Genomic DNA, 72089 nt, shown 5'->3' with positions numbered 1-72089 from the left:
ATTATTTAACTCAATCGCCCCGTCCTACTTCCTTCCTGCAACCACCCCCTGCGCCACAACCACCCTACCCTCACACAGCGATTGTGGTTCGCAACAACCTTAAACTGGACTCCCTGCCCAGTCCTTTTCTTCACCATACAGAATGGATCCACCAATGTGCCTCACCGCCCACACCTTGGATCCCATGTCCACTGAAGGACAGAAACCTGAGACTCTGTTCCTGGCTCCCTCTCTGTAGACCCTCAACTCTTGTATCCAAACCTCTACCAGCCAGCCCAATCCATGACACAGCTAAGACCTCAAAAGCATCTCTCAGCATAGCTAAATGCCCTACCATTAGAGGCGCTCTCATTAATGTTCGGTCTTTGGTCGCCCATGCGCTTGACATTGCAGGCCTTATCTCATCCAACGACTTACACTCCCTGGCCATTACTGAAACCTGGCTACATCAGGCAGCATGCCCGGGACTATCTCTAGCCATCTCAGATGGCTACTCAATAACAAGGAAAGACAGAGACTTAGGCAAAGGAGGCGGAGTAGCATTCATTGCTAAAACATACTTAGGCCGTAGAGCCATCTTGTCCGCCAGCCTCCCATCTACAGAACTACTGACAGTCAAGATTCCACTTTCAGGATCCCAAACTATTCTCATGCACCTTATCTACAGGCCCCCAGGGCACATTTCATCCTTCAAGGAAGAAATTACTGACCTCCTAACCAACAACACCAAACCAGGATCTCAAATCATCCTGCTTGGTGACTTTAATTTAGGTCTCCGGGATCTGAATGACCCAAATGCCTTATCTCTGGAAAACTCAATCTCCCATCTTGGCTTCAACCACCGCGTCACAGCACCGACGCATAACACAGGCAGCACATTGGATTGGCTGGTAGACTACAATTGCTCTACCACCATCCTCCAAAATGAGCCCACTGCCTGGTCCGACCACCACGCCATCTCCTCTCCATCCAGGGGAATGCACCTATCAGCCCCAATCCTGCTATAGCTCTGCAAACCCCTGCCAGAAAGAACCGTAACATTATTCTGCAAAGCTTACACCCACTAATCCATAATATCTTAGACCCGGCCAACTAAACATACTTGGATGCAAATAAGCTAGTCGACCTCTACAACACTTGAGGCAGCAGTAGACAGCATTGCTCCCATTAAACTAACTAAATCTAAACCAATAGCCCATCTTAACAAGTGGTTTACCCTGAACTGAAAATCCTCTGGAACACCAAAAGAGCAGCAGAAGCCACTTGGAGAAAAACACCCAACTCCACCAACAAGCGTCCTTCACTTCAGCCGCTTCTGCCTACAAATCAACTATCCTCATCGCTAAGAAAGAGACCTATGACAACAGAATTTTTAATGCCAAATCTTGGACTAAGGAGCTCTTCAATATCCTTAAGGAACTTGAGTCACCATCCCCTCCCTCGGAAGCTTGTGTGAAAGACGCACACTGGTGCGCAAAAATACAAAAAGCCCTTGCAGACAAAATTGCCTTGCTCCAATCCAAAATTGAGCAAAAAAAGAACAGCTTTACCAAGAATGCCAATACCTCCCCATCTCCTAACCATAGGACCGCCCATCTCCTTCTCTCCGGTCTCACACAAAGAAGTAGAAAATATCACCAAAGGCCTCAAACCTTCCAGATGTCAAGGGGATCTAAGCCCAGCCACAATCATTCAGGAAGGCGCCAAGGACCAGGCCCCATTCATAACTGCCATAATCAATTCCTTATTTGAAACCAGCTCAGTTCCCAACAGCCTTAAGGAGGCTTGGGTCATGCCCATCTTAACAAAAAAAACAATCTAGACCCTAACAATCCCACTAACTACAGGCCCATCACTACCGTTCCTTACATCCTAAAGATTTTAGATACAGTGGCCTATCTACAAATCCAGAAACACCTGGAGGACAAGAACCTTCTGGGCCTCAGACAATCGGGCTTTAGGCCAAAGCATGGAACGGAAACAACCCTCTTAGACCTTAAAATCCAAATGTTTGAGGTGAAAGACAATGGTAAGATGGCCATGCTCCTGCTGCTAGACCAATTGGCCACGTTTGATCTTGTTGACCACAGGATTCTCACTGAGCAAATGGTGACAGCAGCTGCCTTCTCTAGCGATGCATCCACCTGGATACAATCATTCCTATCCAATCGCACCACTAGGTTCTTCGCAACCTCGGCATCAGCTGACCCTATTCCCATCTATTGCGATGTCCCTCAAGGATCTTGTGTATCACCAACACTATACAATATATTCACAAAGCTCCTATTTGACCGTCTTGACAACCTGGGTGTCACATACACAAATTATGCTGATGACACCCAGGTTCTCATTACGCTGTTAGGGTGCTACGAAGAGGACTCAAAACTAATTAATGATTTATACTTGGAGATCCAGGTGTGGATGGCAGACCACAGCTTATGTCTCAACGACAAGAAAACTCAGCTCCTGCTTGTCGGTTCCCAAATATGACTAAACAAATTAGACCCTCGATATGCATCCATCAGCATTGATGGAAACCTGATCAAAGTGGACAAAGAAATTAAAACCTTGGGGGTCTACTTAGATTCCACACTCTCACTCAAATGCCACTGCATCCTCAACTGCCTACACCAATAAGTTGATCAATGCTTGCAAGTCATTCCTCTCGCCCATAGTTGAATTACACTAGCCAGGGCAATAGTGCTATCCAAAATCAACTACTGTAACAACCTCTTCCTAGTCTCCTCTGAACGAAACCTTAACAAGCTCCAGGTTCTCCAAAATAATGCCTTAAGATCGGCATTGAGCATCCAAAGATCCACTCACATCACTAGCTTCAGACAGGATGCCCACTGTCTCCCAGTACGAGACAGAATTTCCCTTTGGTCACTTGTCATCACCCATAAGTGCCTGATGAACTCTGCACCCAAGGACTTGGCAGTTCAATTCAACAAACACCTGTCAGCTAAACCAACCAGAACCATGTACTCGCACTGCCTCACCATTCCTAAATTAAACGTAAATAAAGCGGGTGGAACAAGCTTCCCTGTCTTAGCCGCCAAACAGTGGAATGCCCTTCCTCTCAACCTCAGAATGGAACCCTCGTTCTGGACCTTCAGAGCCAAAGTTAAGACTTGGCTCGCCGATAAGAGTTGCTAATGTCAGACTAATTTGCACCAAACCACTCTGCCTGCTTATTTTCACTGTAGTTCACTCTGTAACACTTAGCAACTCTGTGTTGCAACACATTTTCTCTAACCAGTGACCATCAAGTAACTCTGGTCACTCGCACTTACCATTGTTGTTATTGCTATCGTATACTCTGATATTTGCATGTAACATGTAACATCCACTAAGTCTCTGGTGCCCAGTTATCTCAGGGTTCGGCGCGTGGTATAAATAACACCTACTCTACGCTGATGACCTAATGATTTTTGACCAAACCCAAATTGGCCTGCAGCGTAAACTTGATGCCCTTCTAATCTACGCCAATAGCAATCACCTGGAAATCAATATTAATAAAACAAAAATCATGATTTTCCAATCCCATCCAAGAATGGAAAACTTTCAATGGCATTTGGGCAAAACCAAAATCGAAGTGGTCACAAACTATAAATACCTAGGAGTCCACATGGACAGCTCTCACCATGAGACCACAATGCAGCAGGAATTACACACAAAAATGAACAAACTAACAGCGCAAGCAAAAAAAATCAACAGCAAATTTGGAAAATTCTCCCTGAAACCAATAATAAACTTTTACAAGATGAAAGTCGTACCAACCATCATATACGGCAGTGAAGCCATGCCAATGATTCCACAGAAAGTCTGGTGTAAACTAGAAGCTCATTTTTGGCGCAAAGTTCTCAATTTACCAAACTCGACTCCAGGAACAGCAATACGACGCGAACTTAGTTTACAATCCCTAGAATGCGCCGCAACCTGCAATGGAGTCATGCTATACCGCAAATGCAGAATGGACGGCAAAAACAAAATCTTCAGCATCATTAAACAAGAAATGAATGACAACACGTGCAACATGATAACCAACTGGCAAAGGCAAAATCAAAAAGTATTAGAGACAATCAACTCAGATGAAGATGAACTTATCACAAATCCATGCAAAGTGCTGAAGAAGATAAAAGACTTGGACTGGGCCAAAACGATCGATGACACCTCGATGTTAAAATTCATCGCTCACCTACCAAGTTTCACTGCAAAAAGAAATGAACTACAAAACTATATAAAGCAATTTCCAAACAGGCAAGCACAGATTTTAATCCTACGCGCTAGGCTTAACCTATTCAAAACAAACGAAATAAGACACATACGAGGACAATCACAGTCAAACATCTGCAGATTCTGCTCCAACGACACACAACCCCCAACGGAGAAAATAAGACACTTACTCATGACATGCACAGCGACCGCAGCACTCAGACAGTGCTATCTGCCAATGATATCAGGTTTCAGTGCACTGCCAGAAGAGCAACTGTGGTGGTGCAGACTCATTGGGGGAGACAAAACAACGTGGCAAATAGCAACTGCAAAAATGCTAGAACATATCGATGAAAAGTTACTAAATGCGAACAATGAATAACAAAACAGAAGTCTGCAAAACAGAAAACAAAGACATGTCTCTCTCTGATCATCCTTTGTAGTTAACTACAAAAAGTGCAAAATTGTAAAATCATATTTTGATAAAACAATAAAAAAAAAAATAAAGAAACTAAACTAAACTAAACTAAACTAAAGAACCAGCATTTTTGCCAATCCCAGACTCCTGTTTCTACTATGACATCAGTTCTAGTAAGCAATTGTGCTAGCAGGGACTCCAACACCCCAAAACATGGAGGCTGAGTCAAAGCTTGCAACTCTATCGTTTTGTAAATTTAATGAATTTGGTGAGTTAAGGCATGGGTCCCCTTATAATGTGCTTAAATTGTCTGCTCCCTCGAGATCTCTAATACCGGTCTAAACATTGAACTTAAAGGAGAGTTCCGGGACTTCTTTTTTATTGTCCCTATGTTCGGCCATGTGTTTTTAAGCATAACTCGGTCGATCGTAGAAAACTTTCCTATGGACCTTACCCGACTTTTCGTCCATTAACGCACTCGAAATCAGCCGCCATTTTCTGATAATCCTATCATTTCCCCCCATCGCCCTGGCTCACCTGCTTTTGCGGCACTAAATCAAATCCCCCGCCCCTGAGCCTGACATCAGCAGACGCGTACCGCCCATTTCCCAACGCCAAAGCACGTTTCGTGTCAACAATCGCTGCGCCTCAGCTAATGAACTGTCGCCATGGAAATGGCAGGACGCCTCTTTCCTCAATAAGTATAAACACACCGTTTCACAACACACAGCAGCAGATTTTCGATTCCATTACTCTCTGTGTGTTACTTTGAGTATTCTGTGACTCGTTTCTGTGCTCTGGTCAGCTACCTTCGTTGATTGTAGCCCGTGTGAACAGATACCAGTACCACTGCTATAAATTATTTTACTTTCTTTACCACACAATGGCTACAATGATGCCGTATATGTACGAGCCCGAGTACACCGAGGAAGAACTACTGGAAAGGCAAGCACGCGAAAACGATGGGGATTCGGACGGCAGTTGGGAGGACCAGTCAACGGATGAAGAGCCTGGACCATGTCGCATGGACGGCGTCTCCACCTGGTGCACATGCAATCGGTGCGAGCTAATGCCAACTGAGGAGGAGAACTGCTGCTGCCGTGAAAATTCCGGGTGCTTGGCCTACATTTCGGAAGGCGAGCCAAGTCCGCAATGCATCACCGAGCTGCCAGAGTTCAGGGAAGCCTGCCTCTCACGGACAGTGTTGAGGATGATGATGGTGCTTATGCACGAACTTTGCGGCACTGTTCGTCCGCGTAATCCGAGTAACGAGTAAGTATACTCTGGTTGTGATGTCAGTGATGCCACTACTATTTCATGGTCGTCTCATCATTCGAATGCATGTAAATTGGTTCCATGTTGTGCATTTTCTAGATAGAATTTTTTTCAAAGCAGAATGACATTTTTTACCTGAATCGACAGTGATAAGAAAGTTTTGTCATTTTAATACAGTTTGCATCTTTCATTTTCACAGGTGGTACAGGCTGGTGGCCTATCGTTGCTTCACTTGGTGGCTTCACGGGAGGCTCGGACACCGCGTTCGGAGAGTAATACCTGCCTGTGCGGTACTTGCCATTAGACAACATTTCCCCAGCGACAGTGGACAATACCGCGGATTTTCCATGGATGTGCTGCAACCGCAACTTTACAATGTGTAATGTTTATTATTTATGTTCAATTGAAATTAAGATCTAAAATAAAACCCAACATATATTTTAACAATGGTTGTTTTGATTTTTTAAATGAATCTAGTGTGTCTCCATTGAATAGTCTTCCTGTGCCTTGTCTTGTCACACCACATGTCTCCGGCCAGCATCCTCCCTCACGCAGGCCGCCCACCTTCAATCCACATAACCGTTGAACCCATATGCAGCAGACATACATATGTTATTTTGCGGGTTGGCATCAAGCCTCCCGGCCTTGCCTCCTCCCCCAAAAATACTTACCACACCACTTTGTTCAAGCGTGAAAGACCATGTACACTTCAAAGTGGTCTATAGAGCATGGGTTGTTGTTCCCATGTCTACCTCCAGACCCCGTGTCTCCTGCCAAGCATCCCCCCTCACGCTGGACGGCCCCCTGCAATCCACATAAGTGTGTCTCCATTCACGAGTCTTCCTGTGTCTTGTCTGCACGACCACCGCCCCAATCCACCCCCCGCCCTATCAAAGGCAGTTCGCACCGGGGTACTTGTGCTGGCAAGTGGAGCTGTCAGGGAGCGATAAAGGCCAAGAGGTGCCAAAGACCATGTACACTTCAAAGTGGTCTATAGAGCATGGGTTGTTGTTCCCATGTCTACCTCCAGACCCCGTGTCTCCTGCCAAGCATCCCCCCTCACGCTGGACGGCCCCCTGCAAACCGCATAATGCCACGACATATACACGTCATTCATTCACAAACACACCCCTGTTTCGAATTCTTTATAACCCACTTCATATTTCGAATGAGAACTTCTTTGCGCTTTGCTAGTCAACCCGTGAAGGTGCTGGTTATCTGCTCTTCGTCTCTGTGAACTTCCTTGACCACTTCGAGCAAACTCGTCAGTTTGCAACCTGTGAACTGCTCCCTATTCTACGACAAGAAACTACTCTGATCCCTGCATCTAACGGTTTGTTCGTCCAGGTAAGGCCATGTACCATAATCATTTTGCGTCCAATTTTTTAATTTATATCTATTTGCTAGTAGTCATCAAATTGCATCCATGTTTTCTTTTCGTTCAAGACAGTACATGCAAGGAACTAGTCACATGTTCTGAGTTTAGTCAAATTATTTTTCTATTTTTTTAAAGTTATTCAAATACTTATCCGCATGTGAATAACGTGTATAGTTACAAGAACCAAAACGAACCTTGCATTGGACCTTTTATGTGTCATTTAATTTTTTAACACAAATTGTATTCATTGAGAATTGTTGATCTTTACTTTTCAGAACTTTCCACAATGCCTGCCTGTTCCATTGGCGGTTGCCCTTCGAAGACCCATAATAAATCTGAAGGTACTATAATGCATGTTTTCCCTAAGACAATAGATCAGATAAGAGAATGGGTCCGATATTGCGGATATCCACCGTCTGAGCTTGAAAGTAGAGTCCTAGAAGTCTTTGCGGACAAGAGGGGTGATCGATACCGCATCTGCAGCAGGCACTTTAGCTCAGACATGTACTCCACATTATTGCTAATAAAGAAGAACACACCGCGAGCGAGGCGAAAATTGCTCTCAACCGCTATTCCCACTCTATTCGTCCACATCCCTCCACTGGTGAGTCAAGTTTACGTATTTATCTCTCGGCCTTGCGGTAGTGTGTAGCATTAGCTAACAATAATTTCCCCATTTATGTATCCACTCAATATGAAGGCGGAAGATTCTCCATCCGTGTCGTTATTGCAGTCATCAGCCACTTCAAGCGCCTATCGGGTAATCTTACTTGGCTATTCTGCCACTGACTTGTTTTAGGCATGTAAATCAATAGTTTTAATTTATCGTGTAATTATTTTACCTAATGGTACACCCTTGTACTCGTCCTCTAGTCTTTGTTTTCAGTTATAATTATTGTTATCCAAAATAATTCAAGTACTGTCTTTCAGGGAGATGCTGAGGAGTCCAACGTATTGACGACTACCGTTGATGTCACTCAGATGCTCGAGGTACGTTTCAGGACAGTTCCATCGATGGAGATCATCAGATCTTGCATTCTTGTAGCGTGATTGTTACACACAATGTTTCTTTCGTTTTTAGCCATTGATATGTCCTTCTGTCGTCGCCCTCCTATGTGTCTTCTTTTTTCAATATTGTGTTCATTACTAATGAAAGTCCTATGTTTCAGGGAGTCGATGGAGCATTAGTCCAAGAAGAAGGGGGAGCATGCAGTTACGGGTCGGCGCAACAGCTTGCAGAAGTGTGCACCGCAGTTACATCGTCCCTTGATGTTCTTATGCATTTCGAGGTATGGATACTGACAGTTCGATCAAGCGAAATCATATGACGTGATTACATCCGCTATACTTCCTTCTTTATTAACGCAAGTACTATGTTTCAGGGAGATGACGGAGCTTCTTCTACAAGAACATCACCCCTAGTAGTTGATGCAGATTTCTGGGTGGTGACACTTCCAACGATCGAGCAAATCGAATCATATTTAGATATCCATTATTTATTTTAGACAACTGATCATTTGTGCAGGTCTATTTAGATGAGCCGTTCACGCCTGCACAAACTTTCTGTTCTTTTTATCAAAATAGAAAACCATACTAATGCAATTACTGTGTTTCAGGGAGTCACTGAAGCATCATCTTCAATAATATCATCAATGGAAGTCTATGAGGAGCCCGAGGTATGGATCTTGACAGTTCCATCTAACTAGATCAACAATGCGTGAATAATTGTCGTTCTACACAAAGCGCTCATTCGTGTTTTGCTATTGAGATGTACGTGGGTATTGGTCCCCAAGTACATTTTGTGTTTTCGATATTATTATACATACTAATGAAAGTTCTATGTTTCAGGGAGTCCATGGAGCGTCAGTGCGTGATAGATGTGCTTATCAGGAAAACATAGTCGTTGCAGCGCAAGAGGAAGTGGAGACATGCACACACGAGTCGGAGCAACAGCGTCCTGATGTTGAAGTTCGAGGCAAGAAAGTTTCAAAGAAAAGAAAGCAAAAGAAGGTTAGTGTCCTGGTCACTATATTATGTTGTTTTTCACTGTTAATAGTTCAATACTGTAACGTGTGTTTAAACTGAACATCCCTTTTCCAATCTGTCCTCTAGTTGCGAGTGGGTGTACGAACTAGATCTACACAGACAGTGAAGCGAACGAGAGATGTTGCTTGTCAAACCTTTTGGCAGGGATTTGAGACTGGAGATGCATCGTGCCAATGGGAAGAATATGAAGTGATTGACAACGGAGCTATACCACCACCAGCCATTGATAGTGAATGTCCTCCTGGTAGTTCGGATGCAGTCGGAGATCAATTCACAGAATCCACACCCGCAAAAACTAAGACCGCGAGAAAGTTGAAGAAATTGTTTTATTCACCCATCGCCGGAGAAGGAACAGATGTTGCAATGGAAGAGAATGAAGTGGACGACAATGAAACACCATCAATATCACTGAACATAGCGGAAGACGATATCAGAGATTCTACCTTTCATGTGAGTGACATGTCCTCAACGTTACAGGCCGAACCAGCTGGGATGCAGAGTGACAGTATAAGGAAAGAGGCCAAATTCATTGTATTCGATAGTTGTTTGATTGATCTTATTATTCGGATGAAATGTGGGCATTCGGTTGGTGGGGAAGTATGTGGGGAGCCATTGATTAATGTGACTCGTGCAATTCGAGTCACTAACCTTAAAATACATGCCACCTGTACAAAATATCATCCTTTCACATGGTCTGCACAACCTATGCTGGGACAACTGCCAGCAGGCAATCTACTTTGTGCAGCGGCTGCACTTTTTAGTGGTTCAAGTTTTAAAAAATTAGTCTTTCTTTCAGTTTGTGGGAATCCATTTCATTGCGAAAACTCAGTTCTACAAATACCAAACCGATTATCTATTTCCAGCCATTAGCGAAGCTTGGAGAATGGAAACAATGTCTATTGATAGTACATTCGCGGGCAAACGGTTCAGGCTAGCCGGTGATGGACAGTGCGACAGCCCAGGATTTTCAGCCAAGTACTGCACCTACCACTTTCAGGACATGGAAAGTAAGAAAATTGTGAGTTCGGTGGTCGTGCAGGTGTCACAAAGTACATCCTCAGTGGCCATGGAGAAAGTTGGCTTTGTAGCATCATTGCAAGAACTACAATCGCGGGGAATGGTGATCGACCTGATAGCCACGGACAGACACGTTTCAATTGCCAAGACAATGAGAGAACAGTACAAAAATATAAATCACCAATTTGACGTTTGGCATCTTGCAAAATCAATCAATAAAAAATTGTCGGCTGCAGGTAAAAAAAAAGAATTGCAAGGTATTTCACAGTGGTCCAAGTCAATCAGCAACCATCTTTGGTGGAGCTCAAAAACATGTGGAGGGTCGTTGGAAATTCTACTGGAAAAATGGCGGTCAGTAATGCCACACTGTACGAACGTTCACCGATGGAACACGAACCAACATTTTCACAATTGTGAACATGGCCATTTGTCCACAGAGGAGGCACGGAAGAAGAAGTGGTTGATTCCTTCATCACCCACTCACAAAGCCATTGAAAAGATTGTATTTGATAAAACTATAACAAAAGCTTTGAGGGGACTCACGGAATACTGCCACACAGGAGATTTGGAGGTGTTCCACAATATGTGCCTCAAGTACAGGCCAAAACGATTGCATTTTGGCATGGAGGGCATGATAAATCGGACTCTTTTAGCGGTCTTGGCACATAACCATAATGTTGGCCGTCAACAAAGTAGGACGACCGGAACTTTAGGGACGCTTCGCTACAATAAGGCCTTCACTAAAAGAAGTAAACAATGGGTGATCAAACCAGTGTTTGAGGATATGCAATATGAGTTTATTGAGAAACTTATTGTTGACGTCCTAGATAGGCACATAAATGGAGTCGTGAACGAACCTGTGCAGGGGACAACTGCATTGCCACCCAACATTGCCTCGATTCCATGTCCACCTAAAGAAGAACTCATTGAGAAATACACATCACGGTTTAAATGATTGTAATTTGATTGTCTGTTCTCTCGAGTCTCCTCATGTCGCAGGCCCATTGAATATGTGTATCTATCCAACCTTGTTCATTTGCGCATTAAATTAAACCAAACAGTAATATAAATCATTTTTCAAAAAATATAGAATGTCTCCGTATTTATGGTTCTGTGGGGCTGCAAAGCACGCAGACAAAATGCAAAGATGGAGTGTAAATTTCAAGTCCTGTGAGAATGCCTTACACTGAATGTATCTAACTAGGAATGTGTGCTCGTTCAAAGTGAAGGTCAGCTGCTTTGATTTTTTCTCGGGTGCCAGAATGGCCCACGACTCAGTATAAGGTTCTATTGTATTTTGACCTTGACAGGCCGGGACCACGTAAGAAACGATAATGAATAGAATTTCAGAAACGAAAGCCATTTAATGTTCGTTCATTAGAAGAAATAACGTCGGCATAGAAGGAGTGGTATTTCGGGGCTGCCCTACGCACAGACACAATGGAAAATGCAAATATAATGTAAGTAACTCTTTAGATGAGTTTATACCTCAATTTAATTACTATACAGTAGCTTTAAAGACGGGTTAAGTTGTACTTGTTCGTTCTATGTGGCATATTGTTTTGTACCGCGCACTATCTTGGGGAGAACCGTCTACTTTTACGGAAGCACCTCAAAACCTTTGCTTCTGCTTTCTCTCTCCCTCTCCCCTGCTACAACTGGTCCACTGTCTGCGATCTCGGTCCTGGGCCCTTCCACTCTCCACCTGCACTCCCTGTCAACCCCTGCACTGAGGGACTGTCTCAGTATCCTACAGCCCCCCCTTGACGTTTAAAACCCAGTTGCACTGTCCTAGTTATGAAATAATTTCCCGACCGAATATATAAAATGAATAATTTTAATAAAGATCTGATGGTGAGACTAATTTCATTTTTTATGTTTTTAGGTACATCATTCACTACTGTCTGTGTCACGAGTACCAGACACCGGCGGACGGCTTCTACAGCCGCCAGTTGCTTCTCCGCGTGAACAACGTTACCACCCTGACCATTTTATGGGACGATCGCCAAGTACAAGTATGCCCTTACGCGGTACTAACGGCTAGATGCAACATACAGACCGTTGTGGTGGCCTAGTGCCTCGTTGTTGGAACAGCCATGCGATTATCAGTGCGAGCGAAGAGCTTATTTTATCGTAAACCAACACCCTGTTTACTGCACACGAACATCGCTTGCCTCAAGACGAACTATTTTGGATCGAGAGCAAATAAAAATGAAAATCGCTGAATATTCTCTAAACATTTGATGTCCAATAAATGTACTTTGCCAAATGTACAATCTTGCAGTTTGCTTTTAAACCACAGTTTCATATTCCGAATTGTGGCGCTGTATTGTGAGATGATCTAAGACCCTGTGTACAGCAAAGGAACCTCGCGTGCCTCAAAACGAACTTTTTGGAACGTGAGCAAATAAAAAAGAAAATCGCTGAATATTCTCTAAACATTTGATGTCAAATAAATGTACTTTACCAAATTTACAATCTTGCGGTTTGATTTAAAAGTACAGTTTCATATTGCGAATTGTGGCGCGCTGTGTTGTGTGAGCTGATCTGTGTTGATTTCCGGGTTCTGTGTGGAGTCGCGTAGAAGACGCCTGGGCGCGTTTGCCTACGCAGCACAGTCACGTCACGGATAGAGGCGGGGAATATGAATGTTTTGATAAAGTCTGTTTCAGGGGCGGGGGATTTGATTTAGTGCCGCAAAAGCAGGTGAGCCAGGGCGATGCGGCAAGTGATAGGATTATCAGAAAATGGCGGCTGATTTCGAGTGCGTTAATGGACGAAAAGTCGGGTAAGGTCCATAGGAAAGTTTTCTACGATCGACCGAGTTATGCTTAAAAACACATGGCCGAACCGTAGGGACAATAAAAAAAAAGTCCCGGAACTCTCCTTTAACTAAAGCAGGAACATACACATGGACACTATCCTCAACCTGATTGTCTATAGCAGGGGCACAAGCTGTTGGAGGTGGAAAAAACAGTATTATTGGTAACCACATTAATTGCCCCCCCCCACATTTAACTACCGGGTTGTCCAGGGCAATCGCAAAAGGTGAAACCCGCCCTGGAACCGGAACCACTTTTCCTGCCACAGTGACAGAATTCAAACGATGATCATAGTATTCCCATTCTTGCTCGACTGATCCCAGCCCAAGGCTACCCCCAAGGGCTCAAACATGAACATTGAGGGCTGCCCCACTCCCCAAGGCACACGCAACAGTCTCAATCAGTTTAGAACCCACACATGGAGCGGCTGTCGAAGGTTCTGACATAAGTTGTGTGCTCAAAACAATGGAAGTGAGACTCGAAGCAGTCTCATTACGAACAGGGTAAATATCAATAATCTTAATCAGTGACTTACGCCTCAAGTTCCCAATTTGTGTCTTCCGCAGGCAAGACCGGGCGTTCGTCTTAGCAAAAATGTTAGTTAAGACTGCAGTAGTTTCCACTTCCCCTCTATCCTCTATCATTGCCTCTGTCATTATCCTGAAGATTGGTACAAATGACTTCAGACCCTCTGACAAGCTCTGCATCAGGTATTGTGTCAGATATTCTTTTACTTTGGGGGACATTAACAGGAACGTCACAAACCAGCAGGTTATCCTCATTACCAGGCGCAGCAATGACAATTGCATCAGATAGTACTCCTGATGAACAGCCAATGGGCTTGGAGGCAGCGGCAGCAGTATAACTGCGTGTCCCCATAGTTTTAATGTCTACCATCGCAGCACACTTTGCATCTTATGCCACAATGGAACGTGTACCCCGCTGCTACGTCGTTTCCCCAATACAAACAGCTGCAGATAAAATCAAAGCCATTATCAGGTATTAGCAGGCTCAGAGTATGATGGAGTCCAATGGATCCGGAGACAACCGTGTAAAGCCCACCCAGACCCTAGACCCCAAACACCAAAACACTCTGCACAGTCTCGTTCTCCAAATCAAGTTGAACTGAGTAAAGTATGTCCAATGTAGAACTATAGCAGAGGAGAACAGAGCGCAGGACCGTCGGACCACTGAGCCACGGAACACTATGCGCACACTCCACACTCACTTGGTGGGGATTTAGGAGGGGCAAATAAATGCCTGTTTCATTTTTGTAGCTTGCTCTCTGGGAAAATCACCAGGCAGTCCAATGATAACCCCCCTTCCCAGTCCCACGGACCACCACCACCTTACCGCAGCATCACAGCAAAGGGGCACTAAGACCTCCCACAGATTTTAAGGCTCTACTCATTCAGACCTTTGTTGATTCAAGGCCGCTTTGCAAGCTGCAAGCCACCCCTCACAGCCTCACAGTCTAGAGAGTCTGCATCTCCTACACTGCTCCTCAAGCAAGTTAGAGGAAGGACCCATGACAGATCACATCAAGCCACACTGCGAGGAATCAAACAGTCAAGGCAGCCACTTCCGACACATTGAAGAATATTGAGGGATTCTCCATGCAAAACAGAATTTTTCAAAAGATTTAAAACGCCCACCAGCCATCTGCTATAGGCTTCTCCTCCTTTTCAAATTGGACCTATGAAAAGCCCTAGCAACAGAAAGATTAATGTTTTTTTTATTCTGTGCAGTGGAAAGTAAAACACAGGCAGTAGGGCTACCAGCACATAGACAACGCAGGCACTGCAAATAGCTAACCTTGGAAATGATTTGTCCAATGTCTGTGGGGCCCTTATCTGTGGGGTCCTTGTCTTTGGCATAAGAAATTATTACTGTAGGCAGAGTATTGTGGTAATTTGGGTGGGACTGTGGCAAACTATGCATGACATGAGGCAAGATGTGGTAATGCCTGCACAAGCTGCTTTCACCGAAGCAAGTAAGGAGAGCATGTAAGGGTATGTAAGTGACGGCAAGTGAAATGCTGCTTCTGTGGGCCTAGCAAGTGTGTCAGAAGTGGTAGGGTTGTTATTACAATCACATCTGTGATGAAATGACCATTGCTCTGGAGGAGTACAGGGAGAATTAGTGCCTAAACCACCTCTCAGCACCACACTACTAATAAATCAGGAATTGTCTCAGGGATAATGTTGAAATAGGCACAGCCTGAAAGGTATACAACCTTTGCATCTCTTGGTAGTGCAGGCCGAGGGCGGGCTATATCGTTAGGAGGGGTGTGAGCGGATAACAGTAGCAACCCAAACAGATTTAGTACACTGATTTCAAAATAAAATAATGTCCACTCAGGATTTTATTTTTTACAAATATACTTTTAATCAAACAATAAAAGGTTTATCAATCTGATGTTTTGAATCTTTACATGTATGGATGTATTTTACGAACTACATTTTAAGGGAAATCAGATTATGCTAATCTGAAGTCGGCATGCCCTTCCTATGCCGAGAAGCAGTGTCTCTTTGTTTTATCAGGAGCTGCATCAGTGAAAAATATTGCACTTCATAGTTCCCATGTTAATTTTGTCCTTCACCCTGACACCAATTTTCAAATCTCTTAGAATCATGGCAAGTCCCAAATCGAAATTTCCTTAATAACTTCTGTTATGTTTATCCCACAAAAATAATTTTGGCATGGTTCAAACGGGATTACTGTCACCATTAATAAAAGTCTGGAATGGGCATTGTGACATATACACTGCCCTTTCTATGCAATACATTTTATTTTTCTATTAATCACACCCCAACCACACATGCCTCGCTCAATCTAGTCCCCATCTTTTTTCTCTAAGTTTCATTTACCCTTAAACATGTGACCAGCCAGATGCTGGTTCATGTTTATTTTAGCCTATCCCTCCTTGGCCTCCCAATGTTCCTGGCTATAGCTTTAATGCACATTTTATGGGAGTTGTGACCTCAAGGTCAATTCTGCTAAAAACAACAGGCGGGGCTTTATCTATTTCCACCGTGGTTTCCATCAATGACAGTGTATTTCTTTGTATTTTTAAGCAATGGATCTGATTGATTGTTGACAACCTGACCTCGCTCTTTGGGACAAGCAGATGAAAGGTCTTCGAGGTTAAAGCTTCATTTCAGTAAAAATGTCCAGCTGCATGTTCAATTCTGTGATAAAATGTTTTTTTCTGGTAATCACACCTCAGCCTCACATACCTCGCTCACTCTGGCACCCACTTTTTTTTCTCGAAGTTTCATTTACCCTTAAACATGTGACCAGCCACATGCTGGCTTATGTTTATTTTAGCCTATCCCTCCTTGGCCTGCCAATGATCCTGGCTATAGCTTTAATGCACATTTTATGGGAGTTGTGACCTCAAGGTCAATTCTACTAAAAAAAACAGGCAGGGCTTTATCTTTTTCCACCGTGGTTTCCATCAATGGTGGTGTATTTCTTTGCAATTTTTAAGCAATAGACCTGATTGATTGTTGACAACGAGACCTCCCTCTCGGGGACAAGCAGGGCAAAGGTATTCAAGGTTAAAGCTTCATTTCAGTAAAAATTCCCAGCTGCATGTACAATCCTACAAGAAATGGCTTTTAACTCACACACAATGCTATCCATGTGTGATGTATTTCTTTAATCTCACAGTGGCAATACACATGATTATCACTTCTGGATTTCTCCATACACAGAGCAGTTATATGAGAAAACCATGTTCACCTTGAAACCAAGGGGACACTTCTCTTTGCATACTGTCATTCAGGATGAGGGAAAGGAAGTTATTTTTTTTCTTATAACTGCAACAATAAGCTTGGTTTCACTTGAGATTTCTGGATCACAATCTGGTATTACATTGAAGATAATGTACACACTGCTATCTGTCTCTTTAAGTAGAAAGTGTAGCTTTCTGTGGATTTAGTAAAACAACATTGTCAGCCACGTGTCTTGCTTTTCCTTGCTGAAATGCATTGCACATATCTTTGCACTTTTGAACTTCCAAGCCCACTTTTCTTCCTTTGGGATTTAGGCCTGTTTTGGTTCAATAGGCCTCATGTCTGACATCACCATGTCTATGCTGGCTTTAGACTTCACTGGGACTGCACGTATCACTCTGGCCTCTTTATTTCTATAATTCAGGGGCTATATTTTACCCCACACATTACAGTTTCTGAAAAATGTAAATAAAATAAAATGCTAGAAAAGCATATACTAACTACCATGACAAAACCGGTGGACAGATAGTGGAGTCTATGGATCAGACTGGACTACGGGAACCCCCTTTACCTCGGAATCCACGCCTACCAACTGAATAAACTCCAAAGAGCACAAAACGCGGCGGCCAAAATGCTACTTGCGCTCGGTCCAAGAGACCACGTATCGCCAGCTCTTAAAACACTGCACTGGCTTCCAGTAGCCCGTAGGGTGGCTTTCAAAACCTTATGCCTCTCCCATCGAGCACTGCATAAAACTGGACCTCAATATCTTCAAGACAAACTAATACCTTATCATCCCACTCGCACCCTAAAATCAAGCTCAGCCGGCCTCCTGGTAATTCCCAAGACGAACTCAGTCAGGCTAGGCGGATCATCATTCTCAGCCCTGGCTCCAACCCTGTGGAACTCACTCCCACCCCACATCCGCCTAACTGAGGACTTAACGTCCTTCCGCAAACTACTGAAAACCTGGCTCTTCCCCTAAAACCAACCTAGCATCATCACAATAATACCTACCCAACAAACTACCTGAAGCGAGAAAAGACCGCCAAATAAACTCGAATGTAAACTAGAAACACAAACGGATAATAGGAATGAATCATTGAAAAGTGAACCAATGAAAGGGACATAATGAATGAGGAGGGAACAAGTGAATGACATAAATGAAATAGTTAGAATGGATGAAACGTACAGAACAGACAAATACACTAAGTCGAAGCGTGCATGAGTGGAAGAACAGACGACTAGAAAGATCAAATGAGTATGGTGACCGAATGAAGTAGTTGAACATAATAATGCCAATGAGTATGAAAAATGGTTCGATGTGTAGAGCGGCTGAGCGAATTGAGTGGACGAGGACGTATAGAATAACCGAGCACGCAAATACAGAGAAGCGAACAGAACACAAGAGCGCATAGAACTCAGCTGGATAGTGCAAGAGGGCGTAGAACTATATTGAACGGACAAACGTTTAGACATTAAAAAAAATAATAATAATAATAATAATAATAATAATAAAAACAGGATTGTGTGCTGAAGATCGGATGAGCACGGAGAGCGAATATGCACGGAGAGCGGATGAGAGTGGAGAGCGGATGAGAGTGGAGAGCGGATGAGTGTGGAGAGCGGATGAGTGTGGCGAGCGGGTGAGTGTGGAGAGCGGGTGAGTGTGGCGAGCGGGTGAGTGGGGCGAGCGGGTGAGTGTGGCGAGTGTGGGGAACAGGCGAGTGTGGAGAGCAGAGGAGCGTGGAGAGAGGTAAGAGTGAACAACGTCTGATTGTGGAAAGCACAGAAGCAAGTGTGGAGAGCGACCGAATATGAACACTGCAGAAACGTATTAAGTAGTTGAGCAGTGGAGAGCGACTGAGTGTATAAAGCGACTGAGTGTGTAAAGCGACGGTGTGTGTAGAGCGGAGGAGTGTGTAGAGTGGAGGAGTGTGTAGAGCGGAGGAGTGTGGAGAGCGGATGAGTGTCGAGAGTGGATGAGTGTGGAGAGCGAAAAAGTGAATGTGTAGTGTGGATGAGTGTAAGGAGTGGATGTGTATGTGGAGCGAATGAGTGCTTGGTGCGAATGAATATGTGGAGCAGACAAGTGTGTGAAGCGGGTAAATGTGTGGTGCGGATGAATGTGTGTAACAGATGATTGCATAAAGCGGAGAAATACATAGAGTAGATAAGTGTGTGGAATGGATGGACATATGGAGCAGACGAGTTATATTGTAAAGCCGACTAGTAGTATGTTGTGCCGATGAGTGGGTGGACCGGATGAGCATTGTTGACTGAACGAGTGTCTAATCTGGACGAGTATGTAGACTGGACGAGTGAGTAGACTGGACGAGTGTCTGGAGTGGACGAGTGTCTGGAGTGCACGAGTGTCTGGAACCGAGGAAGGTCTGGAGCGGACGAGGGTCTAGAGCAGAGGAGTATTTGGAGCGGACGTGTGTATGAGAAGCTGACGAGTGTGTGGAACGAATGAGTGTGTGTAACGAATGAGTGTAGCGGATGAGTGTACAGAACTGATGAGCATGTAGAGCCGATGAACACATGGAGCAGATGGGTTTGTAGAGCGAACAAAATGCATTGAACGACCCTACCCGCACGGAACTGTGTGACATACATATTATGCCTTGGAATGAACTGAACATTTGAAAAACATACATCATACCACACCCCACACTTACTCTCTCCCTTACACCACCACTCAACTAGAACGCAGAGATACTATGACACCATTCGGTATAACTGTTCTCATATCTACATTCTCACGCTCACTCCACATCACTCTATGTAAACATTGCTGGTTTTACACCCCCCAGCCAGGCGTCCTCCTCAGGCCTAACGCAGCCACACTCATTCTGGATAAAGCCGGCCAGAGCGAACACATACTCCTGATCTCTCAACCACCACACCTACCGCTAAGAAGCAGCTACCACTTGAATTCCGCACCAGCTGCACACATACCTGGTGCACACACGCACCTTTTAGACTCTCTCTACTCTCTATACTGACCTGAACTTCGGTTCCCAAGGGCGTTCAACCTACCAGCGCCTTCAGACCATACCAATGGTATATAAGGCGCTATAAAAATGCAAAATAACATAACATAACATAACACAAAGTTAAAATAAGGAGGAAAGAGAAAATTATTTATTTAGTTTTGCTTTTGGGGCGGCAAAGGGGAAGTGTAAAAGAAGACAAGGGACATCTTGTGTGCTTTGTGTCATTTTTAGAGGACATTTACGGTAAAAGGAAATTGGATAACGTGCAAGACAATTTTTGTTTTCTTTTATTTCATTTTTATAGGCAATACATTAATGAGTTTAAGGATTATAACAAAAGGAGCCCTACGAACACACAAAACAAAGAACTACAAGGAAAAGGGTACAAACTTACAAAGAGGTGCAACAAAAATGTGCGTTATTCTAAATACTCTCCAAAATCACTTCTACAACTCTTGCAAACTTCTCCAAACAATTCCCATCACTCCGTCTAACCTCCAATTATGTGGTCAGCCTATTAGAACACACATCGACTCATTTTTTAGTTCCCCATAATTACGCCGATAGGGGACCTGTTACATTTGCATTTTGGTGCAAAAAGGACCCATCCACATAATTTTCATCATTTGTACATCGGAGTGGAAAAGGGAGGTGGAAAGGGAGGCATAGTCACCTTTAAGCTTCCTGTTTGGGCTCCTTCATGCAGCTGGAATGTATGTACGGCAGCCAGCATTTACAATGGATTCCTATGGAATCCACCTGCTTTCTGATAGTGAAAAAAGCAGGCAGAATCCACAGCATTTGCACCTGCATGAAAATGTTGTGCTGGCATAAATGCTGGAGTATTTGTATGGTGGACAGTACGAGGTAAGTGGAATTGTAAGTTGCGATATGTGTCCTTTCTTCTCCATTCAAATGAATAGCACGATGATGTGGAGAAAATTTCATGCCTAAAATGTGTCACCATACATTGTACACATTTTTTTACGCCACACCATCACAAACAAGAGTCCCACTGTAACAGCCTTTAAAAACCCACAAAAGAAACAGAAAGTAACCTTGTTTTTTAAAGTCTGCTATCTCAGATTCCAAGATCTAATTGGCTACTTAAACTCCATACCTTATGTTCAAGCCACCGAGTTGCAGACTCAACCCACAGCGAGATGAGATTCAAACCCCAGCTTGAGATGTTAGCATGAGTTTGAGTTCTCAGAAAATCTTCACAAGTTCAACTTTTTTTCTGAAACTTAGCCTATGAGATCGGATGGATCAGCAAGCCTCTTCATATGTAGTTCGGGCAAGATTAAAGGAAGGACACAACCTGTGGTTTACAAATGTGGAGCTGGCGGTTCATCCCTCCCTACTCCATTACCCTCGCGACCCCCTGACGTGCACAATCCATGGATCTAAAGAGCTTTGGCCCTGCCTCGTGAAAGATGTCCAACACCCCAAGCAGTAGCTAACAAAAGGCTTGGGGTACAGCCATTCCCTCATTTCAGTCCTACGTTTGCTTTTCGTCTGCACTTTCCTTGTGCACACTTTCCTGATGCACTTTTGCTCCATGCCTTTTTCACTGATTTGTTTTTTTTTATTTTTTTTAATTGGAGGTTTGCCCCAGCTCCGCCCTCTAACACACAACCCCACCCCTTCGCCCCCGCCACCCGGCCCAGGCCCAACACACAAAACGTATATTTAAGAAGAATGTGCTTGAAAACACTTAGAGCAAAAGTGTACGAAGAACGAGCATGTGAGGAAACTGACAAAAAAATACACATTACACTTCTCTCATATATTTTTCAATTACAACTTTGATATATTTAATGTGTCTACAAATCGCCCCAACAAAATGAATACCATATTACTACTAGTCGTTATCTTTCCACTACAAAAGAAAAAAAGGAATATACTGCATTACTACTCTTCGGAATTTTTTTTTTTTTTTTTACAAACACAATTAGATAGACAAGTATTTAAATTCGGGTTGTTGGGATGGAGTGAGGTATTGCTTATAAATCAAGTGGGTGAAGGCTCATTTGGTTTAATACGTTTTTATTAAACCAGAAAATGAACCCGTTACCTTTCCGCCGGACATATATATTCATCTTAATGTGATGACAATTTAGATAGATAGCAGCTCATTTGCTGCAATGTACTCATAATCCTTCGGGATGCTTTTTTTCAGGTAAGAAATGAATGTTATAAAAGCATCTTAATGTGACATGAATTTTGACAACAAACATTAGTAAGCCCACTGGTCAGGCTACTGACTATGCATGTGCATTATGTGTCCTCCCACAGATGAACGACTGGCTACAACCCTTCAGTACCAATACATGTTTCTCATACAGGTAGCTAGCAAGGCCGCTGTGAGCCAAATGTTGGACAGCTTCACCTCTTGTGCCTCAGTAAATTAGCTATGGGGCGATTGCATAATGTGTCTAAATTAAGACCTACACGTGTTTTTATTACACCATCAGTGTGTTCGTGATCAAATGTACACAGCACTACAAACACGAAGGCCAGTCTCAAGTTCCCAGGCGACAGAGCAGTCTATCGGTGTCCACTTTTAGACCACTGGCCTTTTGTAGGCTAGGTATTTGCCTAGCCAGGATAGGCAGGCCCTAACTGTAATTGTAAACATGATAGATTCTATTGCCTTGATCGTAGCCTTAATGATAAGCGAGGAAGCCACGTTGGCTCAAGTTCATGCAAGAAGTGAGTGAGTGAGTGAGTGAGTGAGTGGGTGAGTGAGTGAGTGAGTGCATCGCACAATTCCCCCACTTCACTCTGTGGACTGCATCGTGCTAGTGGTGCTGTATTTCTGCGTGTGCGCGTTAGGGAGGTGGTCGGAATCTGGCAGGGGAGTGGGTCTTATATGTGTGAGCTAGTTTGTCTACACTCAGACACTCCTATGTGGGTGGATAGTAAAAGGTGTCACTGCAGGGATTAAAGCAATCACAAATTACTCCGATTAAAGAAGTTGCTGGACTAGAATGGCACCCGCGGGGTCTCCTGGCGAGGAGCTTCAGGGGGGCGCCTTGTAGGTTCGCCCCCCCCTGTACATCGGCACTGTTTTTATCATTGTTTTAGCAGGAGGATTCGCTTTAGCATTCGTATCCGTATCGTTGCGGACGCTGACTGACTGGGCCGAAGTGTTGTAAAAAGGAGGACTACGCGCGATGCCGACGGTCTTGGTGCCTCGGTGGCAACTCCAAACGATTAGGTGCATGGGGCAGGGACGGCATCACTCGTTGCCCCTTGCCGCTTCTGCTCGCCCTCCTCTTCTCGCCATCGCCGAGACACTTGTTCGCGGACTGATGGACCGAGGGAGTGCTTTCCCTCCCGGTTCTGCACTTGGCAGCATGGCACAGATGGCATTTCGATCGCAGGCGAGCCCCGCTTCACTCACGGGCATTTCGCTGCCATCTGTGCCTGGATTTCGTTTCATAGACGGCGCGCGGGACAATGGGGCGGTGGCCTGTTCTCTCCCAGATCTGCAGCCCCGCCTTTCCTCTCCCACGGGACCCCAAATACACAGCGTTTAAGGTTCCCCTGCTCTCGAATGCTATGGCACACTCGTATCCGTGTCTATCTGTCGCTGGGATAGTGGGACGGGTTGAGTGACTGCTGCAGACATTTGTCTACGCCGGGAGGTTTGATCGAGAACCGGCTACACAGCCGTCGAACGTTATATTTATATAATGAGTGATAGCGCGCAATAATGACACCTGTTAGCAAAGTGCCAAGAGACGACAAAGAGCGCTCTTTGCGTAATAAAATCTGCCCGATTAAAAATATGAAGCATGTCAGCTCTAGTGCCCACTCTATGATGACTGCTATACATTCCAATGATAGCAGCAAAGGGGATACCTGAAGGTAGCTCAATGGGTTTCTGTGGCAGCTGCGAGGATCCGTGTGAAACTGCAGTTCACAAGTGTGCCTTAATTCATAGCCCATGCCTTCGAGGTCTATACAGTTAACACATGGCTATAGAGGTGTACAGCAAACTTCGTTATTACCTCGGCACCCCAAATTACTGCGGCGTGCTATATATAAGTGCAAGCTCTGGCCGTTCTTCGGAGAACAGTAAAATATATTATTTTAATCCCTGAGGAGTCCGAGCGACCTATCTGGACAAGCTACCGTGAGGCCAAGTCCCCACGCATGAAACGCAAACACATCGCCAATCGCTACAGACATAGCTCTTCGGGGTGTTCCCACTCTAAGAATTCTGCAGGGAGGGCATCTCAATCTAGCCCCTCCTCGAGCAGACAAGGAGGAGCTACGGCCCACACCAGTTGCTGCCCCCAACCTGAGGTGGGCGGAGCTGCCCTGCGAGCAATGGACCAGAAGTGACTGGAGAGGCAGCCACCCACACAAAAGCGTCCTATGCCGATGGTCCTGCACAGACGACCACGGGGCTGCCCAGCGAGCGAGGAGGATCCTGCGAGAGACAAGCGACCCGTGAAAAGACGAGAGAGAGCAGCAAGGAGGGAGCTGTCCCTCAGCCTGGGTGCTGAACCGGCCAGGAGCGAACGCGAGTAAGGACTTTCCAAGAATAGAGTTTTGGTACCAAAGTGAGAGCTGTCCCCCAGATAGACGTGCTGATCTAGGCGGAGTCTCGAGAAAGGGGGAGCTGTCCAGTGGCCAGCGACACTGACAGCGCCGCGAAACGAACACAGGACACATGAGAACTTGGAAGCAGAGGCGCGTGTACCAGGGAGCTGTCCAGAGCACCGAGGTCTGACATGACAGTGGGTATGACAACCCTCAACACAAGGAAATAAAGTTTCTGCAGGAACACTAAGCGCTCAGGATAACACAAGGCGCCTGTTCAGGTAACACTTAACTCTTATTTTTGCGATTTGCCGATCGGGTGGCAAATGTGTGCTTGTGTGTGTTAGGGGGGGTGTGTGTTATTTACCTGTCTCGCCGCGATTCTTATATTTCTCATAGGAAACTACAAAAAAATGAAGCAACATTTGATAACGTGGGGATACAATGTATTATGAGTGACATTCATTGAAGTATATGTTGTCAAGTTTCCATATTGCCTGGAAGCAAGAGGGCTTATTGCAATCTCGCCTCCGGCGCTGGTCTACATGTTATGAGTCTCTGGAAAACGGGCATTTTTGCTTTATGCGAGAAGTACACGAACAGACATTGAAAGCAGACGACAATATAAAGAAAATGTGTTGGAATGTATTAACACGTAGAGCCGAGATGGAAGAAAGGTAGCTGGGGGATAAAACATTTGAAATCCGAATTCTGCCTTATTACAACTGAAATTCAACGTATTGGTTCGGTCTAAAAACGAAGGGGGCACTTATAATTGTTCCCCGATTACGCGCACACGTGGGCTTTATGTGCCCTCCCGAGTGAACGAGGGCACCAGTGATGCGGGGGATGCGGCGGGAAGGGGAGCAACTGAGGGAGTGCGTGAGATAACAGATAACTTAAGAAACATGCCAGATTTACAAAAATGCTTTCATTGGGACTTACCCATGTAAAAACATGTTTGCAAATTAGGCCTTGAAGTAAAGAAACTGAAAGAGGCGCAAAAAGGGGAAATCGAGAAAAAGCGCGAAGGGTGGAAAGCAAAACTATTATGCATTACACATCGAAAAAATGCTAATAAGCAGAAGACGTCACTGTGCGAACGAAGACATAGCACAACAGATAAGACGTGTAGCTAGTTAATTAAAAGGATATAAATAAAACTGAAAGGTAGTCAATGGGGAGGGGAGGAAAGAAAGAAAAAAGAAAGAAAGAAAGAAAGAAAAAGAAAGAAAGAAAGAAAGAAAAAAAAGAAAGAAAGAAAGAAAGAAAGAAAGAAAGAAAGAAAGAAAGAAAGAAAGAAAGAAAGAAAGAAAGAAAGAAAGAAAGAAAGAAACGTGCAATTGTGAAAGAACAAAAACGAAAACATAGAGCAACAGACAAAGTAAAGGGAGTGGAGACAGGTGGAAGCGCAAAGAAAAGCATGAAAATAGAAATAACAAAAACAATAAAAGAGAAATGCAGAAAACGGAGCGTAGCACAATGTAAACCAGAAGGAAACTTTTAAAAGAGAGGGGGCCGCACGAAGGTAAAGATGGAAAATGTTTAGGTGAATGAAAGATTGGACAGGCTGGAGGAAGAAATAACCGACAAAGAGAGGGCGTACAAATATAAAGAATAATTAAGGAATAGCAGAGAGTAAGGCAAAGTAAAACAAAATTGCAAAGAAAGCAACGAGAACAAATCGCGAAATGAAGGAACGGCGGGGAAAAAGTGTCTGAGGGGACAGGGGGAAATATAGAGAATGAAACACAGTGGAAGAGTGGGGGGAGGGCCTGAGCGCTCCCAGGAAAAGCAGGGACCGACGTGAACCAGATGGGAACTGAAGGGTAGTAGGACATGTGAGTTGTTCTTTTGCCAAGTAAAGGAGCAGTGACGTCGGCCGTCCTCCTCGCTGACCCGGGTTAGTGTCTGGGAAGCGGCTGGCCTCCTGTCGGGCCTCCTGTCGGCATTTGCCAGCAGGCCGTGTGAGGTGCCCGCCTCCGGCTACCTGGGGTGGTGGGGGGCCAGTGCATCCCCTGGACACTGGAAGCTGCTTCTGGGCACCCTGCGAGAGTCTCAATTCGGGGGTTGGCTTTGAACGCGGAAGGGGCAGATGGCCCCTTTTGTGTGACTTAAAAAGCAGAACATCGGGGCTGTGAGAGGGGCGGGCTGAGAGAGCCGGCCTTGATGCGCCCGCCCCACGCAGGGTAGGCGTCCCAGCTCTGTCACTCTGTGAACTCTGTCCCTTCCAAGGGAGAGCGGCCGCGCTGTCCCAAATAGGATCCCGAATCCCCTGTGTGGCTGTGACCCGAGGGGCTACGTGACCTCGGTTCCGGGACTATAACACTTGTGCGAGTTTGAGGGGTGACCCCGGACTAGAGCTACGATCCGAGTCTTCAAGATATGTACAGCTCTAACTTGAGGGTAGCTCAGAGGGCTCCGTGTTGAGTGCGTGACATTCACGGCCATGTGTAGACGTGAGTTAAAGCGTGTGTGATAGCTCATTTGTCCTGGATGTGAACCTGCAACCTCGAGTTGTGAACCACATGGACGACTCCACTGTCAAAGATGCGCGCCTGTAGCGTCTACACGAGCGCCTACTGAGAGATAGCGCTGCTGGCTAACCCTAGAGTGCGGTGTCCATGTGACTGTGACCGCAGGGCGGGGCTAGACATTAAAGGCCCGCCACCTTGATGGAAGGGTTGGACCTGAGCTCCTGCGGGTGCTACAGGCCCACGTTTTAGACATCAGCCTCCTCGCTCAGCCCCGGCAACAGCGATTCCAATGGCTGATGCCGCAGACGGTGCCCTTGACCTGTGCAAACCTGTGATATCAACGTGGTGGTGGCCTGTGGGACTTGTTCACTTTTGTGAATCGTGAACCTGTAACATGGGGGTGCCCTGCGGGCTAGCACTGCCGTCTACACTCTGAGCTTGCACAAGCTACGTGAGAGCGGGTCTCTATGCCCCCTCATACGGGAGCATGCACGGCGTGTGTGTCTCATTGCTAGCCTACACACGTGTAACACGTGGGTGGGTTGTGCTGTCCAAAGTCCGATCTTGTGAAGTATCCCGCATCTGACGGGCTGCTCTGTTGCCCGCTGTCCCGCTTCTAGGAAGGTTTACTCGGGGAGGGACGGGGGGGAGCCCTGTTCTATACGGACACGACGAGCACCTGGCTGTTAAGATCTGTGTAGCCCGCCCGGCATAGCACTGCGCCCCCTGCGGCGTGTTAGATGAGTGACACGAGGCCCCATTCTTCTGATGATTACGGTGTCAGCCTGTAACATCCATGTGACGTCAGTGAAAGTGACGCTGCCTCAGTCTGCCACAGCGAGGAATGTGTGTGCTGCGCCGTAGGCTATAGGCTCGCGGCGAGGGGTCTCTTCTTGTGTGGAGAATGCCTTACAACGTTGTTTCGTTTATATACAACCTTGCCGGTTTCATCAATCAAACGGTGCGTTCAACAAGGGAACCCCTCCACCCGGAAGGAACGTGCCCGGTAGTGTCGCTAGGTTGCAAGAAGCAGTTCCAGTCACGTGGTCAGGCTCGTTCTTCCTGCGCGGAAGATGTTACTTAACCTTGCTCGGAAAAAAAACATAAAATGTTACTTATTCGGAAACACACACACCGCTCTCCCTGAAAATAGGATAACACGCACCCTAACTAGCTCCTCGGAAGCAGGTCCAAGTCAGCCATGCGGAATCTTGAAGAATGTTTGGACACAGGTGTTTATAGAAGGTAATTGATCATCGGCTCGAAGACGGCCCACGAGGCTAATTAGAAATATCAGGGCGTGATCTTAATCCCGCAGGGCCGTGCTCATCTCTCTGCATAATGATGTGCAAGACGCGAAACCTCCCTCCCCGCGAAGCCGCGCGCATCTCTCTGCATAATGATGTGCATGACGCGAAACCTCCCTCCCCGCGGAGCCGCGCGCATCTCTCTGCATAATGATGTGCATGACGCGAAACCTCCCTCCCCGCGGAGCCACGCGCATCTCTCTGCATAATGATGTGCATGACGCGAAACCTCCCTCCCCGCGGAGCCGCGCGCATCTCTCTGCATAATGATGTGCATGACGCGAAACCTCCCTCCCCGCGGAGCCGCGCGCATCTCTCTGCATAATGATGTCCATGACGCGAAACCTCCCTCCCCGCGGAGCCGCGCGCATCTCCCTGCATAATGATGTGCATGACGCGAAACCTCCCTCCCCGCGGAGCCGCGCGCATCTCTCTGCATAATGATGTGCATAACTCAAAACCTCCCTCCCTGCGGAGCCGCGCGCATCTCTACGCATAATGATGCGCGGAACTGGAAACCTCCCGCGGAGCCGCGCGCATCTTCACGCATAATGATGCTCGGAACTGGAAACCTCCCGCAGAGCTGTGCGCATCTCCCGCTGTAATGACACAGCTGTGGTGGCCTCAAAGGGACACCCTTGAACCCCTGGAGTCATATTGCAGACATTTTAGCACAAGGGCAAACTTTGTGTGCTAGCACACCGCATTCGCGCTCAAATACACATTGCTCTTGTGCAACAATCCATTGCAAGAATAGGCGTGTTGTTGTACTAGGGCAATAGTTACCCTACTGCCACTACCTTGCAAAACGGCACTCATCACGTTGGGCAATGCACATATTGGGCAACTGTACTAATGCATATCTACCGTTTGACAGTGGGAAGTTTATTTAATACAGCCAGAGTGTGCTGGGAATTTTGGTGCTGGTAGTTGTAAGGGTGTCTAAGTCTCTGGAAGTCATTTCACGCATGCACCATGGAGCAACGAGTGCTACGCACACCGGGCCTGATTTACAACGCATTTTTCAGAGGGATTGGGCAATTGTGAAATACTTTTGTAAATCAGTCCCACTGTGTGTTTCTGCAACTGTTGCTCACTTCTGTGTCTGCGCAATCGCCATGGACAACGTACACCACCCACATAACTAATGCCTGCTACTGCTGTCCATCCACTGGGCAGGGTGCTACAAAGGGCCCAAAAGCCAGCATCTTGGCACTTCAAAAAGACATTGAAATGCAGACATATACCAAAGTACAGCGCCAGGCACATTACTTCTCACGTCCTTATTTCAGACTAAGGCACCAACAGCTCAAGCAACGGGCAGCTTTTCCCATAAACCAGCACAACGTTTTTTTTTCTTCTTCTGATTTTTCATCAACTAGCTGATTGTATATCCTTTATGTCATATAAGCACGTTGCTTCGTTCGTTATAAAAAAAAAAAAACACTATCCTGTGTTAAATAGGCATTCGATGTACAATGACACAATAGTGTTCTTTAGGAGCTGACAGCCAATCAGTTGGCTGGGAATGCAGCCGTTCCAACCAGTATTTTTCTGCGGCCTGTGCCGGCTGCTTGTGTCTCTCCTGTTGTCCTCTTTTCGACCGCATGCCACCGCTGCTAACCTCCTGCACGAAACATATCCTCCTGCGCTCCTATCACGCCCTTGAACCGCCAGATGACAACTTCTACTGCCCCCATTTAAACTTTCAAACGTTCTCCTACCTGCCACCTCCCTTCTGATACCATTCGAATCACCTCATTGGACCACAGGGCCCCACGGAAATAAAAAAGGGACTCCTCCACCAGCACCCTTTCCTATTTGCCTGGTGGCCATCTTGTTTGATAACATTTGCTCATTGCTCTGACCATATCACTCTGATCCGGATTACTTTGCATCGGATACTAGTAGATGTCTCCTGTACATTTAAAAGGGCATCATTCACATGAATTCACCCGAACACACCCAATAATTTCGCAGAAATCCAGCTCACTTCAGAACGCACCAGAGCATATGTGCTTCTATCCAAGGAGGGGCCAAGAACCTGGACCTCTCTTCGACCAGAGCTTCACAGCCATCCTTCACATTACTTTCTAAAAAAAAAAAAAGACATGGCTATCACACCTCTTCAAAAAAACCTGAAATTGTGGGCCTCACAGCGGGTCCATTAAAGCCAGATCGCTAAACCGACCACATATTAAATCTCCTTTTCGCTCCTAGTCCCATCACCGCACCCACCCAATCCTCACCGACTAGATCCCCAAAACTTCTCCTGCAAGACTCCCCCTGCCCAACTCGTAATGCAGAACCTGACTTACAGCACACCTAGTGAAAACACTAACTCAAATGTCGAATACTAGCTCTGCATCTCCTTGGAAATGTGAAGTCGGGGACTCCCCTGAGCAGTGCAGTCTCCTAGGCCTGAGGTATGGTCTCTGATGCCCAGTTAGCCTCTGTGTGCATAGACGGCGAATGCAATAGCCACTGCATTGTAACTCTTCCTACTCTCCCTAGCGTTGCATTCCCTGCAGGTCTGCTTCACTTCCTTACCCAGGCTAGGAAACCATAGGCAGCTCTGCTCTGCAATACCATAAAACACGCTGCCACTGTCTTCCTCTGGCCACACCAGAACCTCTCTAGAAGATGAATGAAGACCCTCTTCTACCAAACCAACCATTAACGATTGCAGGGGCATTGACCCTCCATCCCGTCAGCCCATTGAGGATCCTAAGAGTTTGCGTTTTATTTATTCTAATTATTTATTTATTTAACATGAATAGAGCACACTAAATCTGCGTGTATCTGGGCGCTAGAAAGCAGGTAATGCGGTACAGTCAACAATAGAAAACATACGTTTGGGAAATATGATATTGAGCATATTTACAGGCATAGGATAATTAACAGATGCATAGGATCCATGAGTATGATAATCAGTGATACTTACATGTGCAATCTTATTCACATAAGTAGTATATTTACAGACATAGGATAATTTCAGCCCCTTTTTCCAGCCCGCACCTACATCTTCCCCAAATCCTTTTGCCCACTGTCAAAATGTGTGATTCTATCTTCTTGCAAACTAATAATCTATAATACTTTGAAATATGACAAGCAGCTATTGACTTAAAAATAACTCCTACTCCCAGAAACTGTCAATTCATCTAGATATGTACGTTTGTAAAATATGATAGACTTCCACCCTTACTACCACTGTTGCATATAAACCATTAATGCACAGTACTCTGATGTCACACTGGCCTGTTTGACTCTATCGAACTACATGAACACGTAAAACATATAAATACACGGGGAGCACTCTCCTCACAGCCACGCAATCCAAACATACTCCTGGGCTGGATTTCCAATTCATAAGAGCGGCTTAAACCAATGCAAGCACACATTAACCTCGCGAGCCTGTCCACATGTTGTGACACCGAAGCGTGCATGCACTAGCTCAAGGCTTAGCTTATTCATGGTAGGGTACTTGTCACACAGTTTATAACAAGTACGCTGGTAACTCACGTGCCACTGCGTCAACGTCATCATCCACACGTTGGCATTCAAAGGGCCAAAGCAGACAGACACAGGCGATAATGAATCGCATGGGAAACTGCTTGTTCACATGCAGACATGGTGTGCTCCCAGTGAAGAAGGCCCTCTGTGTTCTCCATTAAGAATGTCAACAGGACACTTTGCAGGATCGTGCACTTGTGTCACTGGCATTGGAAACCAGGGCACGAGCGCGCCATCCACAGTACGATAGGGTACTATTTCGGAATACTGCGTGATCAGTCACTAGCCTCGTGCTTTTCTCCACTGGCAGACCGAGCGAAGGAACCAACTGCACAGCACTTATTCTATTCCCTGTTTATTTTGTCTTTCCTGCCAAAAACATTCTATGCATGGCTTCCACGCTGTGTAGCCTCCAACTTCGCATGCAAAGACTATCTAGAGCAAAGGTGTTCTCATTCTTTAGGGCAAGCCACTGTGACATGTTCCCACAAGCGTGTTGGGCTGAATGTGCTCTCCGTGGGACCGGTTTGTACACCTATAATGTGGACACTGTCCAGCATTGCAGGTTTGAACCACATAGCGCTTCGCTTTGGGTTCCTTCACTTGGAATAGTCGCAATAGCTGTTATTGTTATCCAATGAATGGGATCAATGTATTGATGTCAGATGGCTGTAGAGCTGAAGATTTCTAACTGTGAGGTTCCGCCTGCCCCCATGCCAGAGACGAGTGTTTAACGCAGGAGCTATCCGCAGGAATTCCAGACGTGTCTCAATCAGTGCTGGACAAAGATTGTCTTTACTGTCGGATGCCACCAGCAACAGGGAGGGTCAAGGATTGTTCTCACCCCATAAACATTTGCCTCTCTGAAGATGAACCATGAACACCTGAACAAAAACCCAATGGGGGCATGTGCTTTGATGTTGCAAGCAAAGTATAAAAGGAGCACACCTTTTTAACCTAAAAAGCTGCGCTTGCCAGTTTCCTGTAGAGGACAATGTTAATGTTAGGACAACAAAAGTGTTCACAAGGATCCCAATCCAACGCACAAGTGGCCTTGATCGTAAGTGTCAGCAGGGGGTAGTCAGAATACACTGAAAATAAATGAAAGGGTGCAAATGGATTTCCCGAATCAGAAATCCGAACAGGTGTTTTTTGTTATATCCAGGAAAATCTGGCTCATTGCCTGTACTGATCACAATGGCAGGCTAACATGGAAGCAACTCATCATTAGGAACATCTCTATAGCCTTATAATCGGGGGATGGGGGGGCGTCTGTGCCTGTGTGTGTGTGTGTGTGAGAGAGAGAGAGAGAGAGAGAGAGAGAGAGAGAGAGAGAAGCATTGGATGTGCAATGGTTATAATCTGTTATGTTGTATGAGGTTCGATCATATATGGGTTATGTACAACGTAACTATAGAGCTGGGAGTGCCAGGGAACCCTGGGTTAGGGTTGAGCCAAGGCCTAGTTTAGCGTTCTGGACCGAAGAGGGTGCGATGGACAGTGCCAGTCCAGTGGGGGTTCTCTCTGGGACAGGAGATGAGGATATGGACTGCGCCAGTGTTTTTTTTTTAATGGTTAGGGGCAGAGAACAAGTGGATTGTGGTGTAAGGCGGCAGCACTGTTTTTTTGGGGATAGCGGGTGGGTAGAGAGAACAAGGTGGTGGTGGCCGGGGGAGGAGGGTTGCATGCTATTTTGGGGATGGCAGGGGTGAAGGGAAAAGAGGATACTGCTCTTGGGGGAGCAGGGACAGTGCTACTGTTTTGGGGATGGCAAGGGGCACAGAGCAAGTGGATGGTGGTGCTTGGGGGCAGCTCTTCTGTTTTGAAGGTTGCAGGGGCGGCAGGAAAAAGATGATGGCAGCGCTTTGGGGGAGGCCGGGAAAGTGTGGGTATTGTATGGAAGGGTGAGGAGTATGGGAGACGGCTGATGGGTACAAGCGCTGTGGAGGCAAGGCAGGCACTTACGTTTAAAGTCACCACCAGCCGCTACAGCATCGTAACAGTAAGTGCTCTGGCCCTGTTGCAGCCAATCAAGTAGAAGGGGCGGGACAGGAAGTCAGGTGGTCCAAACAGGAAGTCGGGTGCCTGGCTCCTGTAAGCATGGATTTTTACATTTTATTATTTCAGTGTTACGGGAGAGCAGATAAGGCTCGTGGTCGGCCCACGCCTGGGCAAGCACTGACCCGAGAAGAGGGTCAAACCAGAGCCCCAGTTGACCCTTGAGGTCTGTGGATGGATGTTTCTGTAGAACAGGAATCAGCAACCTTTGGCTCTCCAAATGTTTTGGACTACAACTCCCAACATCCATTGCCAGCAGTTATAGTTCAAAACATCTGAAGAGCCAAAGATACCAGAACCCTAAAGTAGAGTGTGTGACCTGTTTTAAAGTGCTGTAAGCTCAAATACATTTTGCCTCATAGATATAGCCTCTCTGTGAAAAGTTTTCAGGCTTGGGGAAAGACGCTCAGTATGAGTAACTTGATGGCACAGTGTCGTGAGGTTTGAGGATAGCAAGCAGCGCCGGCTCAGAGGATGCATCCGCCCAATGCCGCTCCCACGGTGCAAGGCACCATGCCGCCAGCTCAGTGTCATGTAAACAGTGCCTAGTAGACGCTAGTTATATGACACTGAGCTGGCGACCTTAAACACACTTTACAAGAACAGCAGGGGGCCCAGTTCTACTGTTCAGCTCAGCCGAACAGCGCTGAGCTATGGTCTGCATTTGTGGTGGGCAGGGAGTGGGGGGCGCACAAATATCGCACAGGGCGTTGGCAGACCTGGGGGCTGGCACTGATAGCAAGGCCCATCCATTGCATGCTCTGCCTCTAAAGTTCAGTGATGTCCCACAGCATCTCCTCTGTAATGTTTAATCTGTCCGTAGAGTCTTGTGCGTGATGACAGATAGAAGGTGCTGTGCAACGTGCACCCTCCCCGTTAAGCACTGTGACTTGTGAGGGTGGAACGTGCCCAACACTGCCCGCATGTGAGTAAGCTGCCGGCAGGGCCGTGGCGGGGCTTGGAGGAGGGAAGTGCTGTGCAACGCGCCACCTGTCTGTACATCACAGCCAGGCCAGGCGATGTCCTGTATAATGTGAAACCTCAGCGTCAAGCACTCTCCCGTTTTATGAAAGGTGAGGTGTAGTGTGAATCGTGCCCGTGGAGTGGCGCGAGGCCTGTGGTAGAGAGCGCTGTATAACGCAGAGAGCGACCTAAAAACCATGCCAGCTACGAGAATCCAACGGCTGTCCAGTCGCTGCCCAGTCTGTCATTCACTGCCAAGTCTTCAGTGAAAGGCGGTGTATAGTGTGCCTCTGCACAATGTTGTCTGATAGAAGGCACTGCGTACACCCAGCCCAGTTCTAATGATCAGTTCAGAATTATGCTCGTCCTTTTTAGATAGACTTGCATAATAGCCTGGCAGTGAAGGGATTAAAGTACATACATAAGGATTCAGGGGTACATATGAAGCAAGCCTCATCTGTTTGTGTTGAAGTGGGAAAACAACCACCCTACGCCCAGCACTCCCGCTCAGCAGCTGGGTAACAGGATATCCTGGAGGGCCTGGATTAGCATATTCATTGCTTTATCAATTAGCACGGGGCGTCTCAGAGCTGATTAGAATGTCAGGGATTTGTGGTGCCAAATCGGGAACAGATTTTTTTCTTTGGTATCTGATTTCATACCACAGACGTCAGTGGAGGAGTTGCTTAACTGCTGGCAACCAGTGCAATTCCTGGGGAAAAAAAACATGTTTTTGGCATCGCTATTACAGCTGGATGCAGAGTGGACGGGTAACCCGCAAATAAATAAATAAAAAACAAGCATTGGCAATGCCTACAGTTTGGGCTTTTGTTAAGGCATGGAAAATGCACTTGCCAGCCACTGCCGTAGTGATATTATCTGGCCATCGAGGGTAGCAGGTACAAAATGGTGCAAGTACCTGTACGTCTAGTAGCAGTGTGTGGCAAATGCCTAATACTTATACACAAGCCAACACTGTTGGCTTTGCCAATGCTTGTTTTTTAACAGGACTTCAGTGAAGGATGCCCATAGTGCTTACAAAACGAGTGGCTTAAAGGCAGACCTGGTTAAGGCATTTTTCTTATGCCAGTAGTGGGTTAACAGCCCCATTTAAGTCATTAACTCTCTGAAGACTGCTTTAAAAAAAAAAACACTCGCAGGAACTTTGAGTGCAAAGTTTGATGGTAAGGATTGAGAAAAGCGAGTCGAAAGATTTCCCACGAGGAGGAGTTTTGGGTGGGGAGGGGCAGGAACTGGCTGGGAATGGCCATAATTATTAGCATGACCATGGGCATTCAATGGGTGGGCAAATAATCAAACAAAACCTAAAAGCTTTGTGTCCCTCCTCATATGCCATTTCACCCTAAAAGCCCACACTAGTCAGGGGGGGCGGCGTGTGCAGAATTCTGGGTAAGAAGAGGTGAAATGTTAAGATCCCACGAAGGCTTGTCTCATGTAAGACCTTCCACCACAAACACCCTCAAATCCAAATGCCAGAGTTTACTTCATTAACAATTTAAATAATGAACCCACTGGTAGCCAGAATGCCCCATTTGCAAATCAAGTTTGGGAAATTGAAGCAAAGTGAAGTGTGTAGCAAAGTGTTGACAAAGCAGCTGACAGGTAGACTGCTTGAGTTTTGCTTTGGAAGCCCAAGTCAGTTTTATTTCTGCTATGCCTCCCCCCCCATGCTTTATACATTAATGAGGGAAGGCTTTAAACTACAGCGCCACGCAGCACAGCGCACACGTGAAGTGTGTAGCAAAGTGTTGGCAAAGCAGTCGGCAGTCTGCAGCCAGCAGCTGACTTTAGGTACGATTGGGGACTTTCAGAATTTTTGGAAATAAGGATTGGTCATTGGGCTGGTTTATGTGAGTGCGGCATTGATCAGCCAGGGAAGATTCTCCCTCCTTCTGTGGGTGTACGATAGCCTGTGGTTTGTTTGTCACTTCGCTCTCCTACTACTTTCAAGAGCTTCTGTGGTGGAGAGATATGCCGGGGCGAGGAATAGATACAATTTAAGAAATAAGGGAGCTACCGCTCTAGACACTGAAATGACGCAGGTTTTGGAGTAGTCTAATAATCCACCAGCTGGTGGGAATTCGTCAAGTGTGAAAATAACAGCTTTCTTTCCACCAGTGAAGCTGTTCAGTCAAGTTGTCCAAGAGGGCCACGTGAAACAAGCTGAGGCAGTGTCTAGGACAGATGAAAGCGATCTTTGAAACATGCTGCGTGGCCAAATAATTCCCTCTTGAATGCATGCTTAAGTATAGAAGAGGAAATTAGGGACCTCGAGTTCCCACCAATGAACATTAACGCGTAGCCGGTCCTTTTTTTGCATTCCCAGTATCGACTTGAGGAATCGATACCTGATCAATATGAATTGAATCATGCTCTGACAGAACCCACCCACAAGGCACATTCCTACTCTTCCAGTGATTATACGTTCAATCAAGAGTCCTCATCTTTTGGGGGGAAGTCCAGTTTGCATCCCTGAATTTAGTATTACAAGCGTTAGTGAGGCTATATGACAACATCTGAATGGAAGTAAGTTCTCACTTGGCAACGCCTGCGAAAATAAAGCAAAGCAAAGTGGATGAGGTATTGACCCAACTGTTGAAGGAGTCAGAAGCCTCTATGTTTTCAGAGGGGATTACTACTACCGGCTTCACCCCCAGTTCTGAAATTAGGACAGCTCATTTAAATCCAGTGCAGCACAAGAAGAGCCACACAAAAAGTAATCCAATGGTTGCAATTTCTGCTGAGAAAAAGACAAAAAAATCAGAAAAATTCCTGCTCATCTTATAGAGCTGGTTCAGAGAATGTTTTCAGGAAAATACTTCGATCAGCCCAGGCCGGCTAGAAGACGAGATACATGTGATGCTATGTAGCCTCCTGTCCTATATGTTATAACTATTTTGAGATGGCAACCAATGTCGGAGGCCCCAGTACATGAAGCTGGTTCAGTTGAGATAGAGGAACTGATCCCTCAAAATAAGCCCTGCAAAAAAGAAGCACAAAATATAAACTCAGAAGAAAAAGAAGCACAAAATATAAACTCAGAAGAAAAAGACGGAAAGGGATGGACATTCAACCTTTCTTTGTAGAGGCTAATATGGATACAAATGGCATCAAAGAAACTAGATCAATGCTACTTTCAACCTAGAGCACAAAAGGCTTGGTTCACCCCCTTTGAGACCTATGCAGATCTCCCACTAATGACTGGGGTTGCAACCCAGACTATACCACAAATGAAGTCTCCGGTAATGGGGCAGTGTGTTAATAACCGCAAAGCACAACCGCAAAGTAGAGTGATCGCTCCAAGAATAGGGTTTTCTTTTATTTTTGGGGATGATCAGGAGGCTCCTTCAAATCACTCTACCTTTTTGTTAGTTTTTAAAGCCGTCCTATCTCTTGCTTCTTTGTCTTTTGAAGTTGATTGAATTTCCTGATGAGTGCAATGTGGATAAATGTACAGTCCATGTTCACACTAAATTGGCGCAGGGGTTAGTCCTGGCAGCTCATGATGATCTCTTACAGTGAGGGGTTGACTCTTATGTAATAGAAGGGTCAAAGGTGGATATGCAATTGGCTGCTTTCAGTGGTTGTACAGAGGAGAATAGTTCATTTAAGAAAACTAATATTGTTAGTTGCACTCTAGATGCCCCAGGGCGGAGGCAGGTCTTTGCAACCCTTCCCTCCATCAGTTTTACCGAAGATTGGTCTTGGCTCCCGGAAACCATCTCGAAGACCCGTCAATGTGGCCACCGCCCAGGTTTGTAATGCTCATTCTCTCTTGTGTCTTTCCTGGAACTCACATGGGTTTAATACTTTTTCAAACAGGCCCATGTTGCAATTATTAACTACATGTGATGTTTCATTTTTGCATGAAACATGGCTATGTGACAGCCCTAACATCGATGGGTAAAAACCCATAAGGCTAAAAAGGGTATCAGAGAGCATCAATCAGGAATTTCTCTTAATTACTGTCAAGAACAATGGTGCTTTCAAGCTAAAATCAATGAAATCTGCCAATGAGGCTATGTTGGTAGCCAAATTAACGATCACATCCAGCCCCGAGAGCCTGATCGATATATCATCAGTGAACCCTTAATGCAATCTACTGATAGTCAGGGAAAATCATATAAGGGTTGAACTGGCAAAAGTATTTTCATTCTGGTCAGAATTTGATTGGCCACCGAAAATAATTGTTATTGTCCTACTTTGCAGAACTCTAATGAAGAGACAGACTCCCCGCATTCTTCAGAGTCTCTGAACACCATGATTAACACATGAAAATAATCTAGGGGTAATGCTTGGTCTACATTTATGGCAGATTAGGATGTAATGAGGGTGCTGCTGATGTTCCACTCTGAGAACAATCTAAAAATAAATGTAAGCCCAGGGGCACACTCCCTAAGGAAGTGGTAGTGGACAGGGCTTTGGGGCAGGCGTGTGTGCTTGCTCCTACGCTTTTTCACTTGTATATTTTGGACCTTCACATGGCTTTGCATGAAGCCTCATTGTTTCCCCCCAAATTGTGCTCACTAAGTGTTGGGCGGTAGGCTTATGCCGATGACCTTATTCTTATGGATGCAACAGGAATTGGCTTACAGAGAGCTTTCAATTGCCTGGATGAGTATCTCAGAAATAATACATTGATAATAAATCCTGAAAAATCTATAATTTTGATGTTTAATAAAAGGAGAGGGCAAAAGAAAAATCTCTTGGTGGGTAAATGGTGATAGGATCTAGGATGTAGGTCATTTTCTTTATTTTGGTTTTATTTTTGGTAAAAACAAGCAGCATTCCCTGTAAAAGATCATCTTGATGTCAGGGTGGGTATGTTTGTCAAACAGAGGAAGTTATTCAATGTTAAATATGGACGGTACTCCCTAAAGCCTTTTCTAGATTTTCACAAAGCCAAAGTAATACTGTTCATTTTACATAGTTTGTATCTTCTACCATCCACGCTTGGGTACTGGCTAGATTTGCTGGAAGCAAATCTCTGGTGGGTGGTTTTAGGCGCACCAAGCTCCTTTACCATGGGATAATACTTTTAGAGTTGGGTCTATACTCAATTTGGAATTAATGTAAATGGGCCAAACTGAGACATGATTTCAACATTAAAGAAGAAGGTGGCCATTATTTTTTCATGGCTGTTGCCCGCTCAAAATAAAACCTATCCACAAATGATTGTAATGCTATTTGTGAAGGCTTTTTGGTAGAGGTTGAGATTCCATCAGATCTGCATCTATCGGCAGTGAAGGTAACATTTAGAGGTTGGGCTTTTAGCCAAACTAGGGTCAGCATAGTGAAACTGAAATTGTACAAAGAATATGGATGTTTCCTCCCTTTTCTGTTGCCACTATGCTGTATATTATTAATTTCCCCTCCAGTGTGGACAGGGGCAGTTTTTAAAAAAATGTTTTTTATTTAGATGTAATTTGTTATTAACTGTGGAGGTTTTGGGCCCTCAAATTGGCCTTCCATATGAAAGGCGTACGTGTAGACCTTGTGAATCGGATATAATTTAATCTCTTCATTGTCTAATTCTTGAATCTACACATTTGACAAACCGGAGACTGGTCTTCTTGAAACATGTGGCCATTCAACCCCTACTGTTATATCTGGTTTATTTTTGAGCCATTTGATGCAAGGCAATCAACTTGCTTTAACACTTACCTTAATTTCCTTTTTAAAAGAGAGTTTGACACTTTTGGGAAATATTTCTGTTTCAGCGGACGTGTTTAATTATACATTATTAAAAGATATCCTGATATTCAGGATGGCTTTTAATAATTTGATCAATTTTATGAGATATAGTAATTTTGTTTCTGATCTGCTAAAATTATATTTGTGCCCTTTCTTTTTAATAATCTGTAAACAATTTGTGAAAGGTTTGCCTTTTAAACCATAACACAATAAAACAAATGAAGAAATTCATGTAAGGAACATTGCTAGACTGCGTCAATCATCAGGTTATGCAGTGAGCGAACTCACTTTGGAAATCAGGGAGAAGCTACCTGGACTGTCTACTTGGAGCAGTGCTGGGCAGCAGCTGGATTAGTGGGCAAGGCTGATTCACACCAATCCAAAACTTGACTTGGTAGAGAAAAATCTGAATATGTTTTTGGCAGAGTGACGGATACTAGAAAGTAAATTGGCGCTCTCCAACACAACAAATCGCGGCCATCTAGAGCAAAATGCTTAAAGACAACTCAAAGGCTTACAGAGTGAGGATCTGGAGTCAAGTCAGAATAATCTCAGTAGTCTCAGAAATATGGGCATTGAAGTCGGTACCGTTGACGGGATCTTGAGTGACTTACTGAAGATACCATCACTTTACTTTGTTGATGTAGATTTCATTGAATACATGTCATTGAAAATGGTAGGTGAAGTGGTATATGTGTAATGCAGAAGAGGTGAGGTGTGGGTGTAAGGGTACAAGTTAGGGTAGGGAGGGGTGAGGGGGTCTCCCCCACATTATAAAAAAACAATGTAGAAAAAGTAAAAAAAATCATTTCGTTTTTCGGTGAAATGGATTCAGTGAAATCTCCATTAGGTGAAATATTTTCGAAGAAATCACCTACATCCACCTTACTTCACCCACTCAGAACTTTCCAATCAAGAAAGCCCATGCTCCACATAGTGGCAACTGGTACCAAAGGCCACTGTCATAATCAGCTTCATGGACGATTATGCAACACTGCTTTCTACACACCAGGTTAAGCACTTTTTATGAATATGATTTCTTCCCTGTGAAGGGAAGGAACATGGTCGCACCCGGAGACTAGCCTTTTTAGAACTTCAAAGCAGATTCACAGCAGCTCTTTAATGTATAAGAAAGTCACCCTGTTAATAAGAAACCACATATTGCATTGCAAACGGCGTTCACTATTGAGAAGAAAAGATAACGCAATTCCAGAGATGTAGTTTAAAAAATAAAATTTCGAGCTGTGCTTCCGAGGCACTGCCAATACACATATGTGAATTAAATGAAATCAAAAGTGTGTTTAGTATACATGCACCTTGCCTGTCTTTAATCATCCAATGACATTATTACACGCAAATATCAATACTCATTCATTAATTTTCGTTGCACTGTTATTTTCCATTTGTTTCTAGTATGCTTGCCGTTTATAAATGTGCTTGCAAACACGCGTTTCGCACGTTTGAGTTTTTAAGGTATATACATCTTAATATTCGTGGATATGTACAAGTAGTGTGAGCCATGTCAGCTGAAATACCACACATGCTCAGTGCCACCTAGAAGCCACCACTGGGAGCTCATCTCCAGATCAAAACCACGCAGGGTTGGACTATGGGTATGCAAATGCGCTGGAGATATAATCATACAAGGCACAGAGCAAGCTTTTCAGATAGTGTGTGTTTCCACAGTGCATTGCTGTGGGCCATCCATGAGAACTGTCAATCTTGGGTTGATAAGGCTATGTGTAACATACCACTTCCCTATAAGGCAATCACAATTTCCAAGCATGGGGCAAAACAGAAGCTTTTCAGCTAATTTGCATACCCATGGTGCACGGTTGTGTGGCTCTAATTGGGAAATAGTTGGTACTCTGTGTGTGTGTGGGGGAGAGGGGTGTGTGGCTGAAATGGCTTCTTCTACTATCACACTGAAGGTAGATGATTTGATGTCTTGCTCTTTTCCTTACCCACCATGATATTGATGGTAAACTTTCTAAGCAGACTCACAGCTGCAACGCCTTCAATGGTATTAATGCATGTTTCCCTCTGTAACTCCCTAAAGTATGCCTCTAACCCCTATTAATGCACAAGGCTCTGGTGCTTCTTGAAGCTTGGTTCACGGTCATTATAGCCCCAAATAAAGTATACATTTGAAAATAAATTGACTTCCAAGTGGTTGGGAGGGGAGTCTTAAGTTATGTTTAATCACAAAATGAAAACCCTATAACACCATGCACCAGAGAGAAATATTAGCTGGAGCCAGGCAAATATTAGCTTGGAAGCTGCCCAGGGCCAATACGAGGCATGTAGACACCACCCGGAAACCCCGATGAGTCGTACGGATCTGAGCGCCCCGGCTTTAGCGGACTCATTCCAAAGTGTGACAAATACACATAGATATGTAGCAGTGCGTTACTACTATCATGAAGATGGACCTCTCACAAAAGGAGTCACTGAGACGTTGGGGGTTCGAGAGTGCATGGTGGAAGGAGGGCATGTTAGAGTTGCTCATAATGTAGTCATAAATAAATATAAACCTCTAGTAATGCATTACTACTATCATGAAGATCGACATCTCACAAAGGGAGTCACTGGGAAGTTGGGGGGTTCCAGAGTGCATGGTGGGAGGAGGGACATGTTCAGTGTTGCTCTTCCTGTATGATGACAGGCCAAGGTATAATGAGCTGCATTGCAGTACAATATGTGTCAAAATTAGAACAGAAATATACTTGCACATAGACTAAAAGACTGTTTCCCAAACTCCTAAACACTTCGAAGACTAGCAAACAAAGGCTCTGCGTAAAAACCCTCTTAAGAAGGAAATCAACAATCAGAAGCATAGCCTGGAAGACTAGCTTAGATCGGCCTTGATATTATTTCTCACCCTAGTCTGACACCAGATGTGTATTCATCTTATTCACAGGTCCCCCAATGCTTTACTGATAGCCATGCCAGTAACATGGCAGTGCACTTACTAATGCCTATGGGCCTCATTACACGTTTGCTGGTCTGGGAACTACGATACCGGCAAGCTTGCTGGTGCCGTAGTTCCCGGACCGGCAAACTACGAGTTGTGCTTGCGGGTGCCTTTCTGCCCACCAGGTCGGACCAGGCGGGCAGAGCAGCACCCGTGAGCACAGCATGCCGCATGCACCGGCACCATTCACGAATGGTGCCGGTGCATGCGACTTCCCCGTTCCCATTGAGCCCTATGGGGCTCAATGGGAACGGGGAAGAATTTTTCCCAGAGCCCTGTAATGGGCAATTACTGGGTCCGCCAGGGTTGTAATACCACGGTAATTGCCCATTCCAAGGCGCCGGAAAAAAAAACCTGTCTCTGGTGGCAGCCAGCAGGGTCGTAAAATATGTGTTAAATCTTGAGAGCCCTGAAGTTCTTCCAGGAAATGCAAACCAGGAACTTTGAGAGCTCTACGGGGGTGATGTGGCACTGTATAACCACCTTGCAACCCAATGCAACCTGATAAATCAAAAGAATTGAAGATTCCATAATTCCCATGACCGATTGATTCTTTGAGGAATGGGGATTCTTTGAGGAATGGGATAGGCCCGCATTACGAGTTTGGTGGATTTGCTGGTGGTAAATCTGACAAACTTGTTTGCCACTTCCACCACCACTGATTCTACCATCACTGATTTTGACACTAAACCTGCCAAATTATGAGGGGAGGTCCAATGTACTAGTATGGAGTCCAATTGGACTCTATTAGAGTCTGGAGGATTTGCACTGCGTGAATTCACCACAGATAATAAATATTTTTTGGGAGGAAAAACCTCAAGCAAAGTGTGGGATTTGCCCCCAAGCCGGTGCAACAGAAAAATGCACTACAGATGATGACCGACAATGTTACCGCACTCTCGTACTCGTAAAGAACCCCAACGTCACTGTGGGCCTTATTGTGACCCTGGGCAGATCTCCCACACTGGTTTGGCCTGCTCCTTAGGCTTAGATTTAGGAGTGTTTACCCTACTATCGGTTTCCGGCTCTGCAGATACTGTGGCGCCCAGAGGGCAAAGATTATATATTCTGTTCCTCTGTTAAGGATCGGACAGGCACAACCAATATAGTGATAATTTCTAGGTAGTGTTTTCAGTTTATACAGAATTTGTACTGAGCACATAGAACAAGTGCACGCTGTTTCCCAAAATTGGGAAACATACATGTTCAAATCAAACAAAAATGCTCCCTACTGGGACTTTTGAGTTGGGCTCAATCCTGGATGTTGCATGAAGAATTAAAAGATAGTTTATTGCTTCCTTTAATATCCACGTCCTAAGAAGTACTGACATTCTTAAAAAACTGGAATTGACTTGTCCACGTGAGGTGGTTGTTCTAAACACTTAAAATGGAGATCAACTCGCAATGTACTTAAAACGATTTGCATTCCCTTATGTTTGTGCTCTATGAGATGGCATACCTAATGCTCACGCCATGGGTCAAGGAAAAGGGAATTAAATTCACTGGAGAAACATAGCCTGGCACAGTCACACAGTAACACAGGGTGTGTAAATGCTTGCCTTTGGGCGGGCTATCAAACCTCTGGATTCTGGAGGGGCTGTCTGAAGAAAGCGCACTGAGGCAGATGCACAGATGTTCTGCACAATATTCAAGAACACTCTGATCAAACCTTAGATGAGTCAGCTGTGGACATCTTGCTGATGGCCACAAAACATACAACAGCCACAGCCGTGCATCTCTGAATACCCCAACAAAGGCTTTATTACCCAGGATCTCAGCCTCTATGAAAAGTCTGCGTCAGGGGTACCAGCTTGTGTACTGTCATAGCCCCAGCATGGCATCACCCGCTGGCTCCGAATATGAGTGTTCCTGAGGTGCAAATGAACACAAACGGGTTTTATTGATCAAAGTGAACACATATGGCTCCATAATAACAGTTTAGTACACACTAACACATGACCTGTATCCCAAAACCAGATGGAAAGTGGCTTCCTGTGGATCCGAGGGTCATGGAAAGTTTCTGAATACACAAACGTTCACTATGCACTACACTCCTGGCCACTATACTACAGACGAATGATTGTATTAATGTGGTGTATTAGCCCAATGCATGGTTCTCCTGACAGATCGGACCCGAACATCTACATGGCATTTAGGTTGAAACTTCGTGAGTTCAACCCAGCCACGGTCTTGGAGCTTCTGATCACATTTTCCGACCGACCAACTGTACATTTCCTGAACGTGTCTGGCGTTTGGACTAAGGTCGCCCAGGCTTGGCTACCGTGTATTACATGTAGATGCTCTGGGTCAGAGCCGCAATGGAGCAATGCATTGGAATAGAACTTCCCCAAGAATACAATCGCTTTTTTTCTGGTTTTGTCGATCTCTGTTTTTTTCGTTGTAAATTCGACCTATGTCAGTCATTTTGACAGTTTGGTTTTCTTATAATGGGGGCTGCCCCACACACCACCCGTCCCCCTGCCATACTACACAAATATACATATATGTTATACATATATCTTTTTATGTCGAACTAACAAACTAAATCAAATTAACTTACCACGAAGAAACTAAGGCCATTATAACATCAACGAAGATATGCTAAATGCGAACCCTCCGTCACATAAGCTTCAAAAACAGAGGGGTTTCTGCTCAGCCGGTCAAGGCAAGGGAACATTTTAGGTATCCACACCTGTTTGAAAGATTAGTCAGACGGATGAAATATCTGCACATCTGGCTAACTAGGCCCTTACAGACATCCAAGAAGCGTGATTTGGTGTCTGATTGTGGTGAAAAGGGCACTTTGGGAGGCTGAACGCTTGCCGCTGGCTTGCCCTGGCCATGAGGAGAGCCACCGTATCTCATGATTGATGGTTCGCATCTCAAGGCATGTCTATCAAACTACTCCCCAACAAGATGTCACATGCCCAATCTGATGTTCCGTAACCCCCCACACACTCCCAACTCATTACATATTCATTATTATCCGCCAATTAAATACACCAAAAACGTGACATTCCTCTTGACACTTTCAAAAACAAATTATAATTAACCAACATTACTTACAAAAGTATCAATCGAACAACGTCAGAGAACCCACCGATGACCATAAATAAGGTTTCAAATTATAAAGCAGCACATCAAAACCGACTAAGTGGGCGTTCTTCCTCTGCCACAGCACCCCTTATCATCGAAATCAATACACATATTATGAAACATGTCGCGGGTCATTTCCAGCCTTGCCTTCCAGAGATAACTCTGCTTAATTCCCTCTCCCTCGGGATTATAATTATAATTGTTCTTTTATAAAGTGCTTGATATTAGAGATTGGTTTCTAAGCGCGGGACCGGGACTGAAACTTGTGTTGCGGTGTGTTGTCTTGCTTCCAGGACAAACGCGTTGCCCCTGAGCTATCGCCGTCACAGGAGCCTCCCATTAAGTGCATGTTAGGGTCCTTCTGTTGCTCATAACAATTTAGATTCGTCCTTAGGTGTATGCTTTTGGAGTGCCCTATGTGTCTGACCAGAGTTAATAAAAAGCAGAATGATCCCTGACTTGTCCATTAGTTTGACTATTTGCAGAAACACACCTTTGCAATAGTCAGCAACACTGCACCTGTCAACCCTGTGAACGCATATCTATTCCTACTATTTCTATCTCATCTTTTGATTACAAAATTAATAGATTGGGGCTCATTATGCGTGTGCCAGTCTGGGAAAAATGCTGGAGAAAATGCTGGTAATTCTGGCATTTTTACAGGACTGGCACACTCTGAATTTGCCAGTAGGGGCAGTGAGCTACTGCAGACCTGACCTGCCAGGATTTCAGGCCCCTACCAGAAAACGACTGTGGTAGTGATTGCGGCAAATGGGAACTTACCGCCATTCTTGGCACCTGTAATATTCTGGTAACACTGGGATATTGGGTGCTGGTAACGGTAAGGCGGGTTTGCCGGTAACCTGCCGGTATTACAGATGGGTTACCAGCAAACCCACAATGAGGCCCATGTTTACATTCTGTCAGTTTCTCTGGTGCAGCATATAGACAGTAAACACGACAATATTGCCATTTTTGTAAACGTTTAGGTAGAAGGTGCTGAAGCCCAGATTGCGTATGGTAATCCTCATTACAGTACCCACCCTCTTGTCACAGTACTCACTAGTTGAGGCTCTGCCGATCAACAGAATTTACCTACATTTAACTGATCCATCAATACCAGACCAGCCATTCCCATCTAGACTCCCAATGGATGAAGAGGCTGGTAAGGCAAGTTCTGGTGGTCATACTCACCATAATGAAGACTCAACCAGCCGCACTTGTCTCATGGAACGGGGGTGGGATGTGAGTTCTGTGGTGGGTGAGGAGCACCACTGAAATTAACATCACATGACATAACCTGGGCATTAGTCCTGGTCTTCCTCACTCATCACTGTGCCCACAGTCCTTGAGGATAATCCATTGTCGCATTGGAACGAATAGCCTTACTCAGAAAAAACACATAAGCACTTCATTAAAAATGGAGAGGATACAATTATCCAGAACAGATTGCAACACTGTCCTATCTACATTACTGCAGCAGACACATCTGCCAAGAGCTGTTAGTGTGGAAAGCCCAAGTGGTGGCCCTATAGATGGCTATCAGAGGGAGATCCAAAGCCTTAGCCAAGATGTCAACACCCTTCTAGTGGGTTTCCCCTGGGCAACCTGAGGCTGTGGAACACCTTTGGATTCATAAACCAAAGTAATCAAACACCAAATGGACCTGCCGCGTGTTGACAGGGACAGCTCCAAGCCCTCGTATACACCACTAAAATAAGAGGTTGCAATATCCCCCTGGAACTAGAACCAGTCCCTGATAGGCATTGTGTTCTGCTCTAATAAACAAGCAAGCCTTTTCTGCAGCATTAGCACTCTGGGCTGTGTAAGAAAAACCCTGTCCAAGACTGTGTTGAAGCTAGGCCTGATTAATGTCAACTCCTTGGGTGGAACATGGCTGGCAGATTGATCAGGAATCCTAGCTTTCTCTAGAACCCAGCAAGTTCTCAATGTGTGATTTAGAGACAAGTCCAGACACGGAATATAAATGAACCAATTATCTAGATATGAATGGATCTGAACTCCTTCCTGGTGAAGACCAACTCCTAGCGCCACCATCTTCATGAAAATGTTGCAGTTTTTAGGCCGAGGGACAAGACTATAAATGCAAAAAGTTGAGTGAATGGTGATCTGAAGAAACGTCAAATGACCCTCCAGAATGGGAATGTAATGGTAAGCATCCGGTAAATTGTTGGAGATCATGTAATCCCATTTCTGTACCAGTGAAGAAATTGCCAGGAGAGTCTCCATTTTCAAATGGATAGATGGCAGGAAGCTGTTCAACTCTCTCAGGCCCAGGATCACCCTGAATCTCCTGATGCCTTGGGAACCAGAGACACCCTGAGGGAAAACCCTTAGTTGACTTCCTGTTCGAAGATCTGTTCATTTGACTTCTTCTGTAGGAGGTCCCTTATGCACCTAGCCAGTGCTTATGCCTTGGTCTTGTTTCTCTGGAACCCGTGTGAACCAGACCCACATCTCTGGAGGATGTGAAGAAAACTCCAGCCTGTAGGTATTCTACACAATATCATATGCCCAAAAGGATCCCTGCCCAGCCCTCTCCAGCTGTTGGGAAACAGGCTCAGACGACCTCTGACAGGATTAATACCCAGCACTGCCAGCATCAGATAGTCAGGAAGGAAGAGGCTTCCACAGGGCAGAAGAAGCAGAGGGTTTGGAGTGCCCAATTGCAAGTAAATGGGGACATTCTCTCAGTTTGACGAGGACCTCCATATGGCCATCAGGTGTATCTAAATGCTAATGGTCTTAAAGGAATCTTGGGCAGAGAAGCAACGAATACTTGCCTTGGAGTGGATATGCATACTTTCAGTCTTTAAAGGTCATCTTGAGCATACCGTGAAGTTTGGGGCCAAAAAGCATTTCACCCTTGAAAGGCATATCAATAGCCACTCCTTTCTTCATGGCATCCATATTCCTATGACACATGTGAATATTGCACCGCCGAGCAGTGACTACCCATTACATGTAAGAGCTGATGATATTATTGAGCCCATAGCTGTATCGGACATAAGCTGAAGCTGCCTTTCCATAACTTTAATGTCTCCCCACAATCCTCTTCTTTATCCAACTTCTTACATCCCAAAGCCATTCTAATTGGATTGTTCCAGATAGACCATGTGCATTCCTGAACCCAAAGACATATATGAAACTTTGTAGGCTTTCTTGCCTACAGCATCCACCTTCTTGTCAGTTGTGTCTTTAAGGGCCGTGTCTCGACGTTCATTGAGAATCTACCAGTGAGATTAGTAATCATTGAATCAACTCTACTCTTCTCAGAGAACTTGGTGGAAACATCCTGGATGGGTAACGGTTGGAGGAGAATTGAGGCAACATCATCTTCTCTGGATCCTGCCATTTATACTCAATGGCCTCTTGAATGGTTCACAGCACAGAGACCTTCTTGCCCGGTATAGATTACTATCTGCTTAGGCAATCCTTAATGTCCACCTCCACAGGGACATCATCTGGAAACAACAGCTCCTATTGGCATCCTGGACCTACTCCTCCTCATCTTTAGATGACCCCATCTTAGGTCTATGTTGACGAGAAGGTGAACAGCTCCTACAGGAGGAATGATATCTCATGGAAGTTGAGTGGCTGCCTGCACCCTGCATAACCGCAGAAGAAACTGAGAAGGAACGTAAAGAAAAATGACCTACATACAGATAAGATCACCATCTAAAGACATCTGATAGACATCTGATCACTGCACCAGGCCCTTTCATCTTCCCAGCGAATACGCTACTGCCAGCCCTGCCCAGCTGAGAAGCATATTAAAATCATGGTCTTTGCCACCATACCCTGCCTCACCAGGCACAGCCCAGTGTCACACAGCACATCAACACAGTCTTGCTTCCTCCCGGCAGCAATGAAAACCGGACCTGAATCTTTTGGAGACGCATGGGCCCAGACGCGTGGCTCACTGTTCGATGCTCATAGAATGAAAGAACCGGAGTGGCCCTGGCATCTCCAGTCTCTTTTACCATTGGGGAGTCTAGATGGTAGGGGCTGGTGATGCATGGTTAAGTATGTTCGATAGATCGGCAAAGCTTCAGCTATGAGGACTCTGACGGGGGAGGAGGACCAGTGGTAATGCATGTTTTTAACGTTTCTGCAGAGGTGAGAGGTGTCACGTTGTTGGGGAGTGGGCTGTTAACATTCGGGGCTGCTTGAATGGTGGAGTCCAGGCTAAGAGAGGAGCCGTGTACAATGTTGTGATTTTCTGATCAGCATTTAAATGTATGCCCTCCAAACGATCTCATTTATTGATATTATATTTGAAAAAAATATATACCTCTCTCACAAACTGCCTCTTAATATTTTTTTCGTTCAACTCCATAGTCCTCATTTTATCAACGTAGACTGGCCAACGTAGAAGTATGTCCAGCTCGTTTCAAACATGTGACCTACATGTTGCACACAGGTCTCTGCGCAGATTCCCTTCTAGGACTGCATGCTGGTACAACCAGATTAGGCAGCACAGCAGATTCCCTTCTAGGACTGCATGCTGCTGCAACAAGTATAAGCAGCACAGGCTGATCGGTTCAAGGTAGGTAGCATAGCTCATAGTTCTCTAGAGCAATGGATGGCAGGTCCAGGCTTGGAGCACGAGGGCAGGGAACATGGCGTATTGATCGCTAGAACTGTATCGTTAAATGTTCAGCTCAGGCCAACACAGCAGATTCGTCTCTCCCACTGTGGGCTGCTATGCCCAGTAAACGCAGCACAGAATATTCCAGCACTGCAGACTGGCAACCTCGGACCAGGGTAGGCAGCGGCACTCATTCTATACTGGAGTGACAGGGTGGTAAAACCAGAGCAGGCCGCGGCTTATTCCCTGGCCTTTCCAGGTCTGGAAGTGGAGACAGCTGACGTAAAGGCAGCAGCTTACACGTTAATCCGCACAGACCGAATGCGCGGGCGAGGCAGGATTTGCTGTTCTGATTAACATGAAGTCTGGATTGGGTTGTGTTTGTGTGAGCGTAAAAGCTTTAATAATTCAACGGAGGTAAATAAGGTTCACAGAAACGTGCATGGTTAGGTTACCGACGACGAGGGAAATGAGGAGCGAACAGGCGCAGCGTTTGGAAAGAAGAGCACGGCATGCCCACTGCCGCACGTCACGCCAGATCTCCATGGACACGGGTTTGGGGCATGTTACTTTAGATAGTATCTTCTCAGGGCAAACTGAAGGGGGATTCTGGCGTACTGGAAAATAAAGAGTCAAGGCACTGTATGAGAGGACACGGAAAACTCGTCAAAACAGAACATACCAAACCTTCATAAGTGGTACATGTATGTGGCCAACGACAATCCAATTGGGACAGGGGGGCGGTATCATTGCATGTTCATCCAGCATCCTCCAACAATGTTCAACCCCCATTTCCAATTCCAATACCTGGCATCATTGAGTGGCTCTTCGCTTTTGTTGATAAACATGCCAGGGCACCAAATCACATATTTGATAGAACTCCTCGTAAAACATGTGAACATGTTACAGAGGTTTTGGAAAATGCATTGGCTCGTAAGAGGACTATGTCCAGAAGCCAAAACACCCAGAGGTGTGTGTTCACCCTTTCAATGTTTAACGCCCACGCCAATCAAGGTGTGAAAATACAACGTCATTTCAGTGCTGTTCAAAATGGAGCACAGTAGGGCAGAAGCTGCCATCACGCCTCGTGCAGCTTTCACTGGAAATAAGGGTGTCCCGCTGAAAGGAGAACAAGCAGGCCCTCTTCTCCTATCTGTACACCCCTCTGTACTCATCTAAACACGAAACTGAGAGAGCAGCACGCCACCTTGTGTTCAGAATATGCAACCCCCATCAAGATGCCAGGGCCTTGCAGAGGATCAATGGAAAGGTGCAGGGAGATGGTGCAGCATGCATGAGTTGACTTTTTTGACTCCATCACACTGAACAACACACACTGTTTTCTATGAAAACACGTGACCTGTGTATGTTTATTTCAGGTGCGTAAAGAGCCTTTCTCAGGAGAGGAACCTTTGGCATTGGACGCCGGATTGTGCAATTAAGCTTCAAGTGTTCATTAATGTCCGAGCTTGTTTTAAGCACTCTTTATTTAGGCGTCTAGCAGAGCTGGAGCAGCAGTGCAGAGACTGCGATTAAAAGTTCATTCTCATGTTCCTTTACCCACTATGAAAAAAACAAGGGGGGTGCTGGGACATGTTCCTTTACCCACTATGTAAAAACAAGGGGGGTTCTGGGAGTTTCTCTACTACGGCCTATACCCTGGGTTAGAGTCTCAACCAGAGTCTTTAGCTCACCATCCTTTCACAGAAGAGAAATGTCCACTACATATTAGTCTCTCTCCTGCCCTACTATGTCACCTTTCCTTCTAGTTCAGTCGCATGCTCCTGGGGGCTTATGTGCTATACAACTAAAAAGAAATAAACAGGTCTGTGTCCTTTTCTATTTTGGACAGACAATGCGATGTTCCGACTAAACAGGAGCAGAAAATAAATCAGAATTTATCTGACTGGCTGCATGGTGGCCCTCAGCAAATGACGTGTTTTGTTCCTCCTAAAACCCACGCTCACTCATCAATCTCTTGCTCTGTATAGTTGCCAATCTTCGGTGTCCATTTAGGACAAGTGGGCAACCCCCATCAAGATGCCAGGGCCTTGCAGAGGATCAATGGAAAGGTGCAGGGAGATGGTGCAGCATGCATGAAAGGACAACCTCGCCAACCAACCCAAGAGCAAGCTTGTGCGCTAGGTGGCTGAGGAGCCTTTTCCTTGTCCTATGACAGGGAGGAAGGATAGCTCAGGGGCACAGCATTTGTCTTGGAAGCAAGACAACATTGTGCAACACAGTTTCAAATCCAGATTCCGCGCTTAGAAACCACTCACTGGTATTAAGGAGTTATAAATGAACAATAAAACAAATAACTTGTCCTGTCTGAAGATTACCTATCTGCATAGAATTCCACAGCATGCTTAAAGGTTGGGTTGCTATGAAGATATGAAGGCATCGTTGCTACTTGTTCCAAGAGTTGGTTTGTACAGCACAGATGAGATAGCTGGGTAAACTGCATGCACACGACAGTTAAACAAACATCATTTACACCAGTGCCTAAACCGTTACAATCTTAAATGGTTTATCGTGTCTACCAAACACACGCCTAACAGTACAAGCATAGTCTACATGATAAGAAGCCTTCTCTTTTAGCCAGGATCAAACAACTCACACCATTCATTGATGAATATAGACATGTGCTTATAGTCATCAATCCATGATGAGTGCACCGGATGCACACAGAGAATTAGGAAGATACCGGACCCATTAGGTCCGCCCATTCCTTAGGGCATATCAGTGTGTAGCTTCGATGTTCTCTATTCATGCCAACGTAGACACTTGAACACAAATAAACTACAGAGTCATTAATGAATATTGGGGATTGTGCAAATATCTACTGAAGTCCCCTCTTATGGTTGCTCACAAATTCAGCATGGGTTCAACGTTTTGCCATCATTTCTATGTCTAGAGCGAGGACATATATGCGCAATGAATGAAATACTTGTTTTTCTTGTGTACAATACCCTTAAAATCAATATATGCCCTAACATTGCCTCTTGTCTTTTCTTGTAGGTTTCGGAGATGGCCAAGACCTACACAAAAGCCAAAGAAATGGAAGAGCTTGTCAATGTTCAAGCATGGATGGATGACACAATGAGTTCTCAGGATGACATGACGGAGTCAGACAACCAACATTCTGCCTATGACATGCTCAGCTCCTTAAATACTGAGGATCAAGGCAGCATGGAGGAGGAAGACGAGGAGGATGAGGGGGATGGTGATGGCGAGAAGCCTAAAAGAAGAGGACCTAAGAAGAAGAAAATGACAAAGGCGCGGATCGAGAGATTCAAAGTACGACGCGTGAAGGCCAATGCCAGAGAACGTTCACGGATGCATGGGCTCAATGATGCTTTGGAGAACCTTAGACGGGTGATGCCTTGCTACTCAAAAACTCAGAAGCTCTCAAAGATTGAAACATTAAGGCTTGCCAGGAACTACATCTGGGCCTTGTCCGAGGTGCTAGAAAGTGGACAGACAGCAGAAGAGAAGGGCTTTATTGAAATGCTCTGTAAAGGACTATCACAACCGACCAGCAACTTAGTCGCTGGTTGCATGCAATTAGGCCCACAAACCATGTTTTTTGAAAAACCAGAAGAGAAGTCTCACATGTGTGAATCAGTAATTCCAGGCCACCCTGGACATCCATTCAGCTACCAATCTCCTGGACTTCCAAGTCCACCCTATGGAAGCATGGAATCACATCTGTTGCACCTAAAAGCACCCACCTTCAAAAGTTTAGTGGACCCTTCTTTTGTCAGCCACCCTTCAGACTGCACCACACCACCTTATGATGGCCCTCTCACCCCTCCACTGAGCATCACTGGTAACTTCTCCTTGAAGCAAGAAAGTTCTCCAGACCTGGACAAATCATACGCCTTCATGGCCCATTATCCCTCTGTCAGCATGGGCGCAGCCCATGGACATGGGCCTCACTTCCAAACCTCAGTGCCTCGGTATGAGATGCCCTTGGACATGACCTATGAGTCTTATCCACATCACGTGGTTGGATCCCATGTGATATACAATGAATAGTAGCGTGCTATCCATTCAGCTTCCATGTTCCAGGAAATGCCAATCAGCGCGAGCTCTGAAAATCCTACACGTGTTAATGCAACCCCAAATGCAAACTCATTGACGAAAGGGTTGGTTGTGTGTAACTATGGGATTTGCTGACTTACAACGAAGTGCTCTGAAAGTCCAGGCTGTTCAGCAAACACACATATTGAATAGCTAACGCAAGCCATCACATATTGCTGCACTGAGCTTGCTTGCAGCAACCCTTCTGAACAGACATCTTGAAGCGTTCCCCCTCTTCAGAGGATGGGATGATGCACCCCTCACCCATCCCCCAGTCTTTCTTCACCCTGAGGTGAGGAGGGCCAGCTTACACATCAAGAGTTGTGCATTCCTTTATAGTCATTGAAAGTCTCCAAGATGACTCGTTTTGTGGGTGTACTTTCTGTGACACTCTAACAGGCATTGAGAAGAATCACATATCCTTGCCTGTCAAGAGAGCAAAAAAGACTCAATTATGGCCTGGGCTCCCCGTGATGCACGAATCTCGCGACAGCGTTCTATCAGCACATTTGGCATCCAGATGTTTCAGGCACAGTCGCATTATCCACTTGGGGGACAGCCTTTGTGCTTGCGTTGTCATCAAAAGAACCTATCTTCCAGTCAATCCTATTATGCTTCACCTTGACTTCAGGGTTAATAAGGCTTACGTCCAGAGCTTGAAAAGCTCGTAACGGTGTTGCAAAAAGGCCAGACAGTCCATGGGGTATATTTAGCTTACAAGATCACTGGACTGCCAATCAAGCAAGGATCCCCGGGTGTGTGAAATGTCAAACAAGAAGGAAGAGGTGTGGCACATTTATAGAGCAGATTCAGCTGTGTAATATGGCAAATTACACACCCAGTCATCCTTTAGTTTTCTATTTTCTCTATACTATGAGACACATCTTTTGTGATAGGAGAAGTGACCTCATGTTAGCTATGGGTGACCGCCTGAATGAAAACACAGTGTCACCTGCTGCATGTGATCCTGATCACACCCTTCACAGTGATCAATTTATAGAATAGGATGTCGGCTACTTGCGTACAAGAAATGGCTTTGTTTGCACATGTGGCTACTGTCCCTGCAAGTAGTACTTACTGAACATGAAGACTCCAAATGGAAATTGCATGAAGGAAACAGATCCATCCTAAAAAGGGATGCGCTGATTAACATGGGGGTGGCAGCGCAGATGCGCACCTCATCAGGACCACGCACAGACCTATGTATTGGGTCCTCCCTGAGCCAATATTTATCCTGCTAGATCAAGTAATTTTCAAACAGGATTAAGTTACTAATATGTCCATATAATCTATCAGTATAATTTACTCAAAGTAGTAACTGATGACCCAAGCTCACGTTGTAATTGACATGACCACTTGCTATACATTATCTATACACTTAGCATTCACTTAACATATTTTAATTGAAGTGTATATTTAGTTTCTTCTTATCAAAAGTCATTAAAGAGTGCCCAGTCACTTTGTTTTACCGTGACTTTAGCATTCCAAGATCCTTTATCCTAAATCCTATAGATTTCTTCTATTTGCTTTTCCTTGCCATCAAAGGCAAGTGTAAGAATACTCTACTAATAGCCCCTATAATCTACTTCATGTCCAACTCTCATACCCTTATTATTATCAAACTAACATTCTTAGTTCTCCATTAGAAATAGGTACACACATTTGTTTGCCTTTTCCCTAATGGTGATATGCCTGGTAGCGTTCTCTCTTTTGTCAATTTTTTTCCTTAAAATCGATTTTAGAGCTTTCATTCATTAGTGACCAACTTAACGTCACTTGAATTTCTCATTTGACAAAACCAGGATCATATGCATATCTAAATATAAACATATATATTCAAATGTATATCAAAAACCTCACTTTAAATAATAACATTTTAAACATTCTCTATGATCCTCCATTTACTACTATACCACTGAAATATCATGCCCTGTCTATGCTTTGTCACGTTTGCAATTGCCATATTCAATTTAAGTTCCATAAACTCTACTTGATTTGGTCAATTTATGAAGTCGCGACCTATATGTGTTGCACATGTGTTGCACATGGCAGGAGTCGCAAGCAGACATACAGCTTAACTGGAGAGCTTGTATGACTCTCAACCATTGCCCTAAGCATGACAGAACCCTTTCCACATGTTGCATCCCACGTGTCATCTGCATGGGGTGTGCGGTGCATGCCCTATTGCCATACACGCTACTGTGGCAATCACAACACGTTCTGGGCCAGAAGTGATAAACACAATGCATAGCGGTTCCATCACAGAACTTGAATATGTTGGCACATTTTATTTAAAATTAATGCCACGCACGTTTCACTGATTCAAATCCATTGCAAAGGATATGTTTCAAACAATGTAGACACACAAAAAGGTCTATTTTAAGCATAGAAGCCTTACCATTACGTTTTTGTAAGAAATCAATGAGGTAAAGAGCTGAACTGAACTTGTTCGATTCTTTGATGCAGGGACATTCTGTTTTTCCTAAAAAAAATGATCCTAAATGTATTGCGACAAATGCAGATTACCCCATAATGCACTGCACAAGCAGAAGGGGAAGGCAAGGCCAGCTGAGTTCCGCTTTGTACACCATACAGTGGCCTGAGACTTTTGAGACACCCCAAACAAAATGCCAGTCTCATTTAAGCAGCCTGCTGTGCAGACAGGAATCCAGCAAACCCTGTGGCTAGTAGTGTAATGGCAGGAGTGAGGCATCAGCACCCTACCATTCACACATCACTTCCCCTGGCAACTTACCATTGGCTGTGAAGAGTTAAATACAGACACATGGGGAAGTGGGGCAGGAAGGATATCCCTTCACATAACCAGGCAGGCCAAACTATTGATAAACAGTTGGAGGACAAACTTACCAAAGAATAGATTTACAATTTGAAATCATAGCTATAAATATATACATTAAAGATTGTTTACACGTGGGGGAGGGTATTTGAAGGAAAGGAGAATCAGCATGCCAGCCCTCCACTCCGGCGCTTGCTATGAGTCCCTTGTAGTGGATTCAAAAGGCCTTAACATTTCAAAAAAGCCCACTCCATCCGTCTTGTCCTCGATGGATTTTCCAGAAGTTTTATACTTGTTATTGATGCATAGCACGCCTCAGTAGTCTCAGCAGCAGCAACACGCCTCAGAATATCTTGTAAACTCACTGTGTGAGAGGCAGGTCTACAAGCGAGACTTTTGTCCAACACCTGATAGTAATATCTTGCAGGCATAAGCACAGAATAGGATGTGGGGCTCAAAGCCTTGTTTTGGAACAGTGTCACAATCAGAAAGTGCACTCTCTCTCGCTCTCTCTCTTTCTCTCACACACACACTCATGCGCCCCCTAGAGCATCCCTGCAGAATAACCCACATATTGATCACATCCCATGTAGGGGGCGGTGGGAGGAGGGTTGTGCCTCACACGATTGCAGCTTCAGTGAAAAACACAAGATACCTGCATGGAGGGGGCGAACACACAATCCTCGTAAAGTAAAACTGATCACTGGTCGATTCAATGACTTGTATGTCTTATACTGGCACCCACCCATGGACACGCGTCATTGGACTGAGGCGAAACACGCAAAGATCAGTAAAAACTGTTTAAATGAAGGGAGCATGGAATGACTTTTCAAAAATGTGTCCTTCAAAACAAAAACTTCTTGGGACCCTACTTTAATATACATAATGCGTTTTCTTCTTTCTTCTTTAATTTATTGTTTCTTTATAGTATTTGCATAAAATGCAGACTGTGGTGACCACGTTTTCTAGCCTCAGTTATTGTCTAGTTTTGTCACATTCCCGTGCTTTGCTGTAATTTGTGTCTTTTGTTGTATTTATTAGTTGTTATAATTTATTTAATTTATTTTGGAGGTTGATATTATTTCCAGAAGGATCCGGGATGCCACATTTGGGATAGCCACTTCCTGCATCCACTTTTCCCTGACCTATACATATGTAAGGCCAAAGGGGTCTGCCAAGGGTCCCAAATCCCTTCAGGGGACCCTCCCTTTGGTCCCGTCCCCCCTACCTGAGACGGCCGTCACAGAGAAGAAACCAGCAATAAGTCAAAAAGACTATGCAATTATTTTTTTGCTTGATGTTTTCCTTAATAGAGAAAAAACAAAAATAAGAATCACAAGCTGCACATATTTTTAGGATGCGGCAGGTGCAGCCCGGTGCTGGGCCCGTGGACGTATGGTATGGCTGTAGTATTCCGTATGCAGCTTGTAACCGCAGATCTCCTCTTTGTACAGTCCAACCTGCTCGGCTTTCATTTAATTTTATACTGGAAGCAAATGTTTTATCATTTTGTAAAGAAATGGACAGCAGCTTATTGTCTCAATAAAGTTTGATTCTTGTCCGAGGTGTGGCTCTTCTAGAGTTTATTGCATGAGTCGTGGGGCAGGGGTATTTCCATGTACTTCATTTTAGCAGCGCACAATAGTAAACTGAGTGGAGATCGTGAAACAACTCAGGTGGACTTGGTGGTTTTAAACAGCCTCTTGTGTCTTCTTAAGGAGTCTCCAGCACACTGGCATGGCAAGGTTACCATGGGCCCCAGTGCAAGTGATGAAAATAAGCTGCCAACCCACACCCTGCAAAACTGCCACCCCTAATCACCATATTGAGCATGAGAGGGCACAAAAGTGCAACAATGAAAGGAAAGTAAGAGAGAAAATAACCATCATCCTGTCACAAATATGTGTATACGAACATCGGTGAAAAAAAAGAAATAACCTATAAAAGATGTTTTATTTTTATTTTCATAGGCTTTTTTGAAACATTTCACACATAGGACGGTGTTCATATGTCTTTTTTATGTCCAACATGTTTCGGTCACAAGGATATACATGCAGACGTTCTTCAGGGAACACCATTTCATAATGTCTCTCTTCAATGCAATATTTCCAAAGCCCATTTTCTTTTTTTTTCTTGTCCGAATTTTAGTTTAGCAGTTCCACACAATGTATATGTGCCTCATTAGGACTCCGGCGGAAAACCATGTTGCTATTAGCACCATGGTTGATGCCGGAGTCCGCCATGGCGGAATGGGAAATTACCACCCCATTCCAAGGTTGCCGGGCGGTAATTCCCTATGCCACCATGGCCCTTCCCTATTCCCATTTTTGCCCCATCGGGCATAATGGGAATGGGTAAGGCGGTAAATACGGTACTGCAAATTGCAGTACCGTGCTTACCTTGAGAGTCCCTACTTTAACAGCCGGTCTAGACCAGCCGTTAAGGTCGGGTCCCGCAAAGGGACCTCTTACTAAGGCATTAAGGGTTTAACAGCGCCGACACCTTTTACGGCGCTGTTAACCCCTTAACGCCTGGGTCCTAATGAGGCCCTATGTCTGTAGAGGTATATAGTGTGATGTTCAAAGTACTCAAAGCATACAAGTTGGTTCTCAAACCCCAAAAGATGATGAATCTAAATAATAATAACAGAAATACTAATTAATTTGACTTTCAAAAACGGCTAATGCTATCAATATATATATATATTGCACTGTCATACCAGATATAAATAGCATAGGACTTTATTCACATGGACCAGCTTCATAAATGTGCTTAATATCCGCAGGATATTCTGCCATTTCTCATGTGTCTCTGCCAATATATAAGGTACAGAATCACCCCTCTGTTTCCAAATGGAAGATACATATTACATTTGCACATGTGCTCCCTTTTCAGCTTGATATATACACCCAAAAAGAAACGAGCTTACTTGACTGTGTTCAATAGTGGAGTACTGGTAACTTAGTGTCAGTCATACAATTAAAAATCAGCACCTCGCTGAGCAGGAACTTTCTACATGTAAAAACATAAATGTGCTATAGATCAAAGTATATCAATATGAAGCTGATGGCTCCTTTAAATATCTCCATGTCAATCTCTCTCATGCCTCATCATTGTTTATCATGCCTGCAGTGCTAATTACTCACACATATACAAGCTTTCAAATGGGAAGAGGCAGGGTCTAATATTCCTCTGGTCACTTAATTTAGGCAGCTTTGGTGAACAGAAGACTGACGCGGATACGGTATAAATCGACTAGGTTCCTTCAGTGAACCTAACAGAGGTTGAAGAACATGATGCATAGACAAAGGAATAGGAATAATTATTTGGCACAAGGCCGCATCAGAGAAGAGTAGAGCATTACACAGAAGAGTAGCCATTAGTGGTTAACCTTTCTAATTATATCTTCACTGAAGATGAAGAAAGAGTCTTAAACTTAGGTTTAGACTTCTTACCAGTTAAAACGTATGGTCCGTTTCTATTTAGAATGAATTTCAAGATTTCTCAGAACCATCATATTAAAATACTCTTTTAAAGATTCTTCTGAGACAACTGACGTAACTACTCCAGGTTTTAGAAGACCCTCCAAGTGGTGTCCCCCGCCACAGAGGTTTTCAAAAGACTCCCTCTTATTTCATACAAAAAGTTCTACAAGATCTAGAAAAGATATAAAAGGAGGAAAGAAAATATGCATAATTTATCTAAAAAAGATTTTGCCTGTCTCAAGAACTTCGGGGCTAATAAGGATATAGTAATTAGGAATGCCAATAAAGGTGGAGCTACAAAAGACTATAACAAAGAATGTCAGACTCCTCAGTGACCCCATCAGCTAAAAAAAAATGCAAGCGGATCAGACAAATGAACTAAGAACATTGATACAGGAAAAAGTCAAGCACAGGAAGAAGTTTGGATTTCCCAATGGGAAAGGCAATACTTAGTTTAAACCAAGCCTTCCATACCGGTATCCAGTAAAAATTTGGAATGCACAATTTCGAATGCCTTTTTGTCGAAAAAAAATGCCGAAAAAAAATGTTGAATATATATTTGTTTATTTTCTATTTTTTTGGGTTTAGTTAGTAAAAAAACGGTCAATAAAAAAAATGGGGGGTCAGGGGGGAACCCCCCATAAAAAAAAAATATTCACATTTTTTTTCCCCGGCATTTTTCATTCGAGAAAAAGGCATTCGAAATTGTGACATTTGAAAATGTCACTATAAACCTTCCATACGAATATTATATACAGTAAATAAAATACACAAAACATTGTCCAATCCACTGGGAAACCCCATTGTCAGTGGGGTCTCCTCTGTAATAGAACCACCCTCTAAATATGTGGATAATTTTTTGAATCCGCTAGTCCAAAAAATTGAATCATATATTAAGGATTCGACGGTGGTGATGAATAAGTTGCAAAATTTGGAGTTTGACCAATCCAAGCAACTATTGATCTGCCTAGATATTGAATCCATATATATTAGTATCCCACAGGTAGCAACACTAGAAATGGTAGAAAAAAGACTATGAGAAAAAAATATATACTACCGGTTCCCAATGCATTTCTATAGTGGTGCATAACTATGCCACTCACCCAAAACTATTTCCAATTTGATAATGTTGTATTTCAGCAGATAGAAGGCACAGCCATGGGCTCAACCATGGTACCCAGTTTGGCAAATGTATAGGTAGACTGGTTTGAGAAACAAATAGAACCCTTACCTAACACAGATTAACTTGTGGATAAGACATATAGATGATATCTTGGTCATATGGACAGGGAGTCGAGACAAAACCATGGATTTTATACATTGGTTGAACCACATTTTCTCAAAGGTACACACATGATTAGTGACATTGAGGTAAACTGTCTAGACCTTAGGATCTATGTAGAAGATAATATACTGAAAATAAAACCCTTCCATAAACCAACGCACAGAAATGCCCTTTTTATTACCAGAGTCACCATGCTGGAAATACCAAAATCAACATCCCATTTGGCCAGTTTCTTAGATTAAAAAGAAACAGTACAGAAATAGATCAATACAAGGAAGAAGAAGAAGTGCTTTAATGAAAAATAATAAATAGAAGTTATCCAAAGAGATTGTTTAAAGATTCAGCCAAACGTGCATTATATCATGACAGAGATGCTTTACTCCTAAACTAAAATGGGCAGGAAGTTAGTATGCATGACTATGTTTACAGACCTGTCACTAAAAAATAAAACATGATAAATAAAAGAACTGGAAGAAATGCTTCAATTAAGAACATATTGTCATGAACCGTCGCCTGCATCCATTCTGGACTTCGTGGTCCCTAACCCATAGAGGACTGAATGCAGTAATCCTCCCAACATGGCCGCCTGATACGGAACGCAGCCTGCCAGTCTTTGCGCTCCATGCTTTGCACACTACTAAACAGACACGCCCCGCGGCGCTCCACGTCTCAACGCTACCGCTCGCTGTAGTTGGGCGTGTGTTGCCGGAGTTCACTCGGGGCTTTTTTCTCACTCCTGTTTTCCAGTTCCTTGAATCCCTCTCCTTCCTTCCTTCCCTCTAACCTACCTCTGAACTTCCTGGATTTTCGCCCGCGCTCCAGTCACAGCGTTCCGTGCCTCCGAGCCCGGACACTATTCCTTCCTGGTTCCGTCCTGGACTTCTGAACGTATCCTGGAATTGAAACATCTTTCTCATGCTGGAATCCAAAGACCAGCACACAGGCTTATATAAATTCCGGACCGTGCGAAAGAAGTCACTAAAGAAGGTCACAAGCAAACGAGAAAAACAGGTGAGAAGGGGAGAGACTTGTGACATATATGGGCATACCATGTTCCTGTTCTGCCTAAAAAAGCATGAGTATAGGAGGGATGGTGAAGAAGATTGACATTAGATAGAAAATGAGACATACATGGGTCCAACACGGGATCACAAATGATTGGGGATTAGCCCCATTAAAGGGAAACTATGCATGTGGCCAATGCAGTGTCTGTGAGCATACCATACACACAAAGGAAATAGTCACTGGGAGACCTCGTTTGTGGCCACAAAATGATTTCGCAAAAATGACAATCAAAATGACAATCAAAACATTTGATTTACCTTATTCATTGTCCGTGCATTCAAAAATATGCTGGGAAAACACGTATGGTGAAAACCAGAACAGTTGCACATACGAGTTGTATCAAAAATAAAATCATGTCGGCCTCACTTGTAAAACACTTTGTGGACAATTCACATAAATATAATCAATTCAAGTGGGCAATAATGCAAAGTAGGCAGTAATCAACAAGATACAGAAAGAAAGCTTATAGAACAAACGTTCATTTTTGCAACTGAGAGTCATGTGCATGGTCTGGTAATTCATAGAATTCAGCGCACAAGTAGCGCACGCGGCTGGCGCACAGCGTGCGCGTGCGATAGTCTGCGCCAGCCGCGTGCGCCAAAACCGAATCCGGCGCACAGCGTATTCATGGATTTTAGCTTCCCCAGGCAGCCGTGGCGCACAGTGGCGCAGCGACTCGCTGCAGCGCCAGTTACGCCCCCAGGAACGCCCCTTGCGCTGGGAAATCTCATAAAAATCCCAAACCAGCACAAGGGGCTGCGCTAACCCTGGACCATCACGGCAAGCGGCCCATGCGATTTTCAAGGGTGCGCGGGAAGTTTCACACGTCAAATCCCAGGCTACGTCCATTTCAGGGGTGCGCGGGAAGTTTCACACGCGAAAAGCTAGGCTACGGGAATTGCAGGGGTGCGCGGGAAGTCCCACACGCGAAAAGCCAGGGTACGTCCATTACAGGGGTGCGCGTGAAGTTTCACACGCGAAAAGCTAGGCTACGGGAATTGCAGGGGTGCGCGGGAAGTCCCACACGCGAAAAGCCAGGGTACGTCCATTACAGGGGTGCGCGGGAAGTTTCACACGCGAAAAGCTAGGCTACGGGAATTCCAGGGGTGCGCGGGAAGTCCCACACGCGAAAAGCCAGGGTACGTCCATTACAGGGGTGCGCGTGAAGTTTCACACGCGAAAAGCTAGGCTACGGGAATACCAGTGGTGCGCGGGAAGTCCCACAAGCGAAAAGCCAGGGTACGTCCATTACAGGGTTGCGCGGGAAGTTTCACACGCGAAAAGCTAGGCTACGGGAATACCAGGGGTGCGCGGGAAGTCCCACACGCGAAAAGCCAGGGTACGTCCATTACAGGGGTTCGCGGGAAGTTTCACACGCGAAAAGCTAGGCTACGGGAATACCAGGGGTGCGCGGGAAGTCCCACACGCGAAAAGCCAGGGTACGTCCATTACAGGGGTGCGCGGGAAGTTTCACACGCGAAAAGCTAGGCTACGGGAATTGCAGGGGTGCGCGGGAAGTCCCACACGCGAAAAACCAGGGTACGTCCATTACAGGGGTGCGCGGGAAGTTTCACACGCGAAAAGCTAGGCTACGGGAATACCAGGGGTGCGCGGGAAGTCCCACACGCGAAAAGCCAGGGTACGTCCATTACAGGGGTGCGCGTGAAGTTTCACACGCGAAAAGCTAGGCTACGGGAATTCCAGGGGTGCGCGGGAAGTCCCACACGCGAAAAGCCAGGGTACGTCCATTACAGGGGTGCGCGTGAAGTTTCACACGCGAAAAGCTAGGCTACGGGAATTGCAGGGGTGCGCGGGAAGTCCCACACGCGAAAAGCCAGGGTACGTCCATTACAGGGGTGCGCGGGAAGTTTCACACGCGAAAAGCTAGGCTACGGGAATACCAGGGGTGCGCGGGAAGTCCCACACGCGAAGAGCCAGGGTACGTCCATTACAGGGGTTCGCGGGAAGTTTCACACGCGAAAAGCTAGGCTACGGGAATACCAGGGGTGCGCGGGAAGTCCCACACGCGAAAAGCCAGGGTACGTCCATTACAGGGGTGCGCGGGAAGTTTCACACGCGAAAAGCTAGGCTACGGGAATTCCAGGGGTGCACGGGAAGTCCCACACGCGAAAAGCCAGGGTACGTCCATTACAGGGGTGCGCGGGGAAGTTTCACACGCGAAATCCCAGGCTACTTCCATTTCAGGGGTGCGCGGGAACGTTTCACACGCGAAATCCCAGGCTACGTCCATTTCAGGGGGGCGTGGATAGTTGAACACGCTACTCCGATCGTTGGGTCTTCACAGGTCTTCCCTGTACAGCCTCCATGTCCCCTGCATGCAGTCCACACCACAGGGGATTACCCTGCACACCTGCTCATGACTCCCACCCCCCAGCAGTCATGGGGCACCCTCCACCAGGCCCCCACCCATGTCCCACTCATGCCTCCCACCACCCCCACCCCCCAGCACTGTGGGGCACCTGCCAGCAGGCCCCCACTTATGTCCCACTCATGCCTCCCACCACACCCACCCCCCAGCAGTCATGGGGCACCCTCCACCAGGCCCCCACTTATGTCCCACTCATGCCTCCCACCACCCCCACCCCCCAGCACTGTGGGGCACCTGCCAGCAGGCCCCCACCCATGTCCCACTCATGCCTCCCACCACCCCCACCCCCCAGCACTGTGGGGCACCTGCCAGCAGGCCCCCACTTATGTCCCACTCATGTCTCCCACCAACCCCACCCCCCAGCAGTCATGGGGCACCCTCCACCAGGCCCCCACCCATGTCCCACTCATGCCTCCCACCACCCCCACCCCCCAGCACTGTGGGGCACCTGCCAGCAGGCCCCCACCCATGTCCCACTCATGCCTCCCACCACCCCCACCCCCCAGCACTGTGGGGCACCTGCCAGCAGGCCCCCACTTTTGTCCCACTCATGCCTCCCACCACACCCACCCCCCAGCAGTCATGGGGCACCCTCCACCAGGCCCCCACTTATGTCCCACTCATGCCTCCCACCACCCCCACCCCCCAGCACTGTGGGGCACCTGCCAGCAGGCCCCCACCCATGTCCCACTCATGCCTCCCACCACCCCACCCCCCAGCACTGTGGGGCACCTGCCAGCAGGCCCCCACTTATGTCCCACTCATGTCTCCCACCAACCCCACCCCCCAGCAGTCATGGGGCACCCTCCACCAGGCCCCCACCCATGTCCCACTCATGCCTCCCACCACCCCCACCCCCCAGCACTGTGGGGCACCTGCCAGCAGGCCCCCACTTATGTCCCACACCAACCCCACCCCCCAGCAGTCATGGGGCACCCTCCACCAGGCCCCCACCCATGTCCCACTCATGCCTCCCACCACCCCCACCCCCCAGCACTGTGGGGCACCTGCCAGCAGGCCCCCACTTATGTCCCACTCATGCCTCCCACCACACCCACCCCCCAGCACTGTGGGGCACCTGCCAGCAGGCCCCCACCCATGTCCCACTCATGCCTCCCACCACCCCCACCCCCCAGCACTGTGGGGCACCTGCCAGCAGGCCCCCACCCATGTCCCACTCATGCCTCCCACCCCCCCCACCCCCCAGCACTGTGGGGCACCTGCCAGCAGGCCCCCACTTATGTCCCACTCATGCCTCCCACCACACCCACCCCCCAGCAGTCATGGGGCACCCTCCACCAGGCCCCCACTTATGTCCCACTCATGCCTCCCACCACCCCCACCCCCCAGCACTGTGGGGCACCTGCCAGCAGGCCCCCACCCATGTCCCACTCATGCCTCCCACCACCCGCACCCCCCAGCACTGTGGGGCACCTGCCAGCAGGCCCCCACTTATGTCCCACTCATGTCTCCCACCAACCCCACCCCCCAGCAGTCATGGGGCACCCTCCACCAGGCTCCCACCCATGTCCCACTCATGCCTCCCACCACCCCCACCCCCCAGCACTGTGGGGCACCTGCCAGCAGGCCCCCACTTATGTCCCACACCAACCCCACCCCCCAGCAGTCATGGGGCACCCTCCACCAGGCCCCCACCCATGTCCCACTCATGCCTCCCACCACCCCCACCCCCCAGCACTGTGGGGCACCTGCCAGCAGGCCCCCACTTATGTCCCACTCATGCCTCCCACCACACCCACCCCCCAGCACTGTGGGGCACCTGCCAGCAGGCCCCCACCCATGTCCCACTCATGCCTCCCACCACCCCCACCCCCCAGCACTGTGGGGCACCTGCCAGCAGGCCCCCACCCATGTCCCACTCATGCCTCCCACCACCCCCACCCCCCAGCACTGCGGGGCACCTGCCAGCAGGCCCCCACTTATGTCCCACTCATGTCTCCCACCACACCCACCCCCCAGCACTGTGGGGCACCTGCCAGCAGGCCCCCACTTATGTCCCACTCATGCCTCCCACCACACCCACCCCCCAGCACTGTGGGGCACCTGCCAGCAGGCCCCCACTTATGTCCCACTCATGCCTCCCACCACACCCACCCCCCAGCAGTCATCGGGCACCCTCCACCAGGCCCCCACTTATGTCCCACTCATGCCTCCCACCACCCCCACCCCCCAGCACTGTGGGGCACCTGCCAGCAGGCCCCCACCCATGTCCCACTCATGCCTCCCACCACACCCACCCCCCAGCACTGTGGGGCACCTGCCAGCAGGCCCCCACTTATGTCCCACTCATGCCTCCCACCACACCCACCCCCCAGCAGTCATGGGGCACCTGCCAGCAGGCCCCCACTTATGTCCCACTCATGCCTCCCACCCCCCCCACCCCCCAGCACTGTGGGGCACCTGCCAGCAGGCCCCCACCCATGTCCCACTCATGCCTCCCACCACCCCCACCCCCCAGCACTGTGGGGCACCTGCCAGCAGGCCCCCACTTATGTCCCACTCATGTCTCCCACCACACCCACCCCCCAGCACTGTGGGGCACCTGCCAGCAGGCCCCCACTTATGTCCCACTCATGTCTCCCACCAACCCCACCCCCAGCAGTCATGGGGCACCCTCCACCAGGCCCACACAGATGTTCCCCTGCCAATAGGAAATCACAATACAGATCCCAGGATCCCATGGGCAACCACATCCCACCCCATGTCACCCCAGTCCATACACACATCCAAGGTACACATCCATTCAAAAATCAAATACCCATTACATGATACATAACCAATGAGCAGTATGCGCATGAGTCCAAGTCCGTCAGACTCACACAATGGCAACATATGACTGTGAAAACCCAGATTGTGACAGTCAACAAACCAATGAGAGAAGTCCACACAATAGAATCAAAAGAACAATGTATTAAAATGTAAGAAGGAAAAAAAAAGAAACACCTAAATGAATACACAAAGTAACAGGTAAAAAACAAAAAAAATCTAATGAAAGGTGAAATCCAAAAGAACGGGTGCAAAGTCAATCAAAATGGAAATCAAAATCAAACACATTGCCCTATGGTCCAAATAATAAAATCGAAAATATCCACAAACTATGTACAAAGATGATTGTCCGGGTCCAATATCCCTAAAAACCATAAAATGAAACCTACCCAAAACCTAACTAATGCTAACTATATACAAAAAACGTGGGCCATTGTCTAATCAACCCAAATAATAAATAAAAATAAAGGAAACCTACTATCTACATAACTATATACAAAGGCGGCGGGCCAGTCCTGCGGCTCACTGAGAGATGTTATGGGCCAGGGCATCATCGAACTCCCTTTCTATCTCCCCGAGGCGTTCATCCTCAATGGCCCCGAGGGCCCGCAGGGCTGACGCAGTGTCCACCTCCAAGCCCCTGCGGATCTCCTCGAGGCACTCGGCACGCCTCAGGGCCCTCTGCATGGAGTCCACCGCCCTGACCATAGCGAGCCGCCCCTCTTCTGCCCGCCGCCTCTCCGCATCTATTGCGTGGCCTAACCGCTGCCACACGGAAGACACATTCTGTCCAGGGTCCTCCTGCCCTCCAGCCGATGGCTGCCCCTCCAATGTTGATGGCCCCGAGCCATGACGCCTCCCACGTCGCTGCCTCTGCAGCCACTGCCTCTGCCAGCACGACGGCATCCAGGCTGATGGTATCCACCGACGCCGTCGTGCACGTGCCCTGCCTGATGATGCCGGCACATCCTCCACCTGCAGGGGTCCAGTTGCCATGGTGTCCACACCAGCTGGACCACCGACTCCCGACTGTGGCAGGGATGGGATCCCCACTGAGCCGGCTGCATTGGTCGGGGCAGGTCCACAGGGGGCCCTGGTGTCAACTGGGCCGGAAGACGGCAAGGAGAACGACCGGCGCATACTTTCCACAGAGGAGGAGATGCCCGACACATTGGCCATCACCTGCAGAAAACCCGCGGCAATGGCAGATCCCAACTGGGCCACGTCGGCACGGTGCTCTTCGTGATGATGTGCGTGCTCCTCCCGGGAAGCACGCACGTCATCACGAATGACCCCAGTGCGCAACGCGACCCCAATCAGGACCTTTTCCATGCGCCCACGGGTCCCCTCGTCCGCAGGTGGAGGGGAGTCAGATGACATAGACACCCCCTCCACCTGCGGACGGGCCTGGGACGGGGCATCCATGCTGGTGCATGGTGGTGCACTCACAGGGTCAGGGACAGCGACATGCACAGGCACCTCCACGGCGACCTGTGCTGCCTCCTGCCCCTGGCCCTGGACTGCACCACTTGCACCAGCAGGGATGCCCCCACCAGGCCTCAGGTGTGCCTCAGTCTCGGCCGCCTCCTCCTCTGTAGAAACCACCAACCTGGATGGCTCCTTGCCCTCTTCCGCTGTAGCTGGCCCCTGTGGGGGCTCACCCACCCCTTCCGCCGCAGCCGTGGGGGCATCCCCGCCGTCTACCTCCACAGCGCCGTCTCCGCCCTCTCCATCACTAGCCGCTGCATAGAGGGAGACATAGAACACAAGCATCAGGGCACTGTACAATAGGGGTGTCACGGTATTAGTTTTATGACGGTACAATAAACTTCTTGCCAAATGACGGTATATCATGGTTATCGTGGTATAGCAAGTGGAGTTAACTAATCTTAACAAATATTTTCTAAAAGGTCATAAATTGTCAGATTTATCATCACAAACAAAACCAGGCACCCAGTGCCAGAATTGAGCTTTTCAACATACTTTCCACTGAAATGCCACCACTTGCTTCCACCAAACACAAACACACGTGTGGAGAGGAGGAGGAGGGGGGGGAGGAGGAGAGCCCTGCTGCGACTGGCAAAGCGAACTGAATAGCTTTTCTTAGGTTATCATTTAGGCTTTTAGCTCCCCCACTGGCTACTGGTGAAGATGAACATGTTGCCATCTTGATAACCTGCATGCCACAAATCAATGGAGTCTGATGGTAGTATACGGTTGTGCACACACACGCACACACACGCGCACACGCACACGCGCACGCACGCACTCTCTCTTTACGTTGCAGCCTTTAGTTTACTTCCGGGCCAAAAGGTGTTCAGTAATCACGGACATGTTACACTTTGGTATGGCAGCAGGGAATACCCACAGAGATGAGTACATTTCATAGTGTGACTTATTATATGTAAATTCAATGATAGAACCAGGGAAATCCCCCATTGTCATATGTTTAGAAAACCTTATCCATTATAAATATATAAACCCCAAAGCCGCCAACTCAAAGTCCCGTGAGGATAGCTCAGTGCCAACGCGTGCGCATAGGAAGCAAGACGACACAAAGCAACACAGGTTCGATCCCCGGGTCCGCGCTTAGATACCTCTGGGTGTTTAAGTGCGTTATAAATACGCAACTAAGACAAAAACAATTTCTTAACAGCGCCTCGATGCCCACGGGCTGTGTGAGCGCTTTAAAAGAAAAATGTAAATAAAAAAAATAAAAAAAGTAAACCCTTTTCCTTCTTGACACTGTATTTATTCTTCCTATTGCTAACATACTGATTTTGTGTCAGGCACGTGTGGTTTATGGAATGGCATTAAAAACTTCTCAAACTGAAACTACTTGGCAGACGGCACATCCAACAGTGCCTTACCAAGACTGCGCAGCACTTGCTTATTGCAGCCTCTCCAAATCAGATTGAAAAGCACACTTAACGGTATGAACGGTATACTGGTATAAACAATGTGACGGTTATTATTGTTCAATTAAGTGGTTCACGGTATCTTTAACGGTATA

At 46.2% G+C, this 72089-nt stretch overlaps 1 protein-coding gene across 1 annotated transcript; it reads left to right on the top strand.

The window, feature by feature from the left end:
* The first annotated feature begins 24219 nt into the window (after positions 1-24219).
* NEUROD4 (neuronal differentiation 4) lies at positions 24220-59629 on the top strand. Its single transcript, XM_069653199.1, has 2 exons — positions 24220-24751; positions 54204-59629. The coding sequence occupies exon 2, from the start codon at positions 54213-54215 to the stop codon at positions 55221-55223; it is 1011 nt and encodes a 336-aa protein (XP_069509300.1). The 5' UTR covers positions 24220-24751; positions 54204-54212; the 3' UTR covers positions 55224-59629.
* The last annotated feature ends 12460 nt before the right edge of the window (positions 59630-72089 follow it).

This window comes from Ambystoma mexicanum, chromosome 3q, assembly GCF_040938575.1.
Source record: "Ambystoma mexicanum isolate Mex_15411 chromosome 3q, UKY_AmexF1_1, whole genome shotgun sequence".
NCBI classification, from domain to species: domain Eukaryota; kingdom Metazoa; phylum Chordata; class Amphibia; order Caudata; family Ambystomatidae; genus Ambystoma; species Ambystoma mexicanum.
This window is presented reverse-complemented; position numbering and strand designations above follow the sequence as displayed.

Bases quoted from the DNA above. Each gene is read 5' to 3' on its own strand.
- NEUROD4 (XM_069653199.1), top strand. From the start codon at position 54,213: ATGGCCAAGACCTACACAAAAGCCAAAGAAATGGAAGAGCTTGTCAAT.